The sequence below is a fragment of the Bubalus kerabau genome, unplaced genomic scaffold (genome assembly GCF_029407905.1).
Source record: "Bubalus kerabau isolate K-KA32 ecotype Philippines breed swamp buffalo unplaced genomic scaffold, PCC_UOA_SB_1v2 scaffold_25, whole genome shotgun sequence".
Classification (NCBI taxonomy): domain Eukaryota; kingdom Metazoa; phylum Chordata; class Mammalia; order Artiodactyla; family Bovidae; genus Bubalus; species Bubalus kerabau.
This window is the reverse complement of record NW_026577879.1, coordinates 3174825-3246913: the sequence shown is the minus strand read 5'-3', so window position 1 is coordinate 3246913 and position 72089 is coordinate 3174825.

The following is a 72089-nucleotide window of genomic DNA, read 5'->3' as shown; positions in this document are numbered from 1 at the left end:
AGGCAATGATCACGCGGCTGAGTAAATGATCATCACGTGGCTGATTAGGTGCTGATCAAGAGGCTGACACGCGTTTATCAAGCTGCTGACAGGTGCTGATCAAGTGGCTGACAGGTACTTGTCAAGCGGCTGACAAGCACTGTTCGGGCGACTGTGTAGGCACTGACTGCGGGGCTCAGTACGCACAGATCAACTGGCTGAAAGATGCTATTCGCGCGGCTGAGACGGTGCATTTCAAACGGCTGAGTGGAAAGTGGTCATGCGCTGATCAAGCTGCTGACAGGTGCTTAACAAGCGGCTGACAATTGATGATCAACTGGCTGACAGGGGCTAATCAAGCCACTGAGAGGCGCTGATCAAGCGGCTCACAGGTGCTAGTCAACTGGCTGTCATGTGCTCCTCAACGGCTGATAGGCGCTCATCAAGCGGCTGACAGGTGCTGATCAAGCGGCTGATAGGCGCTGATCAACGAGCTGACAGGTGCTGATCAAGCGGCTGATAGGTACTATTCAAGTGGCTGATAGGCCCTGATCAAGCTTCTGACAGGTGCTTTTCAAGAGGCTGTGAGGCACTTATCGGGCCGCGTAGGCGCTTTTCAATCAACTGAGTGGGCACTGGTCAAGAGGCTGACAGGCACTGATGAAGTAGTTGACCAGGCGCTGAATGATCAGAAGAGCAGGAAATGATCAAGCGGCTGACAGGCGCTGATCAACCCACTGAGGGTCACTGATCACGAGGCTGAGTAGGAACTGATCACGCAGCAAAGTGGTAGCTGATCAAGCAGTTGACAGCTGCTGATATAGTGGCGGACAGGTACTGATCAAGCGGATGAGAAGGTGCTGATCGCACAGCTGATTAGGCGATGATAAAGCGGCTTCTAGGTGCTGATCAAGCGGCTGACCGGTGGTGATAAAGTCGTTGAGAGATGCTGATAACGGCTGATAATCGCTGATCAAACGGCTGACAGTACTTCTCAATCGGCTGTCAGGCACATATCGCACGGCTGAGTAGGCACTGATCACGGGGCTGAGTATGAACAGATCATGTGGCTGAGGCGATGATCCCATGGCTCAGTAAATACTGATAGTGAATCTAATTAGGTGTTGATCAAGTGGTTTATAGGAGCTTGTCAAGCGGCTGACAGGTGCTGATCGCGCCGCTCAATAGGCGCTGATCGAGGGGGTGATTAGGCGCTGATCAAGCGGCTGACCGTCTCTGATCAGGCGGCCAACAGAGTATGATCACGCGGCTGTGTAGGGGCTGATTCGCCGCTGAGTAGGTATTGATCGCGCAGCTGAGAAGGCACTGATCAAGTGGCTGGCAGGCGCTGTTTAAGTGGCTTACAGGTGCTGATCAAGCAGCTGACAGGTGCTGATCAACTGGCTGACAGTTGCTAATGAAGCGGCTGACAGGTGTTGATTAACATGCTGACAGGTGTTAATCAAGCAGCTGATAGGTGCTGATCAAGCCGCTGCCAGGTGCTGATCAAGCTGCTGACAGGAGCTGATTAAGCGGCTGACAGGTGCTAATCAACTGGCTGAAAGGTGCTAATCAATCGGCTGATACGCGCTGATCAAGCAGCTAACAGGTGCTGATCAACTGGCTGAGAAGTGTTAATTAAGCAGCTGATAGGCGCTGATCAAGCTGCTGAAAGGTGCGGATCAAGCCGCTGACAAGTGCTGATTCAGTGGCTTACAGGTGATGATTAACTGGCTGATAGGTGCTGATCAAGCGGCTAACAGGAGCTGATCAACTGGCTGAGAAGTGTTAATTAAGCAGCTGATAGGCGCTAATCAAGCTTCTGATAGGTGCTGATCAAGCGGCTGAAAGGTGCTGATCCAGTGGCTTACAGGTGGTGATCAACTGGCTGAGAGGTGCTGATCAACTGGCTGACAGGTACTTCTCAAGCGGCTGACAGGCACTTATTGGGCGGCTGAGTAGGCGCTGATTGCGGTGCTCAGTAGGCGCAGATCAACTGGCTGAGAGATGCAATTCGCGCTGCTGAGTAGGCACTCTTCAACCTGCTGACAGGTGCCGATCAACTGGCTGACATATTCTGATCAAGCGGCTGAGTAGGCGCTGATCGTGCAGCTGATAAGGCGATGATCAAGTGGCTAACAGACGCTGATCCAGTGGCTTACAGGTGCTGATCAACTAGCTGACAGGTGCTAATCAAGCAGCTGATTGGCGCTGATCAAGCTGCTGATAGGTGCTGATCAACTGGATGACTGGTACTGATCAAGTGGCTGAGTAGGCGCTGATCAGGCAGCTGATTAGGCGATGAGAAAGCGGCTAACAGGTGCTGACCAAGTGGCTGACAGGTGATGATAAAGTGTTTGAAAGGTGCTGATCAAGCGGCTGATAGTCGTTGATCAAGTGGCTGTCAGGCACAGATCACATGGCTGAGTAGGCGCTGGTCGTGGGGCTGAGTAGGCACAGATCAAGAGGCTGAGGCAATGATCACGCGGCTGAGTAAATGATCATCACGTGGCTGATTAGGTGCTGATCAAGAGGCTGACACGCGTTTATCAAGCTGCTGACAGGTGCTGATCAAGTGGCTGACAGGTACTTGTCAAGCGGCTGACAAGCACTGTTCGGGCGACTGTGTAGGCACTGACTGCGGGGCTCAGTACGCACAGATCAACTGGCTGAAAGATGCTATTCGCGCGGCTGAGACGGTGCATTTCAAACGGCTGAGTGGAAAGTGGTCATGCGCTGATCAAGCTGCTGACAGGTGCTTAACAAGCGGCTGACAATTGATGATCAACTGGCTGACAGGGGCTAATCAAGCCACTGAGAGGCGCTGATCAAGCGGCTCACAGGTGCTAGTCAACTGGCTGTCATGTGCTCCTCAACGGCTGATAGGCACTCATCAAGCGGCTGACAGGTGCTGATCAAGCGGCTGATAGGCGCTGATCAACGAGCTGACAGGTGCTGATCAACTGGCTGATAGGTACTATTCAAGTGGCTGATAGGCCCTGATCAAGCTTCTGACAGGTGCTTTTCAAGCGGCTGTGAGGCACTTATCGGGCCGCGTAGGCGCTTTTCAATCAACTGAGTGGGCACTGGTCAAGAGGCTGACAGGCACTGATGAAGTGGTTGACCAGGCGCTGAATGATCAGAAGAGCAGGAAATGATCAAGCGGCTGACAGGCGCTGATCAACCCGCTGAGGGTCACTGATCACGAGGCTGAGTAGGAACTGATCACGCAGCAAAGTGGTAGCTGATCAAGCAGTTGACAGCTGCTGATATAGTGGCGGACAGGTACTGATCAAGCGGATGAGAAGGTGCTGATCGCACAGCTGATTAGGCGATGATAAAGCGGCTGATATGCGCTGATCAAGCGGCTGACAGGTGCTGATAAAGTCGTTGACAGATGTTTATCTAGCGGCTGATAATCTCTGATTAAGCGGCTGACAGGAGCTGATCAAGCGGCTGAAAGGTGCTGATAAAGTCTTTGACAGATGCTGATCTGGCGGCTGATAATCGCTGATCAAGCGGCTGACAGTACTTCTCAATCGGCTGTCAGGCACATATTGCACGGCTGACTAGGCACTGATCACGGGGTTGAATAGGAACAGATCAGCGGCTGAGGCGATGATCGCATCGCTCAGTAAATACTGATAGCGAAGCTAATTAGGTGTTGATCAAGTGGATTATAGGATCTTGTAAAGCGGCTGACAGGTGCTGATCGCGCCACTCAATAGGCGCTGATCGAGGGGGTGTTTAGGCGCTGGTCAAGCGTCTGACACTCTCTGATCAAGCAGCCGACAGACTATGATCACGCGGCTATGTAGGGGCTGTTTCGCGGCTGAGTAGGCATTGATCGCGCAGCTGAGAAGGCACTGATCAGGCGGCTGGAAGGCGCTGTTTAAGCGGCTTACAGGTGCTGATCAAGCAGCTGACAGGTGCTGATCAACTGGCTGACAGTTGCTAATGAAGCGGCTGACAGGTGTTAATCAACATGCTGACAGGTGCTAATCAAGCAGCTGATAGGTGCTGATAAAGATGCTGACAGGTGCTGATCAAGCTGCTGACAGGTGCTGATTAGCGGCTGACAGGTGCTCATCAACTGGCTGACAGGTGCTAATCAAGCGGCTGATATGCCCTGATCAAGAGGCTAACAGGTGCTGAACAACTGGCTGAGAAGTGTTAATTAAGCAGCTGATAGGAGCTGATCAAGCTGCTGAAAGGTGCTGATCAAGCCGCTGACAGGTGCTGATTCATTGGCTTAGAGGTGATGATCAACTGGCTGATAGGTGCTGATCAAGCGGCTAACAGGTGCTGATCAACTGGCTCAGAAGTGTTAATTAAGCAGCTGATAGGTGCTGATCAAGCTGCTGAAAGGTGCTGATCAAGTGGCTGATAGGTGCTGATCGGACGGCTGAGTAGGCGCTGATTGCGGGGCTCAGTATGTGCAGATCTACTGGCTGAGAGATGCAATTCGCGCGGCTGAGTAGGCACTCTTCAACCTGCTGACAGGTGCTGATCAAGCGGATGACCGACTGTGATAAAGAGGATGAAAGACTATGATCACGCGGCTGTGTAGGGGCTGATTCGTTGCTGACTAAGCGCTGATCGTGCAGCTGAGAAGGCAATGGTCAAGCAGCTGACAGGCACTGATGAAGCAGTTGGCAGGCGCTGTTTAAGTGGCTTACAGGTGCTGATCAAGCAGCTGAGAGGTGCTGATCAACTCGCTGACAGGTGCTAATCAAGCGGCTATCAGTTGCTGATCAACTGGCTGACAGGGGCTAATCAAGCACTGCTAGGCGCTGATCAATCGGCTGACAGGTACTGGTCAACTGGCTGACAGGTGCTGATCAAGCAGCTGATAGGCGCTGATCAAGCGGCTGACAGGTGATGTTCTAGCGGCTGATAGGTGCTGATCAAGGGTCTGAAAGGCGCTGATCAACTGGCTGATAGGTACTATTCAAGTGGCTGATAGGCTCTGATCAAGCTTCTGACAGGTGCTTGTCAAGCGGCTGAGAGGAACTTATCGCGCGGCTGCGTAGGCGCTTTTCAATCACCTGAGTGGGCACTGGTCAAGTGGCTGACAGGCACTGATGAAGTGGTTGACCAGGTGCTGAATGACCAGCAGAGAAGGAAATGATCAAGCGGCTGACAGGCGCTGATCAACCGGATGAGAGTCACTGAACACGTGGCTGAGTAGGCTCTGATTACGCAGCTAAGCGGGCACTGACCAAGCTGTTGAGAGTTGCTGATACATTGGCTGACAGGTGCTGATAAAGTGGCTGACAGGTACTGATGAAGCTGCTGACACGCGTTTATCAAGCGGCTGACAGGTGCTGATCAAGTGGATGACAGGTACTTCTCAAGAGACTGACAGGCACTGATCGGGCAGCTGAGTAGGCGCTGATCGTGGGTCTCAGTAGGAGCAGATCAACTGGCTGAGAGATGCTATTTGCGCGGCTGAATAGGCACTGTTCAACCGGCTGACAGGTGCTGATCAAGCAGCTGACAGACACTGATCTCGTGGCTGATTAAGCACTGATAGCGCAGCTCAGTAAGTGTTGATCAAGCGATTTACAGGTGCTTGTAAAGCGGCTGACAGGCGCTTATCGCTCGGCTGCATAGGCGCTTTTCAATCTGCTGAGTGGGCAGTGGTAAAGCGGCTGACTGACACAGATCAAGTGGTTGACCAGGCGATGAATGAGCAGAGAGCAGGAAATGATCAAGCGCCTGATAGGAGAAGATCAACCGGCTGAGCGTCACTCACCACGTGGCTGAGTAGGCTCTGATCATGCAGCAAAATGGGCGCTGATCAAGCGGATGACAGGTGCTGATCAACTGGCTGACAGGTGCTAATCAAGTAGCTGATAGGCCCTGATCAATCTGCTGACAGGTGCTGATCAACTGGCTGACAGCCAGTTGATCAGCACCTGTCAGCCACTTAATCAGCACCTGTAGGCAGCTTGATCATCATCTGTCAGCACCTTTATCAGCACCTATCACCTGCTTGATTAGCACCTGTCAGCCAGTTGATCAGCACCTGTCCGCTGCTTGATCAGCGCCTATCAGCTGCTTGAATAGCACCTGTCAGCCAGTTTATCAGCACCTCTCAGCCAATTGATCAGCACCTGTAAGCACTGGGTCAGCGCCTGTTAGACGCTTGATCATCGCCTTATCAGCTGCATGATCAGCTCCTACTCAGCCGCTTAATCACAACCTGACAGTCAGTTGATCAGCACCTGTCAGACCACTGATCAGCACCTGTCAGGAGCTTTATCAGCACCTATCAGCTGCTTGATTAGCACCTGTCAGCATGTTGATCAACACCTGTCAGCCACTTCATTAGCAATTGTCAGCCAGATGATCAGCGGCTGTCAGCCGCTTCATTAGCAACTGTCAGCCAGTTGATCAGCACCTCTCAGCCAGTTGATCACCACTTGTAAATCACTGGATCAGTACCTGTCAGCCGCTTGATCAGCACCTTTCAGACGCTTGATCAGCGCCTATCAGCCGCTTGATCAGCACCTGTGAGCCGCTTGATGAGCGCCTATCAGCAGCTTGATTAGCACCTGTCAGCAGTTGACCAGCACCTGTCAGCCGCTTGATCAGCGCCTGTCAGCTGCTTGATCAGTGATTATCAGCCGCTAGATCAACATCTGTCAGCGACTATCAGCACCTGTCAGCCGCTTGATCAGCGCCTGTCAGCCGCTTGATCAGTGATTATCATCCGCTAGATGAACATCTGTAAACGACTCTCAGCACCTGTCAGCAGCTTGATCAGCGCCTGTCAGCCACTTTATCATCCCCTAATCAGCTATGCGATCAGCGCCTTCTCAACCGCTTGATCAGTAACTGTCAGCCACTTTATCAGCACCTGTCAACTACTTCATCAGCGACCACTTTGCTGCGTGATCAGATCCTACTCAGCCACGTGATCAGTGACCCTCAGCCGGTTGATCAGCGCCTGTCAGCCGCTTGAGAAGTACCTGTCAGCCAGTTGATCAGCACCTCTAAGCCAGTTGATCAGCACCTGTAAGCCACTGGATCTGCACCTGTCAGCCGCTTGATCAGCAACTTTCAGCAGCTTGATCAGAACCTATCAGCTGCTTAATTAACACTTCTCAGCCAGTTGATCAGCACCTGTTAGCCGCCTGATCAGTGCTTGTCAGCCGCTTGACAAGTACCTATCAGCCTCTTGATCAGCACCTAATCAGCCATGCGATGATCATTTACTCAGCCGCGTGATCATCGCCTCAGCCTCTTGATCTGTGCCTACTCAGCCATGCGATCTGCTCCAGACAGCCACTTGATCAATGACTATCAGCTGCTTGATCAGCTCCTGTCAACCACTTTATCAGCACCTATCAGCTGCTTGATTAGCACCTGTCAGAATGTTGATCAACACCTGTCAGCCGCTTCATTAGCAACTGTCAGCCAGTTGATCAGCAACTGTCAGCCGCTTGATTAGCACCTGTCAGCCAGTTGATCAGCACCTGTCAGCCGCTTGATCAGCACCTGTAAGCCGATTAAACAGCACCTGCCAGCCGCTTCATCAGTGCCTGTCAGCTGCTGGATCATTGCTTTCTCAGCTGCGCGATCAGCGCCTACTCAGCCGCGAATCAGCCCCTCCACAGCCACGTGATCATAGTCTGTCAGCCTCTTTATCAGAGTCAGTCATCCGCTTGATCAGCAACTGTCTGCAGGTTGAAGAGTGCCTACTCAGCCGCGCAAATTGCATCTCTCACCCAGTTGATCTGCGCCTACTGAGCCCCACTGTCAGTGCCTACACAGCAGCCCGATCAGTGCTTGTCAGCCACTTGACAAGTACCTGTCAGCCACTTGATCAGCACCTGTCAGCAGCTTGATGTGCGCCTATCAGCCGCTTGATTAGCACCTGTCAGCATGTTGATCAACACCTGTCAGCCGCTTCATTAGCACCTTTCAGCCAGTTGATCAGCACCTGTCAGCTGCTTGATCAGCACCTGTAAGCCGCTTAAACAGCGCCTGCCAGCCGCTTGATCAGTGCTTTCTCAGCTGCGCGATCAATGCCTACTCAGCGGCAAATCAGCCCCTAGACAGTCGCGTGATCATAGTCTGTCAGCCGCTTGATCAGAGACTGTCAGACGCTTGATCATCGCCTAATCACCCCTCGATCAGCGCCTATTGAGCTGCGCGATCAGCACCTGTCAGCCGCTTGACAACCACATATAAACCACTTGATCAACACCTAATTAGCTTCGCTATCAATATTTACTGAGCCATGCGATCATCACCTCAGCCGCATGATCTGTGCCTACTCAGCCCCGCAATCAGTGCCTACTCAGCCGTGCGATATGTGCCTGACAGCCGATTGCGAAGTACTGTCAGCCGCTTGATCAGCGATTATCAGCCGCTAGATCAGAATCTGTCAACGACTTTATCAGCACCTTTCAGCCTCTTGATCAGCGATTATCAGCCGCTAGATCAACATCTGTCAACGAATTTATCAGCACCTATCATCTGCTTGATCATCGCCTAATCAGCTGCGCGATCAGCTCCTACTCAACCTCTTGATCAGTACCTGTCAGCCACTTTATCAGCACCTGTCAGCCACTATATCAGCACCTGTCAACTGCTTGATCATCGACCACTTTGCTGCGTGATCAGATCCTACTCAGCCACGTGATCAGTGACCCTCAACCGGTTGATCAGCGCCTGTCAGCCGCTTGATCATTTCCTGCTCTGCTGGTTATTCAGCGCCTGGTCAACCACTTCATCAGTGCCTGTCAGCCACTTGATCAGTGCCCACTCAGCTGATTGAAAAGCGCCTACGCAGCCGTGCGATAAGTGCCTCTCAGCCGCTTGACAAGCACCTGTCAGAAGCTTGATCAGGGCCAATCTGCCACTTGTATAGTACCTGTCATCAAGTTGATTGACACCTGTCAGCCGCTTGACCAGGACCTTTCAGCAGCTTTATCAGCACCTATCAGCTGCTTAATTAGCACCTGTCAGCATGTTGATCAACACCTGTCAGCCGCTTCATTAGCAACTGTCAGCCAGTTGATCAGCAACTGTCAGCCGCTTGATTACCACCTGTCATCTAGTTGATCAGTATCTGTCAGCTGCTTGATCAGCACCTGTAAGCCGCTTAAACAGTGCCTGCCAGTCACTTCATCAGTGCCTGTCAGCAATTGATCATTGCCTTCTCAGCTGCACGATCAGCGCGTACTCAGCCGCGAATCAGCCCCCACACAGCCGCGTGATCATAGTCTGTTAGCCTCTTTATCAGAGTCGGTCATCCGCTTGATCAGCACCTGTCAGCAGGTTGAAGAGTGCCTACTCAGCCGCGCGAATTGCATAACTCAGCCAGTTGATCTGCGCCTACTGAGCCCGGCAATCAGCACCTACTTAGCCGCCCGATCAGTGCCTGTCAGCCGCTTGAGAAGTACCTGTCAGCCAGTTGATCAGCACCTCTCAGCCAGTTGATCACCACCTGTAAGCCAATGGATCAGCACCTGTTAGCTGCTTGATCATCACGTTTCAGCCGCTTGATCAGCGCCTATCAGCCGCTTGATCAGCACCTGTCAGCCGCTTACTGAGCGCCTATCATCCGCTTGATTAGCACCTGTCACCAGTTGACCAGCACCTGTCAGCCGCTTGATCAGCCCCTCTCAGACTCTTGATCAGTGATTATCAGCTGCTAGATCAACATCTGTCAACGACTATCAGCACCTGTCAGCTGCTTGATCAGCGCCTGTCAGCCACTTTTTCAGCAACTGTCAGCCTCTATATCAGCACCTGTCAACTGCTTGATCAGCGACCACTTTTCTGCGTGATCAGATGCTACTCAGCCATGTGATCAGTGACCCTCAGCCGGTTGATCAGCGCCTGTCAGCCGCTTGATCATTTCCTGCTCTGGTGGTCATTCAGCGCCTGATCAACCACTTCAGCAGTGCCTGTCAGCCACTTGACCAGTGCCCACTCAGCTGATTGAAAAGGGCCTACGCAGCCGTGCGATAAGGGCCTCTCAGCCGCTTGTTATGCACCTGTCAGCAGCTTGATCAGCGCTTGACCACTGCCCACTCAGCCGACTGAAAAGCGCCAATGCAGCCGCGCGATAAGCACCAGTAAGCCGCCTGAAAATCACCTGTCAGCAGCTGGATCAGGGCCTATTAGCCACTTGATCAGCACCTTTCAGCTAGTTGATCAGCACCTGTCAGCCAATTGATCAGCACCTGTCAGCCAGTTGAACAGCACCTGTTAGCACCTTGATCATCGCCTATCAGCTGTGTGATTAGCACCTGTCAGCCTCTTGATCAGAACCTGTCAGCACCTTGATCATCGCCTATCAGCCGCTTGATTAGCACCTGTCAGCCAGATGATCAGCACCTGTCAGCAGCTTGAGCAGCGAGTATCAGCTGCTTGATCAGCACCTGTCAGCAGATTGATCAGGGTGTATCAGCCACTTGATTAGCACCTGTCAGCCAGTTGATCAGCACCTGAGAGTCGCTTCATTAGCACCTGTCAGCCAGTTGATCAGCACCTGTCATCCGGTTGATCAGCACCTGTAAGCCACTGGATCAGCGCCTGTTAGCCGCTTGATCATCGCCTTATCAGGTGCACGATCAGCGCCTACTCAGCTACTTGATCAGAACCTGTCAGCCAGTTGATCGGCACCTGTCAGCCGCTTCATCAGCACCTGTCAGTAGCTTTATCAGCACTTATCAGCTGCTTGATTAGCACCTGTCAGCATGTTGATCAACACCTGTCAGCCGCTTCATTAGCAACTGTCAGCCAGTTGATCAGCACCTGTCAGCTGCTTGATCAGCACCTGTAAGCCTCTTAAACAACGCCTGCCAGTCGCTTCATCAATGCCTGTCAGCGCTTGATCAGTGCCTTCTCAGCTGCATGATTAATGCCTACTGAGCCTTGAATGAGCCCCTACACAGCCGCGTGATCAGAGACTGTCAGACGCTTGATCAGCGCATAATCACCTCCTCGATCAACGCCTATTGAGCGGCCCAATCAGCACCTGTCAGCTGCTTGACAAGCACCTATAAACCACTTGATCAACGCCTAATTAGATTCACTATCAGTATTTACTGAGCCATGTGATCATCGCCTCAGCCGCATGATCTGTGCCTACTGAGCCCCGCGATCAGGGCCTAATCAGCCGTGCAATATGTGCCTGACAGCCGAATGCGAAGTACTGTCAGCCGCTTGATCAGCGATCATCAGCCGCTAGATCAGCATCTGCCAACGGCTTTATCAGCACCTTTCAGCCGCTTGACCAGCGAGTATCAGCCGCTAGATCAACATCTGTCAACGACTTTATCAGCACCTGTCAGTTGCTTGATCAGCGCCTGTCAGCCGCTTTATCATCACCTAATCAGCTGCGCGATCAGCGCCTACTCAACCGCTTCATCACTACCTGGGAGCCACTTTATCAGCACCTGTCAGCCACTATATCAGCACCTGTCAACTGCTTGATCAGCGACCAATTTTCTGCGTGATCAGATCCTACTCAGCCACGTGATCAGATCCTACTCAGCCACGTGATCAGTGACTCTCAGCCGGTTGATCTTCTCCTGTCAGGCGCTTGATCATTTCCTGCTCTGCTGGTCATTCAGCGCCTGGTCAACCACTTCATCAGTGCCTGTCAGCCACTTGACCAGTGCCCACTCAGCTGATTGAAAAGCGCCTACGCAGCCGCGCGATAAGTGCCTCTCAGCCGCTTGACAAGAACCTGTCAGAAGCTTGATCAGGGCCTATCAGCCACTTGTATAGTACCTATCAGCCAGTTGATCAGCACCTGTCAGCCGCTTGATCAGCGCCTATCAGTGGCTTGATTAGCCCCTGTCAGCCAGTTGATCAGCAATTGTCCGCCGCTTGTTAAGCACCTGTCAGCAGCTTGATCAGCGCTTGACCACTTTCCACTCAGCCGATTGAAAAGCACGGACTGAGCCACGTCGCTTAAACAGCGCCTGCCAGCCGCTTCATCCGTGCCTGTCAGCTGCTTGATCATTGCCTTCTCAGCTGCGCGATCAGCGCCTACTCAGCCGCGAATCAGCCCCTACACAGCCGCGTGACCATAGTCTGTCAGCCTCTTTATCAGAGTCGGTCATCCGCTTGATCAGCACCTGTCAGCAAGTTGAAGAGTGCCTACTCAGCCGCGCAAATTGCATCTCTCAGCCAGTTGATCTGCACCTACTGAGCCCAGCAATCAACGCCTACTCAGCCGCCCGATCCGTGCCTGTCAGCCGCTTGAGAAGTACCTGTCATTCAGTTGATCAGCACCTCTCAGCCAGTTGATCACCACCTGTAAGCCACTGGATCAGGACCTGTCAGCCGCTTGATCAGCGCGTATCAGCTACTTAATTAACACTTCTCAGCCAGTTGATCGGCACCTGTTAGCCGTTTGATCAGCACCTGTCAGCCAGTTGATCAGCACCTGTAAGCCACTGGATCAGCACCTGTCAGCCGCTTCATCAGCACCGTTCAGCATCTTGATCAGCACCTATCAGCTGCTTAATTAACACTTCTCATCCAGTTGATCAGCACCTGTGAGCCGCTTGATCAGCGCCTATCAGCCACTTATTTAGCACCTGTCTAGCCAGTTGATTAGCACCTGTCAGCCGCTTAATCAGCACCTGTCAACAGCTTGATCAGCACCTGTCAGCAGCTTGATCAGCACATATCAGCTGCTTGATTTGCACCTGTCACCATGTTGATCAACACCTGTTAGCCGCTTCATTAGCAACTGTCAGCCAGTTGATCAGCACCTGTCAGCTACTTGATCAGCACCTGTAAGCCACTTAAACAGCGCCTGCCAGCCGTTTGATCAGTGCCTTCTCAGCCCCGGAATCAGTGCCTACCCAGCCGTGCGATATGTGCCTGACAGCCGATTGCGAAGTACTGTCAGCCGAATGATCAGCGATTATCAGCCGGTAGATCAGCATCTGTCAACGACTTTATCAGCACATTTCAGCCGCTTGATCAGCGCCTGTCAGCCGCATGATCAGCAATTATCAGCAGCTAGATCAACATCTGTCAACGACTTTATCAGCACCTGTCAGCCACTTGATCAGCGCCTGTCAGCCACTTGATCATTTCCTGCTCTCCTGGTCATTCAGCCCCTGGTCAACCACTTCATCAGTGCCTGTCAGCCACTTGACCAGTGGCCACTCAGCTGATTGAAAAGCGCCTACACAGCTGCGCGTTAAGTGTCTCTCAGCCGCTTGACAAGCACCTGTCAGAAGCTTGATCAGGGCCTATCAGCCACTTGAATACTACCTATCAGCCAGTTGATCAGCACCTGTCAGCGCCTTGATCAGCGCCTATCAGCCGCTTGATTAGCATCTGTCAGCTGCTTGATGAGCGCCTATCAGCCGCTTGATTAGCACCTGTCAGCAACTTGACCAGCACCTGTCAGCCGCTTGATCAGCGATTATCAGCCGCTAGATCAGCACCTGTCAACCACTTTATCATCACCTGTCAGCCGCTTGATCAGCGCCTGTTAGCCGCTTTATCATCGCCTAAACAGCAGCCTGATCAGCACCTACTCAGCCGCTTGATCAGTACCAGTCAGCCAGTTGATCAACACCTGTCAGCAGCTTGATCAGCGCCTATCAACTGCTTGATTAGCACCTGTCAGCCAGTTGATCAGCACCTCTCAGCCAGTTGATCAGCACCTGTAAGCCACTGGATCAGCGCCTGTTAGCCGCTTGATCATCGCCTTATCAGGTGCACGATCAGCGCCTACTCAGCTGCTTGATCAGAACCTGTCAGCCAGTTGATCGGCACCTGTCAGCCGCTTGATCAGCACCTGTCAGTAGCTTTATCAGCACTTATCAGCTGCTTGATTAGCACCTGTCAGCATGTTGATCAACACCTGTCAGCCGCTTCATTAGCCACTGTCAGCCAGTTGATCAGCACCTGTCAGCTGCTTGATCAGCACCTGTAAGCCGCTTAAACAGTGCCTGCCAGCCGCTTCATCAGTGCCTGTCACGTGCTTGATCATTGCCTTCTCAGCTGCGCGATCAGCGCCTACTCAGCCACGAATCAGCCCCTCCACAACCGCGTGATCATAGTCTGTCTGCCTCTTTATCAGAGTCGGTGATCCGCTTGATCAGCACCTGTCAGCAAGTTGAAGAGTGCCTACTCAGCCGCGCGAATTGCATCTCTCAGCCAGTTGATGTGCACCTACTGAGCCCAGCAATCAGCGCCTACTCAGCCACCCGATCAGTGCCTGTCAGCCGCTTGAGAAGTACCTGTCAGCCGCTTGATCAGCACCTATCAGCAGCTTGATCAGCGCCTATCAGCTACTTAATTAACACTTCTCAGCCAGTTGATCAGCACCTGTTAGCCGCTTGATCAGCACCTATCAGCCAGTTGGTCAGCACCTGTCAGCTGCTTGATCAGCACCTGTAAGCCGGTTAAACAGCGCCTGCCAGCCGCTTCATCAGTGCCTGTCAGCTGTTTGATCAGCGACCACTTTGCTGCATGATCAGATCCTACACAGCCACGTGGTCAGTGACCCTCAGCCTGTTGATCAGCGCCTGTCAGCCGCTTGATCATTTCCTGCTCTGCTGGTCATTCAGCGCCTGGTCAACCACTTCATCAGTGCCTGTCAGCCACTTGACCATTGCCCACTCAGCTGATTGAAAAGCACCTATGCAGCCGCGTGATAAGTGCCTCTCAGCCGCTAGACAAGCACCTGTCAGAAGCTTGATCGGGGCCTGTCAGCCACTTGAATAGTACCTATCAGCCAGTTGATCAGCACCTGTCATCCGCTTGATCAGCACCTGTCAGCAGATTTATCAGCACCTACCAGCTGCTTGATTAGCACCTGTCAGCATGTTGATCAACACCTGTCAGCCGCTTCATTAGAAACTCTCAGCCAGTTGATCAGCAACTGTCAGCCAATTGATCAGCACCTGTCAGCTGCTTGATCAGCACCTGTAAGCCTCTTAAACAACGCCTGCCAGTCGCTTCATCAATGCCTGTCAGCGCTTGATCAGTGCCTTCTCAGCTGCACGATCAATGCCTACTGAGCCTTGAATGAGCCCCTACACAGCCGCGTGATCAGAGACTGTCAGACGCTTGATCAGCGCATAATCACCTCCTCGATCAACGCCTACTGAGCGGCCCAATCAGCACCTGTCAGCTGCTTGACAAGCACCTATAAACCACTTGATCAACGCCTAATTAGATTCACTATCAGTATTTACTGAGCCATGTGATCATCGCCTCAGCCGCATGATCTGTGCCTACTGAGCCCCGCGATCAGGGCCTAATCAGCCGTGCAATATGTGCCTGACAGCCGAATGCGAAGTACTGTCAGCCGCTTGATCAGCGATCATCAGCCGCTAGATCAGCATCTGCCAACGGCTTTATCAGCACCTTTCAGCCGCTTGACCAGCGAGTATCAGCCGCTAGATCAACATCTGTCAACGACTTTATCAGCACCTGTCAGTTGCTTGATCAGCGCCTGTCAGCCGCTTTATCATCACCTAATCAGCTGCGCGATCAGCGTCTACTCAACCGCTTCATCACTACCTGGGAGCCACTTTATCAGCACCTGTCAGCCACTATATCAGCACCTGTCAACTGCTTGATCAGCGACCAATTTTCTGCGTGATCAGATCCTACTCAGCCACGTGATCAGATCCTACTCAGCCACGTGATCAGTGACCCTCAGCCGGTTGATCATTTCCTGCTCTGCTGGTCATTCAGCGCCTGGTCAACCACTTCATCAGTGCCTGTCAGCCACTTGACCAGTGCCCACTCAGCTGATTGAAAAGCACCTACGCAGCCGCGCGATAAGTGCCTCTCAGCCGCTTGACAAGAACCTGTCAGAAGCTTGATCAGGGCCTATCAGCCACTTGTATAGTACCTATCAGCCAGTTGATCAGCACCTGTCAGCCGCTTGATCAGCGCCTATCAGTGGCTTGATTAGCCCCTGTCAGCCAGTTGATCAGCAATTGTCCGCCGCTTGTTAAGCACCTGTCAGCAGCTTGATCAGCGCTTGACCACTTTCCACTCAGCCGATTGAAAAGCACGGACTGAGCCACATCGCTTAAACAGCGCCTGCCAGCCGCTTCATCCGTGCCTGTCAGCTGCTTGATCATTGCCTTCTCAGCTGCGCGATCAGCGCCTACTCAGCCGCGAATCAGCCCCTACACAGCCACGTGACCATAGTCTGTCAGCCTCTTTATCAGAGTCGGTCATCCGCTTGATCAGCACCTGTCAGCAAGTTGAAGAGTGCCTACTCAGCCGCGCAAATTGCATCTCTCAGCCAGTTGATCTGCACCTACTGAGCCCAGCAATCAACGCCTACTCAGCCGCCCGATCCGTGCCTGTCAGCCGCTTGAGAAGTACCTGTCATTCAGTTGATCAGCACCTCTCAGCCAGTTGATCACCACCTGTAAGCCACTGGATCAGGACCTGTCAGCCGCTTGATCAGCGCGTATCAGCTACTTAATTAACACTTCTCAGCCAGTTGATCGGCACCTGTTAGCCGTTTGATCAGCACCTGTCAGCCAGTTGATCAGCACCTGTAAGCCACTGGATCAGCACCTGTCAGCCGCTTCATCAGCACCGTTCAGCATCTTGATCAGCACCTATCAGCTGCTTAATTAACACTTCTCATCCAGTTGATCAGCACCTGTGAGCCGCTTGATCTGCGCCTATCAGCCGCTTAATCAGCACCTGTCAACAGCTTGATCAGCACCTGTCAGCAGCTTGATCAGCACATATCAGCTGCTTGATTTGCACCTGTCACCATGTTGATCAACACCTGTTAGCCGCTTCATTAGCAACTGTCAGCCAGTTGATCAGCACCTGTCAGCTACTTGATCAGCACCTGTAAGCCACTTAAACAGCGCCTGCCAGCCGTTTGATCAGTGCCTTCTCAGCCCCGGAATCAGTGCCTACCCAGCCGTGCGATATGTGCCTGACAGCCGATTGCGAAGTACTGTCAGCCGAATGATCAGCGATTATCAGCCGGTAGATCAGCATCTGTCAACGACTTTATCAGCACATTTCAGCCGCTTGATCAGCGCCTGTCAGCCGCATGATCAGCAATTATCAGCAGCTAGATCAACATCTGTCAACGACTTTATCAGCACCTGTCAGCCACTTGATCAGCGCCTGTCAGCCACTTGATCATTTCCTGCTCTCCTGGTCATTCAGCCCCTGGTCAACCACTTCATCAGTGCCTGTCAGCCACTTGACCAGTGGCCACTCAGCTGATTGAAAAGCGCCTACACAGCTGCGCGTTAAGTGTCTCTCAGCCGCTTGACAAGCACCTGTCAGAAGCTTGATCAGGGCCTATCAGCCACTTGAATACTACCTATCAGCCAGTTGATCAGCACCTGTCAGCGCCTTGATCAGCGCCTATCAGCCGCTTGATTAGCATCTGTCAGCTGCTTGATGAGCGCCTATCAGCCGCTTGATTAGCACCTGTCAGCAACTTGACCAGCACCTGTCAGCCGCTTGATCAGCGATTATCAGCCGCTAGATCAGCACCTGTCAACCACTTTATCATCACCTGTCAGCCGCTTGATCAGCGCCTGTTAGCCGCTTTATCATCGCCTAAACAGCAGCCTGATCAGCACCTACTCAGCCGCTTGATCAGTACCAGTCAGCCAGTTGATCAACACCTGTCAGCAGCTTGATCAGCGCCTATCAACTGCTTGATTAGCACCTGTCAGCCAGTTGATCAGCACCTCTCAGCCAGTTGATCAGCACCTGTAAGCCACTGGATCAGCGCCTGTTAGCCGCTTGATCATCGCCTTATCAGGTGCACGATCAGCGCCTACTCAGCTGCTTGATCAGAACCTGTCAGCCAGTTGATCGGCACCTGTCAGCCGCTTGATCAGCACCTGTCAGTAGCTTTATCAGCACTTATCAGCTGCTTGATTAGCACCTGTCAGCATGTTGATCAACACCTGTCAGCCGCTTCATTAGCCACTGTCAGCCAGTTGATCAGCACCTGTCAGCTGCTTGATCAGCACCTGTAAGCCGCTTAAACAGTGCCTGCCAGCCGCTTCATCAGTGCCTGTCACGTGCTTGATCATTGCCTTCTCAGCTGCGCGATCAGCGCCTACTCAGCCGCGAATCAGCCCCTCCACAACCGCGTGATCATAGTCTGTCTGCCTCTTTATCAGAGTCGGTGATCCGCTTGATCAGCACTTGTCAGCAAGTTGAAGAGTGCCTACTCAGCCGCGCGAATTGCATCTCTCAGCCAGTTGATGTGCACGTACTGAGCCCAGCAATCAGCGCCTACTCAGCCGCCAGTCCGTGCCTGTCAGCCGCTTGAGAAGTACCTGTCAGCCGCTTGATCAGCACCTATCAGCAGCTTGATCAGCGCCTATCAGCTGCTTAATTAACACTTCTCAGCCAGTTGATCAGCACCTGTGAGCCGCTTGATCAGCACCTGTTAGCCGCTTGATCAGCACCTATCAGCCAGTTGGTCAGCACCTGTCAGCTGCTTGATCAGCACCTGTAAGCCGGTTAAACAGCGCCTGCCAGCCGCTTCATCAGTGCCTGTCAGCTGCTTGATCAGCGACCACTTTGCTGCATGATCAGATCCTACACAGCCACGTGGTCAGTGACCCTCAGCCTGTTGATCAGCGCCTGTCAGCCGCTTGATCATTTCCTGCTCTGCTGGTCATTCAGCGCCTGGTCAACCACTTCATCAATGCCTGTCAGCCACTTGACCACTGCCCACAGAGCTGATTGTATAGCGCCTCCGCAGCCGCGGGATAAGTGCCTCTCAGCCGCTTGACAAGCACCTGTCAGAAGCTTGATCAGGGCCTATCAGCCACTTGAATAGTACCTATCACCCAGTTGATCAGCACCTGTCAGCTCCTTGATCAGCGCCTATCAGCCACTTGACCAGCACCTGTCAGCCGCTTGATCAGCGCCTATCAGTGGCTTGATTAGCCCCTGTCAGCCAGTTGATCAGCAATTGTCAGCCGCTTGTTAAGCACCTGTCAGCAGCTTGATCAGCGCTTGACCACTTTCCACTCAGCCAATTGAAAAGCACCGACTCAGCCGCGCGAATAGCATCTTTCAGCCAGTTGATCTGTGCCTACTGAGCCCCGCAGTCAGTGCCTACACAGCCGCCCGATCAGTGCTTGTCAGCCGCTTGACAAGTACCTGTCAGCCACTTGATCAGCACCTGTCAGCAGCTTGATAAACGCGTGTCAGCCTCTTGATCAGCACCTAATCAGCCACGCGATGGTCATTTACTCAGCCGCGTGATCATTGCCTCAGCCTCTTGATCTGTGCCTACTCAGCCCCACGACCAGCGCCTACTCAGCCATGTGATCTGTGCCTGACAGCCACTTGATCAACGACTCTCAACCGCTTGATCAGCACCTTTCAAACACTTTATCATCACCTGTCAGCCACTTGATCAGCACCTGTTAGCCGCTTTCTCATCGCCTAATCAGCTGCCTGATCAGCGCCTACTCAGCCACTTGATCAGTACCAGTCATCCAGTTGATCAGCACCTATCAGCAGCTTGATCAGCGCCAATCAGCTGCTTGATTAGCACCTGTCAGCTAGTTGATCAGCAACTCTCAGCCAGATGATCAGCACCTGTAATCCAGTGGATCAGCGCCTGTTAGCTGTTTGATGATCACATTATCAGCTGCACGATGAGCGCCTACTCAGCTGCTTGATCAGAAGCTGTCAGCCAGTTGATCAGCACCTGTCAGCAGCTTTATCAGCACCTATCAGCTGCTTGATTAGCACCTGTCAGCATGTTGATCAACACCTGTCAGCCGCTTCATTAGCTCCTGTCAGCCAGTTGATCAGCACCTGTCAGCTGCTTGATCAGCACCTATAAGCAGCTTCATCAGTGCCCGTCAGCTGATTGATCATTGCCTTCTCAGCTGGGCTATCAGCGCCTACTCAGCCGCGAATCAGCCCCTACACAGCCGCGTGATCATAGTCTGTCAGCCGCTTGATCAGAGACTGTCAGGTGCTTGATCAGCGCCTAATCACCCCCTGCATCACCGCCTATTGAGCGGGGTGATCAGCACCTGTCAGCCACTTGACAAGAACTTATACACCACTTGATCAACACCTAATTAGCTTCACTCTCAGTATTTCCTGAGCCATGCGATCATCGCCTCAGCTGCATGATCTGTGCCTACTCAGCCGTGCCATATGTGCCTGACATCCGATTGAGAAGTACTGTCACTCGCTTGATCAGCGATAATCAGCCGCTAGATCAGCGATCATCAACCGCTAGATCAGCATCTGTCAACGACTTTATCAGCACCTTTCAGACGCTTGATCAGCGCCTATCAGCTGCTTAATTAACACTTCTCAGCCAGTTGATCAGCACCTGTTAGCCGCTTGATCAGCGCCTATCAGCCGCTTGATTAGCACCTGTGAGCCATTTGATTAGCACCTGTCAGCCGCTTAATCAGCACCTTTCAGCAGCTTGATCAGCACCTGTCAGCAGCTTGATCAGCACCAATCAGCCGCTTGATTAGCACCTGTCATCATGTTGATCAACACCTGTCAGCCGCTTCATTAGCAACTGTCAGCCAGTTGATCAGCAGCTGTCAGTCGCTTCATTAGCAACTGTCAGCCAGTTGATCAGCACCTCTCAGCCAGTTGACCAGCACCTGTAATCCACTGGGTCAGCGCCTGTTAGCCGCTTGATCATCGCCTTATCACCTGCACGATCAGCGCCTACTCAGACTCTTGATCAGAACCTGTCAGCCACTTGATCGGCACCTGTCAGCCGCTTGATCAGCACCTGTCAGCAGCTTTATCAGAACCTATCAGCTGCTTCATTAGCACCTGTCAGCCTGTTAATCAACAACTGTCAGCTGCTGGATTAGCACCTGTCAGCCAGTTGATCAGCATCTGTCAGCTGCTTGATCAGCACCTGTAAGCCGCTTAAACAGCGCCTGCCAGCCGCTTCATCAGTGCCTGTCAGCTGTTGATCATTGCCTTCTCAGCTCCGCAATCAGCGCCTACTTAGCCGCGAATCAGCCCCTCCACAGCCGCGTGATCATAATGTGTCAGCCTCTTTATCAGAGTCGGTCATCCGCTTGATCAGCACCTGTCAGCGGGTTGAAGAGTGCCTACTCAGCCGCGCGAATTGCATCACTCAGCCAGTTGATCTGCGCCTACTGAGCACCGCAATCAGCGCCTACTCAGCCGCGCGATCAGTTCATGTCAGCCGCTTGAGAAGTACCTGTCAGCCAGTTGATCAGGATCTCTCAGCCAGTTTATCACCACCTGTAAGCCACTGATTCAGCACCTGTCAGCCGCTTGATCATCACGTTTCAGGCGCTTGATCAGCGCCTATCAGCCGCTTGATCAGCACCTGTCAGCCGTGTGATGTGCGCCTATCAGCCGATTGATTAGCACCTGTCAGCATGTTGATCAACACCTGTCAGCCGCTTCATTAGCAACTGTCAGCCAGTTGATCAGCACCTGTCAGCTGCTTGATCAGCACCTGTAAGCCGCTTAAACAGTGCTGCCAGCCGCTTGATCAGTGCCTTCTCAGCTGCGCCATCAATGCCTACTTAGCTGAGAAACAGCCCCTACACTGCCGGGTGATCATAGTCTGTCGGCCGCTTGATCAGAGACTGTCAGACGCTTGATCAGCGCCTAATCTCCCCCTCGATCAGCGCCTATTCAGCAGCGTGATCAGCACCTGTCAGCCGCTTGACAAGCTCCTATATACCACTTGATCAACACCTAATTAGCTTCGCTATCAGTATTTACTGAGCCATGCGATGCTCGCCTCAGCCGCATGATCTGTGCGTACTCAACCCCGCGATCACTGCCTACTCAGCCGTGTGATATGTGCCTGACAGCCGATTGAGAATTACTGTCAGCCGCTTGATCAGCGATTATCAGCCGCCAGATCAGCATCTGTCAAAGATTTAACAGCACCTGTCAGCCCCTTGATCAGCGATTATTAGCCGCTAGATCAACATCTGTCAACGACTTTATCAGCACCTGTCAGCCACTTCATCAGCGCCTGTCAGCCGCTTTATCATCGCCTAATCAGCTGCGCGATCAGCGCCTACTCAACGGCTTGATCAGTACCTGTCAGCCACTTTATCAGCACCTGTCAGCCACTCTATCAGCACCTGTCAACTGCTTGATCAGCGACCACTTTGCTGCGTGATCAGTTCCTACTCAGCCACGTGATCCGTGACCCTCAGCCGGTTGATCAGCGCCTGTCAGCCGCTTGATCATTTCCTGCTCTGCTGGTCATTCAGCGCCTGGTCAACCACTTCATCAGTGCCTGTCAGCCACTTGACCAGTGCCCAATCAGCTGATTGAAAAGCGCCTACACAGCCGTGCGATAAGTGCCTCTCAGCCGCTTGACCAGCACCTGTCAGAAGTTTGATCAGGGCCTATCAGCCACTTGATCAGCACCTGCCAGCTGCTTGATGAGTGCCTATCAGCCGCTTGATTAGCACCTGTCAGCCAGTTGATCAGCACCTGTCAGCCCCTTGATCAGCGCCTATCAGCCGCTTGATCAGCACCTGTCAGCCGCTTGATGAGTGCCTATCAGCCGCTTGATTAGCACCTGTCAGCCAGTTGACCAGCACCTGTCAGCCGCTTGATAAGTGCCTGTCAGTGGCTTGATTAGCCCCTGTCAGCCAGTTGATCAGCAATTGTTAGATGCTTGTTAAACACCTGTCAGCAGCTTGATCAGCACCTGTCAGCAGCTTAATCAGCACCTGTAAGCCGCTTAATCAGCACCTGTCAGCATGTTGATCAAAACCTTTCAGCCGCTTCATTAGCAACTGTCAGCCAGTTGATCAGCGGCTGTCAGCCACTTCATTAGCAACTGTCAGCCAGTTGATCAGCACCTGTCAGCTGCTTGATCAGCACCTGAAAGCCGCTTAAACTGCACCTGACAGCCTCTTGATCATTGCCTTCTCAGCTACGGGATCAATGCCTACTCATCTGCGAATCAGCCCCTAAACAGCCGCGTGATCATAGTCTGTAAGCCGCTTGATCAGAGACTGTCAGACATTTGATCAGCGCCTATTCACCCCCTCGATCAGCGCATATTCAGCGGCGTCATCACCACCTGTCAGCCGCTTGACAAGCTCCTATACACCACTTGATCAACACCTAATTAGCTTCACTATCAGTATTTACTGAGCCATGCGATCATCGCCTCAGCCGCATGATCTGTGCCTACTCAGCCCCGCGATCAATGTCTACTCAGCCATGCGATATGTGCCTGAAAGCCGATTGAGAAGTACTGTCAGTCGCTTGATCAGCGATTATCAGCCGCTAGATCAGCATCTATTAACGACTTTATCAGCACCTTTCAGCCGCTTGATCAGCGCCTGTCAGCTGCTTGATCAGCGATTATCAGCCGCTAGATCAAGATCTGTCAACGACTTGATCAGCACCTGTCAGCCACTTGATCAGCGCCTGTCAGCCACTTTATCATTGCTTAATCAGCTGCGCGATCAGCGCCTACTCAGCCGCTTGATCAGAATCTGTCAGCCAGTTGATCAGCACCTGTCAGCCGCTTGATCAGCACCTGTCAGCAGCTTTATCAGCACCTATCAGCTGTTTGATTAGCACCTGTCAGCATGTTGATCAACACCTGTCAGCCGCTTCATTAGCACCTCTCAGCCAGTTGATCAGCACCTGTCAGCTGCTTGATCAGCACATATAACCGGCTTCATCAGTGCCCGTCAGCTGCTTGATCATTGCCTTCTCAGCTGGGCTATCAGCGCCTACTCAGCCGCGAATCAGCCCCTACACAGACGCGTGATCATAGTCTGCCAGCCGCTTGAGCAGAGACTCTCAGGCGCTTGATCAGTGCCTAATCACCCCCTCCATCAGCGCCTATTGAGCAGGGCGATCAGCACCTGTCAGGCGCTTGACAAGAACTTATACACCACTTGATCAACACCTTATTAGCTTCACTCTCAGTATTTCCTGAGCCATGCGATCATGGCCTCAGCTGCATGATCTGTGCCTACTCAGCCCCGCGATCAGTGCCTACTCAGCCGTGCGATATGTGCCTGACATCCGATTGAGAAGTACTGTCACTCGCTTGATCAGTGATAATCAGCCGCTAGATCAGCGATCATCAACCGCTAGATCAGCATCTGTCAACTACTTTATCAGCACCTTTCAGACGCTTGATCAGCGCCTATCAGCTGCTTAATTAACACTTCTCAGCCAGTTGATCAGCACCTGAGAGCCGCTTGATCAGCGCCTATCAGCTGCTTGATTAGCACCTGTCAGCCAGTTGATTAGCACCTGTCAGCCGCTTAATCAGCACCTGTCAGCAGCTTGATCAGCACCTATCAGCTGCTTGATTAGCACCTGTCTGCATGTTGATCAACACCTGTCAGCCGCTTCATTAGCAACTGTCAGCCAGTTGATCAGCACCTGTCAGCTGCTTGATCAGCACCTGTAAGCCGCTTAAACAGTGCTGCCAGCCGCTTGATCAGTGCCTTCTCAGCTGCGCCATCAATGCCTACTTAGCCGAGAAACAGCCCCTACACTGCCGGGTGATCATAGTCTGTCCGCCGCTTGATCAGAGACTGTCAGACGCTTGATCAGCGCCTAATCACCCCCTCGATCAGCGCCTATTCAGCAGCGTGATCAGCACCTGTCAGCCGCTTGACAAGCTCCTATACACCACTTGATCAACACCTAATTAGCTTCGCTATCAGTATTTACTGAGCCATGCGATGCTCGCCTCAGCCGCATGATCTGTGCCTACTCAACCCCGCGATCACTGCCTACTCAGCCGTGCGATATGTGCCTGACAGCCGATTGAGAATTACTGTCAGCCGCTTGATCAGCGATTATCAGCCGCCAGATCAGCATCTGTCAAAGATTTAACAGCACCTGTCAGCCCCTTGATCAGCGATTATTAGCCGCTAGATCAACATCTGTCAACGACTTTATCAGCACCTGTCAGCCACTTCATCAGCGCCTGTCAGCCGCTTTATCATCGCCTAATCAGCTGCGCGATCAGCGCCTACTCAACGGCTTGATCAGTACCTGTCAGCCACTTTATCAGCACCTGTCAGCCACTCTATCAGCACCTGTCAACTGCTTGATCAGCGACCACTTTGCTGCGTGATCAGTTCCTACTCAGCCACGTGATCCGTGACCCTCAGCCGGTTGATCAGCGCCTGTCAGCCGCTTGATCATTTCCTGCTCTGCTGGTCATTCAGCGCCTGGTCAACCACTTCATCAGTGCCTGTCAGCCACTTGACCAGTGCCCAATCAGCTGATTGAAAAGCGCCTACACAGCCGCGCGATAAGTGCCTCTCAGCCGCTTGACAAGCACCTGTCAGAAGTTTGATCAGGGCCTATCAGCCACTTGATCAGCACCTGCCAGCTGCTTGATGAGTGCCTATCAGCCGCTTGATTAGCACCTGTCAGCCAGTTGATCAGCACCTGTCAGCCCCTTGATCAGCGCCTATCAGCCGCTTGATCAGCACCTGTCAGCCGCTTGATGAGTGCCTATCAGCCGCTTGATTAGCACCTGTCAGCCAGTTGACCAGCACCTGTCAGCCGCTTGATAAGCGCCTATCAGTGGCTTGATTAGCCCCTGTCAGCCAGTTGATCAGCAATTGTTAGATGCTTGTTAAACACCTGTCAGCAGCTTGATCAGCACCTGTCAGCAGCTTTATCAGCACCTGTCAGCCGCTTAATCAGCACCTGTCAGCATGTTGATCAAAACCTTTCAGCCGCTTCATTAGCACCTCTCAGCCAGTTGATCAGCACCTGTCAGCCACTTGATCAGCACCTGTCAGCAGCTTTATCAGCACCTATCAGCTGCTTGATTAGCACCTGTCAGCATGTTGATCAACACCTGTCAGCCGCTTCATTAGCACCTCTCAGCCAGTTGATCAGCACCTGTCAGCCACTTGATCAGCACCTGTCAGCAGCTTTATCAGCACCTATCAGCTGCTTGATTAGCACCTGTCAGCATGTTGATCAACACCTGTCAGCCGCTTCATTAGCAACTCTCAGCCAGTTGATCAGCCAGTGTCAGCCCCTGGATTAGCACCTGTCAGCCACTTGATCAGCACCTGTCAGCCGCTTGATAAACGCGTGTTAGCCTCTAGAGAAGTACCTGTCAGCCACTTGATCAGCACCTGTCAGCCAATATATCAGCCACTCTCAACACCTTGATCAGTGCCCGCTTAGCTGCGTAATCAGAGCCTACTCCGCCACAGGATCAGTGACCCTGAGGCGGCTGATCAGCACCTGTCAGCGGCTTTATCATTTCCTGCTCTGATGGTCATTCAGCGACTGGACTACCACTAGATCAGTGCCTGTCAGCCCCTTGACCAGTGCCCACTCAGCTGATTAATAAACGCATACACATCCACACAATAAGCGCCTATCAGCCACTTGAGAAGCATCTGTCAGCAACTTGATCAGGGCCTATCAGCCACTTGATCAGTACCTGTCAGCCAGTTGATCAGCACCTGTCAGCCACTTCATTTGCACCTGTCAGCCACTTTATCAGCAACTGTCAGGCGCTAGGGCAGCACCCATAAGCAGCTTGATCATTAACTGTCAGCCACATTATCAGCACCTGTTAGCCGCTGTATCAGAACCTGTCAACCGCTTGATCAGCACCTGTCAGCAGCTTTATCAGCACCTATGAGCTGCTTGATTAGCCCCTGTCAGCCACTGGATCAGCGATTGTCAGCCGCTTGTTATGCACCTGTCAGCAGCTTGATCAGCGCTTGACCACTTTCCACTCAGCCGATTGAAAAGCAAAGACTCAACCGCGTGAATATCATCTTTCAGCCAGTTGATCTGTGCCTACTGAGCCCCGCAGTCAGTGCCTACACAGCCGCCTGATCAGTGCTTGTCAGCCGCTTGACAAGTACCTGTCAGCCACTTGATCAGCACCTGTCAGCAGCTTGATGTGCGCCTATCAGCAGCTTGATTAGCACCTGTCAGCCAGTTGACCAGCACCTGTGCGCCGCTTGACCAACGCATATCAGTGGCTTGATTAGCCCCTGTCAGCCAGTTGATCAGCAATTGTCAGCCGCTTGTTAAGCACCTGTCAGCAGCTTGATCAGCGCTTGACCACTTTCCACTCAGCCGATTGAAAAGCACCGAATCAGCCGCACGAATAGCATCTTTTGGCCAGTTGATCTCTGCCTACTTAGCCCTGCAATCAGCGCCTACTCAGCTGCTCGATCAGTGTCTGTCAGCCGCTTGAGAAGTACTGTCAGCCAGTTGATCAGCACCTGTCAGCCCCTTAATCAGCGCCTATCAGCCGCTTGATCAGCACCTGTCAGCAGCTTGATAAACGCGTGTCATCCTCTTGATCAGCACCTAATCTGCCAAGCGATGATCATTTACTCAGCCCCGCATTCATCGCCTCAGCCTCTTGATCTGTGCCTACTTAGCCCCACGACCAGCGCCTACTAAGCCACGCGATCTACGACTGACAGCTACTTAATCAACGACTATCAGTCGCTTGATCAGCACCTGTTAACCACTTTATCATCACCTGTCAGCCGCTTGATCAGCGCCTGTTAACCGCTTTATCATCACATAATCAGCTGCATGATCAGCGCCTACTCAGCTGCTTGATCAGTTCCAGTCAGCCAGTTGATCAGCACCTGTCAGCACCTTGATCAGCGCCTATAAGCTGCTTGATTAGCACCTGTCAGCCAGTTGATCAGCAACTCTCAACAAGTTGATCAGAACTTGTAAGCCACTGGATCAGCGCAAGTTAGACGCTTGATCATCGCCTTATCAGCTGCACAATCAGCGCCTACTCAGCCTCTTGATCAGAACCTGTCAGCCAGTTGATCAGCACCTGTCAGCCGCTTGATCAGGACCTTTCAGCAGCTTTATCAGCACCTATCAGGTGCTTGATTAGCACCTGTCAGCATGTTGATCAACACCTGTCAGCCGCTTCATTAGCAACTCTCAGCCAGTTGATCAGCCACTGTCAGCCGCTGGATTAGCACCTGTCAGCCAGTTGATCAACACCTGTCAGCTGCTTGATCAGCACCTGTAAGCCGCTTAAACAGCGCCTGCCAGCTGCTTAATCAATGCCTGTCAGCGCTTGATCAGTGCCTTCTCAGCTGCGGGATCAATGCCTACTGAGCCTCGAATCAGCACCTACACAGCCGCGTGATCATAGTCTGTCTGCCGCCTGATCAGAGACTGTCAGACGCTTGTTCAGCGCATAATCACCCCCTCGATCAGCGCCTATTGTGCGGCGCAATCAGCACCTGTCAGTTGCTTGACAAGCACCTATAAACCACTTGATCAACACCTAATTAGCTTCACTATCAGTATTTACTGAGCCATGCGATCATCTCCTCAGCCGCATGATCTGTGCCTACTCAGACCCGCGATCAATGTCTACTCAGCCATGCGATATGTGCCTGAAAGCCGATTGAGAAGTACTGTCAGTCGCTAGATCAGCGATTATCAGCCGCTAGATCAGCATCTATCAACGACTTTATCAGCACCTTTCAGCCGCTTGATCAGCACCTGTCAGCCGCTTGATCAGCGATTATCAACCGCTAGATAAACATCTGTCAAAGACTTTATCAGCACCTGTCAGCCGATTGATCAGCGCCTGTCAGCCGCTTTATCATCACCTAATCAGCTGCGCGAACAGCGCCTACTCAACCGCTTGATCAGTACCTGTCAGCCACTTTATCAGCACCTGTCAGCCACTATATGAGCAAATGTCAACTGCTTAATCAGCGACCACTTTGCTGCGTGATCAGATCCTACTCAGCCACGTGTTCTGTGACCCTCAGCCGGTTGATCCGCGCCTGTCTGCCGCTTGATCATTTCCTGCTCTGCTGTTCATTCAGCGCCTGGTCAACCAGTTCTTCAGTGTCTGTCAGCCACTTGACCAGTGCCCACTCAGCTGATTGAAAAGCGCCTACGCAGCCACGCGATAAGTGCCTCTCAACCGCATGACAAGCACCTGTCAGAAGCTTGATCAGGGCCTATCAGCCACTTGAATAGTACATATCAGCCACTTGATCAGCACCTGTCAGCTCCTTGATCAGCGCCTATCAGCCGCTTGATCAGCACCTGTCAGCCGCTTGATGAGCGCCTATCAGCCGCTTGATTAGCACCTTTCAGCCAGTTGACCAGCACCTGTCAGCCGCTTGAGCAGCGCCTAATCAGCTGCATGATCAGTGCTTACTCAGCTGCTTGATCAGTACCAGTTAGCCAGTTGATCAGCACCTGTCAGCAGCTTGATCAGCGCCTATCAGCTGCTTGATTAGTACCTGTCAGCCAGTTGATCAGCAATTGTCATCCACTTGTTAACACCTGTCAGCAGCTTTATCAGTGCTTGACCACTTTCCGCTCAGCCGATTGAAAAGCACTGACTCAGCCGCGCGAATAGCATCTTTCGTCCAGTTGATCTGTGCCTACTGAGCCCCGCAATCAGTGCCTACTCAGACGCCCGATCAGTGTCTGGCAGCCGCTTGAGAAGTACCTGTCAGCCAGTTGATCAGCACCTGTCAGCCCCTTAATCAGCGCTATCAGCCGCTTGATCAGCACCTGACAGCCCCTTGATCATCACCTGTCAGCCGCTTGATCAGCGACTGTTACCCACTTTCTCATCGCATAATCAGCTGCATGATCAGCGCCTACTCAGCCGCTTGATCAGTACCAGTCAGCCAGTTGATCAGCACTTGTCAGCAGCTTGATCAGCGCCTATCAGCTGCTTGATTAGCACCTGTCAGCCAGTTGATCTGCGCGTGTAAGCCACTGGATCAGCGCTTGTTAGCCGCTTGATCATCGCATTATCAGCTGCAGGATGAGCACCTACTCAGCCGTTTGATCAGAACCTGTCAGCCAGTTGATCAGCACCTGTCATCCGCTTGATCAGCACCTGTCAGCAGCTTGATCAGCACCTATCAGCTGCTTGATTAGCACCTGTCAGCATGTTGATCAACACCTGTCAGCCGCTTCATTAGCACCTGTCAGCCAATTGATCAGCAGCTGTCAGCCGCTGGATTAGCACCTGTCAGCCAGTTGATCAGCACCTGAGAGTCGCTTCATTAGCACCTGTCAGCCAGTTGATCAACACCTGTCATCCGGTTGATCAGCATCTGTCAGCAGGTTGATCAGTGGGTATCAGCTGCTTGATTAACACCTGTCAGTCTATTGATCATCACCTGTCAACCGCTAGATCAGCACCCACTTTGCTGCATGAACAGAGCCTACTCAGCCATGCGGTCAGTGACGCTCAGCCGGTTGATCTTCTCCTGTCAGGCGCTTGATCATTTCCTGCTCTGCTGGTCATTCAGCGCCTGGTCAACCACTGGATCAGTGTCAGTCAGCCACTTGAGCACTGCCCTCTCAGCAGATTGAAAAGCGCCTACGCAGCCGAGCGATAAGCGCCTGTCAGCCGCTTTACAAGCACCTGTAAACCGCTTGATCAACACTTACTGAGCTGCGCTATCAGTGCTTAATCAGCCGCGAGATCAGTGTCTGTCAGCTGCTTGATCAGCACCTGTCAGCCGGTTGAACAGTGCCTATTCAGCCGCGCAAATAGCATCTCTCAGCCAGTTGATCTGCTCCTACTGAGCCCCATGATCAGCGCCTACTCAGCCGCCCGATCAGTGACTGTCAGCCTCTTGAGAAGTACCTGTCAGCCACTTGATCAGCACCTGTCAGCCAATATATCAGCAACTCTCAACAGCTTGATCAGTGCCCGCTTAGCTGAGTAATCAGAGCCTACTCCGCCACAGGGTCAGTGACCCTCAGCGGGCTGATCAGCGCCTGTCAGCGGCTTGATCATTTCCTGCTCTGATGGTCATTCAGCGCCTGGTCCACCACTAGATCAGGGCCTGTCAGCCCCTTGACCAGTGCCCACTCAGCTGATTGATAAACGCATATGCATCCACGCGATAAGCACCTGTCAGCCACTTGAGAAGCATCTGTCAGCAACTTGATCAGTACCTGTCAGCCAGTTGATCAGCACCTGTCAGCCACTTCAGTTGCACCTCTCAGCCACTTTATCAGCAACTGTCAGGCGCTAGGGCAGCCCCTATAAGCAGTTTGATCATTAACTGTCAGCCACATTATCAGCACCTGTTAGCGGCTGTATCAGAACCTGCCAACCGCTTGATCAGCACCTGTCAGCAGCTTTATCAGCACCTATCAGCTGCTTGATTAGCCCCTGTCAGCCAGTTGATCAGCAATTGTCAGCCGCTTGTTAAGCACCTGTCAGCAGCTTGATCAGCGCCTATCAGTGCTTGATTAGCACCTGTCAGCCAGTTGATCAGCACCTCTCAGACAGTTGATAACCACCTGTAAGCTACTGGATCAGCACCTGTCAGCCGCTTGATCAGCACCTTTCAGCAGCTTGATCAGCGATTATCAGCTGCCTAATTAACTCTTCTGAGCCACTTGATCAGCACCTGTTAGCCACATGAATAGCGCCTATCAGCCGCTTGATTAGCACCTGTCAGCCAGTTGATTAGCACCTGTCAGCCGCTTAATTAGCACCTGTAAGCAGCTTGATCAGCACCTTTTAGCAGCTTTATCAGCACCTATCAGCTGCTTGATAAGCACCTCTCAGCCAGTTGATCAGCACCTGTCAGCTGCTTGATCAGCACATATAACCGGCTTCATCAGTGCCCGTCAGCTGCTTGATCATTGCCTTCTCAGCTGGGCTATCAGCGCCTACTCAGCCGCGAATCAGCCCCTACACAGACGCGTGATCATAGTCTGCCAGCCGCTTGAGCAGAGACTGTCAGGCGCTTGATCAGCGCCTAATCACCCCCTCCATCAGCGCCTACTGAGCAGGGCGATCAGCACCTGTCAGGCGCTTGACAAGAACTTATACACCACTTGATCAACACCTTATTAGCTTCACTCTCAGTATTTCCTGAGCCATGCGATCATGGCCTCAGCTGCATGATCTGTGCCTACTCAGCCCCGCGATCAGTGCCTACTCAGCCGTGCGATATGTGCCTGACATCCGATTGAGAAGTACTGTCACTCGCTTGATCAGTGATAATCAGCCGCTAGATCAGCGATCATCAACCGCTAGATCAGCATCTGTCAACTACTTTATCAGCACCTTTCAGACGCTTGATCAGCGCCTATCAGCTGCTTAATTAACACTTCTCAGCCAGTTGATCAGCACCTGAGAGCCGCTTGATCAGCGCCTATCAGCTGCTTGATTAGCACCTGTCAGCCAGTTGATTAGCACCTGTCAGCCGCTTAATCAGCACCTGTCAGCAGCTTGATCAGCATCTGTCAGCAGCTTTATCAGCATCTATCAGCTGCTTGATTAGTACCTGTCAGCATGTTGATCAACACCTGTCAGCCGCTTCATCAGCAACTGTCAGCCAGTTGATCAGCACCTGTCAGCTGCTTGATCAGCACCTGTAAGCCGCCTAAACAGTGCTGCCAGCCGCTTGATCAGTGCCTTCTCAGCTGCGCCATCAATGCCTACTTAGCCGAGAAACAGCCCCTACACTGCCGGGTGATCATAGTCTGTCGGCCGCTTGATCAGAGACTGTCAGACGCTTGATCAGCGCCTCATCACCCCCTCGATCAGCGCCTATTCAGCAGCGTGATCAGCACCTGTCAGCCGCTTGACAAGCTCCTATACACCACTTGATCAACACCTAATTAGCTTCGCTATCAGTATTTACTGAGCCATGCGATGCTCGCCTCAGCCGCATGATCTGTGCCTACTCAACCCTGCGATCACTGCCTACTCAGCCGTGCGATATGTGCCTGACAAACGATTGAGAATTACTGTCAGCCGCTTGATCAGCGATTATCAGCCACCAGATCAGCATCTGTCAAAGATTTAACAGCACCTGTCAGCCCCTTGATCAGCGATTATTAGCCGCTAGATCAACATCTGTCAACGACTTTATCAGCACCTGTCAGCCACTTCATCAGCGCCTGTCAGCCGCTTTATCATCGCCTAATCAGCTGCGCGATCAGCGCCTACTCAACGGCTTGATCAGTACCTGTCAGCCACTTTATCAGCACCTGTCAGCCACTCTATCAGCACCTGTCAACTGCTTGATCAGCGACCACTTTGCTGCGTGATCAGTTCCTACTCAGCCACGTGATCCGTGACCCTCAGCCGGTTGATCAGCGCCTGTCAGCCGCTTGATCATTTCCTGCTCTGCTGGTCATTCAGCGCCTGGTCAACCACTTCATCAGTGCCTGTCAGCCACTTGACCAGTGCCCAATCAGCTGATTGAAAAGCGCCTACACAGCCGCGCGATAAGTGCCTCTAGGCCGCTTGACTAGCACCTGTCAGAAGTTTGATCAGGGCCTATCAGCCACTTGATCAGCACCTGCCAGCTGCTTGATGAGTGCCTATCAGCCGCTTGATTAGCACCTGTCAGCCAGTTGATCAGCACCTGTCAGCCCTTTGATCAGCGCCTATCAGCCGCTTGATCAGCACCTATCAGCCGCTTGATGAGTGCCTATCAGCCGCTTGATTAGCACCTGTCAGCCAGTTGACCAGCACCTGTCAGCCGCTTGATAAGCGCCTATCAGTGGCTTGATTAGCCCCTGTCAGCCAGTTGATCAGCAATTGTTAGATGCTTGTTAAACACCTGTCAGCAGCTTGATCAGCACCTGTCAGCAGCTTTATCAGCACCTGTCAGCCGCTTAATCAGCACCTGTCAGCATGTTGATCAAAACCTTTCAGCCGCTTCATTAGCAACTGTCAGCCAGTTGATCAGCACCTGTCAGCTGCTTGATCAGCACCTGAAAGCCGCTTAAACAGCACCTGACAGCCTCTTGATCATTGCCTTCTCAGCTGCCGGATCAATGCCTACTCATCTGCGAATCAGCCCCTAAACATCCCCGTGATCATAGTCTGTAAGCCGCTTGATCAGAGACTGTCAGACACTTGATCAGCGCCTAATCACCCCCTCGATCAGCGCATATTCAGCGGCGCGATCAGCACCTGTCAGCCGCTTGACCAGCGCCTGTCAGCTGCTTGATCAGCGATTATCAGCCGCTAGATCAAGATCTGTCAACGACTTTATCAGCACCTGTCAGCCACTTGATCAGCCCCTGTCAGCCACTTTATCATTGCCTAATCAGCTGCGCGATCAGCGCCTACTCAGCCGCTTGATCAGAATCTGTCAGCCAGTTGATCAGCACCTGTCAGCCGCTTGATCAGCACCTGTCAGCAGCTTTATCAGCACCTATCAGCTGCTTGATTAGCACCTGTCAGCATGTTGATCAACACCTGTCAGCCACTTCATTGGCACCTCTCAGCCAGTTTATCAGCACCTGTCAGCTGCTTGATCAGCACATATAACCGGCTTCATCAGTGCCCGTCACCTGCTTGATCATTGCCTTCTCAGCTGGGCTCTCAGCGCCTACTCAGCCGCAAATCAGCCCCTACACAGACGCGTGATCATAGTCTGCCAGCCGCTTGAGCAGAGACTGTCAGGCGCTTGATCAGCGCCTAATCACCCCCTCCATCAGCGCCTATTGAGCAGGGCGATCAGCACCTGTCAGGCGCTTGACAAGAACTTATACACCACTTGATCAACACCTTATTAGCTTCACTCTCAGTATTTCCTGAGCCATGCGATCATGGCCTCAGCTGCATGATCTGTGCCTACTCAGCCCCGCGATCAGTGCCTACTCAGCCGTGCGATATGTGCCTGACATCCGATTGAGAAGTACTGTCACTCGCTTGATCAGTGATAATCAGCCGCTAGATCAGCGATCATCAACCGCTAGATCAGCATCTGTCAACTACTTTATCAGCACCTTTCAGACGCTTGATCAGCGCCTATCAGCTGCTTAATTAACACTTCTCAGCCAGTTGATCAGCACCTGAGAGCCGCTTGATCAGCGCCTATCAGCTGCTTGATTAGCACCTGTCAGCCAGTTGATTAGCACCTGTCAGCCGCTTAATCAGCACCTGTCAGCAGCTTGATCAGCATCTGTCAGCAGCTTGATCAGCACCTATCAGCTGCTTGATTAGCACCTGTCAGCATGTTGATCAACACCTGTCAGCCGCTTCATTAGCAACTGTCAGCCAGTTGATCAGCACCTGTCAGCTGCTTGATCAGCACCTGTAAGCCGCTTAAACAGTGCTGCCAGCCGCTTGATCAGTGCCTTCTCAGCTGCGCCATCAATGCCTACTTAGCCGAGAAACAGCCCCTACACTGCCGGGTGATCATAGTCTGTCGGCCGCTTGATCAGAGACTGTCAGACGCTTGATCAGCGCCTAATCACCCCCTCGATCAGCGCCTATTCAGCAGCGTGATCAGCACCTGTCAGCCGCTTGACAAGCTCCTATACACCACTTGATCAACACCTAATTAGCTTCGCTATCAGAATTTACTGAGCCATGCGATGCTCGCCTCAGCCGCATGATCTGTGCCTACTCAACCCCGCGATCACTGCCTACTCAGCCGTGCGATATGTGCCTGACAGCCGATTGAGAATTACTGTCAGCCGCTTGATCAGCGATTATCAGCCGCCAGATCAGCATCTGTCAAAGATTTAACAGCACCTGTCAGCCCCTTGATCAGCGATTATTAGCCGCTAGATCAACATCTGTCAACGACTTTATCAGCACCTGTCAGCCACTTCATCAGCGCCTGTCAGCCGCTTTATCATCGCCTAATCAGCTGCGCGATCAGCGCCTACTCAACGGCTTGATCAGTACCTGTCAGCCACTCTATCAGCACCTGTCAACTGCTTGATCAGCGACCACTTTGCTGCATGATCAGTTCCTACTCAGCCACGTGATCCGTGACCCTCAGCCGGTTGATCAGCGCCTGTCAGCCGCTTGATCATATCCTGCTCTGCTGGTCATTCAGCGCCTGGTCAACCACTTCATCAGTGCCTGTCAGCCACTTGACCAGTGCCCAATCAGCTGATTGAAATGCGCCTACACAGCCGCGCGATAAGTGCCTCTCAGCCGCTTGACAAGCACCTGTCAGAAGTTTGATCAGGGCCTATCAGCCACTTGATCAGCACCTGCCAGCTGCTTGATGAGTGCCTATCAGCCGCTTGATTAGCACCTGTCAGCCAGTTGATCAGCACCTGTCAACCGCTTGATGAGTGCCTATCAGCCGCTTGATTAGCACCTGTCAGCCAGTTGACCAGCACCTGTCAGCCGCTTGATAAGCGCCTATCAGTGGCTTGATTAGCCCCTGTCAGCCAGTTGATCAGCAATTGTTAGATGCTTGTTAAACACCTGTCAGCAGCTTGATCAGCACCTGTCAGCAGCTTTATCAGCACCTGTCAGCCGCTTAATCAGCACCTGTCAGCATGTTGATCAAAACCTTTCAGCCGCTTCATTAGCAACTGTCAGCCAGTTGATCAGCGGCTGTCAGCCGCTTCATTAGCCACTGTCAGCCAGTTGATCAGCACCTGTCAGCTGCTTGATCAGCACCTGAAAGCCGCTTAAACAGCACCTGACAGCCTCTTGATCATTGCCTTCTAAGCTGCGGGATCAATGCCTACTCATCTGCGAATCAGCCCCTAAACAGCCGCGTGATCATAGTCTGTAAGCCGCTTGATCAGAGACTGTCAGACACTTGATCAGCGCCTAATCACCCCCTCGATCAGCGCATATTCAGCGGCGTGATCAGCACCTGTCAGCCGCTTGACAAGCTCCTATACACCACTTGATCAACACCTAATTAGCTTCGCTATCAGTATTTACTGAGCCATGCGATCATCGCCTCAGCCGCATGATCTGTGCCTACTCAGCCCCGCGATCAATGTCTACTCAGCCATGCGATATGTGCCTGAAAGCCGATTGAGAAGTACTGTCAGTCGCTTGATCAGCGATTATCAGCCGCTAGATCAGCATCTATTAACGACTTTATCAGCACCTTTCAGATGCTTGATCAGCGCCTGTCAGCTGCTTGATCAGCGATTATCAGCCGCTAGATCAAGATCTGTAAACGACTTGATCAGCACCTGTCAGCCCCTTGATCAGCGCCTGTCAGCCACTTTATCATTGCCTAATCAGCTGCGCGATCAGCGCCTACTCAGCCGCTTGATCAGAATCTGTCAGCCAGTTGATCAGCACCTGTCAGCCGCTTGATCAGCACCTGTCAGCAGCTTTATCAGCACCTATCAGCTGCTTGATTAGCACCTGTCAGCATGTTGATCAACACCTGTCAGCCGCTTCATTAGCACCTCTCAGCCAGTTGATCAGCACCTGTCAGCTGCTTGATCAGCACATATAACCGGCTTCATCAGTGCCCGTCAGATGCTTGATCATTGCCTTCTCAGCTGGGCTATCAGCGCCTACTCAGCCGCGAGTCAGCCCCTACACAGACGCGTGATCATAGTCTGCCAGCCGCTTGAGCAGAGACTGTCAGGCGCTTGATCAGCGCCTAATCACCCCCTCCATCAGCGCCTATTGAGCAGGGCGATCAGCACCTGTCAGGCGCTTGACAAGAACTTATACACCACTTGATCAACACCTTATTAGCTTCACTCTCAGTATTTCCTGAGCCATGCGATCATGGCCTCAGCTGCATGATCTGTGCCTACTCAGCCCCGCGATCAGTGCCTACTCAGCCGTGCGATATGTGCCTGACATCCGATTGAGAAGTACTGTCACTCGCTTGATCAGTGATAATCAGCCGCTAGATCAGCGATCATCAACCGCTAGATCAGCATCTGTCAACTACTTTATCAGCACCTTTCAGACGCTTGATCAGCGCCTATCAGCTGCTTAATTAACACTTCTCAGCCAGTTGATCAGCACCTGAGAGCCGCTTGATCAGCGCCTATCAGATGCTTGATTAGCACCTGTCAGCCAGTTGATTAGCACCTGTCAGCCGCTTAATCAGCACCTGTCAGCAGCTTGATCAGCATCTGTCAGCAGCTTTATCAGCACCTATCAGCTGCTTGATTAGCACCTGTCAGCATGTTGATCAACACCTGTCAGCCGCTTCATTAGCAACTGTCAGCCAGTTGATCAGCACCTGTCAGCTGCTTGATCAGCACCTGTAAGCCGCTTAAACAGTGCTGCCAGCCGCTTGATCAGTGCCTTCTCAGCTGCGCCATCAATGCCTACTTAGCCGAGAAACAGCCCCTACACTGCCGGGTGATCATAGTCTGTCGGCCGCTTGATCAGAGACTGTCAGACGCTTGATCAGCGCCTAATCACCCCCTCGATCAGCGCCTATTCAGCAGCGTGATCAGCACCTGTCAGCCGCTTGACAAGCTCCTATACACCACTTGATCAACACCTAATTAGCTTCGCTATCAGTATTTACTGAGCCATGCGATGCTCGCCTCAGCCGCATGATCTGTGCCTACTCAACCCCGCGATCACTGCCTACTCAGCCGTGCGATATGTGCCTGACAGCCGATTGAGAATTACTGTCAGCCGCTTGATCAGCGATTATCAGCCGCCAGATCAGCATCTGTCAAAGATTTAACAGCACCTGTCAGCCCCTTGATCAGCGATTATTAGCCGCTAGATCAACATCTGTCAACGACTTTATCAGCACCTGTCAGCCACTTCATCAGCGCCTGTCAGCCGCTTTATCATCGCCTAATCAGCTGCGCGATCAGCGCCTACTCAACGGCTTGATCAGTACCTGTCAGCCACTTTATCAGCACCTGTCAGCCACTCTATCAGCACCTGTCAACTGCTTGATCAGCGACCACTTTGCTGCGTGATCAGTTCCTACTCAGCCACGTGATCCGTGACCCTCAGCCCGGTTGATCAGCGCCTGTCAGCCGCTTGATCATTTCCTGCTCTGCTGGTCATTCAGCGCCTGGTCAACCACTTCATCAGTGCCTGTCAGCCACTTGACCAGTGCCCAATCAGCTGATTGAAAAGCGCCTACACAGCCGCGCGATAAGTGCCTCTCAGCCGCTTGACAAGCACCTGTCAGAAGTTTGATCAGGGCCTATCAGCCACTTGATCAGCACCTGCCAGCTGCTTGATGAGTGCCTATCAGCCGCTTGATTAGCACCTGTCAGCCAGTTGATCAGCACCTGTCAGCCCCTTGATCAGCGCCTATCAGCCGCTTGATTAGCCCCTGTCAGCCAGTTGATCAGCAATTGTTAGATGCTTTTTAAACACCTGTCAGCAGCTTGATCAGCACCTGTCAGCAGCTTTATCAGCACCTGTCAGCCGCTTAATCAGCACCTGTCAGCATGTTGATCAAAACCTTTCAGCCGCTTCATTAGCAACTGACAGCCAGTTGATCAGTGGCTGTCAGCCGCTTCATTAGCCACTGTCAGCCAGTTGATCAGCACCTGTCAGCTGCTTGATCAGCACCTGAAAGCCGCTTAAACAGCACCTGACAGCCTCTTGATCATTGCCTTCTCAGCTGCGGGATCAATGCCTACTCATCTGCGAATCAGCCCCTAAACAGCCGCGTGATCATAGTCTGTAAGCCGCTTGATCAGAGACTGTCAGACACTTGATCAGCGCCTAATCACCCCCTCGATCAGCGCATATTCAGCGGCGTGATCAGCACCTGTCAGCCGCTTGACAAGCTCCTATACACCACTTGATCAACACCTAATTAGCTTCGCTATCAGTATTTACTGAGCCATGCGATCATCGCCTCAGCCGCATGATCTGTGCCTACTCAGCCCCGCGATCAATGTCTACTCAGCCATGCGATATGTGCCTGAAAGCCGATTGAGAAGTACTGTCAGTCGCTTGATGAGCGATTATCAGCCGCTAGATCAGCATCTATTAACGACTTTATCAGCACCTTTCAGCCGCTTGATCAGCGCCTGTCAGCTGCTTGATCAGCGATTATCAGCCGCTAGATCAAGATCTGTCAACGACTTGATCAGCACCTGTCAGCCACTTGATCAGCGCCTGTCAGCCACTTTATCATTGCCTAATCAGCTGCGCGATCAGCGCCTACTCAGCCGCTTGATCAGAATCTGTCAGCCAGTTGATCAGCACCTGTCAGCCGCTTGATCAGCACCTGTCAGCAGCTTTATCAGCACCTATCAGCTGCTTGATTAGCACCTGTCAGCATGTTGATCAACACCTGTCAGCCGCTTCATTAGCACCTCTCAGCCAGTTGATCAGCACCTGTCAGCTGCTTGATCAGCACATATAACCGGCTTCATCAGTGCCCGTCAGCTGCTTGATCATTGCCTTCTCAGCTGGGCTATCAGCGCCTACTCAGCCGCGAATCAGCCCCTACACAGACGCGTGATCATAGTCTGCCAGCCGCTTGAGCAGAGACTGTCAGGCGCTTGATCAGCGCCTAATCACCCCCTCCATCAGCGCCTACTGAGCAGGGCGATCAGCACCTGTCAGGCGCTTGACAAGAACTTATACACCACTTGATCAACACCTTATTAGCTTCACTCTCAGTATTTCCTGAGCCATGCGATCATGGCCTCAGCTGCATGATCTGTGCCTACTCAGCCCCGCGATCAGTGCCTACTCAGCCGTGCGATATGTGCCTGACATCCGATTGAGAAGTACTGTCACTCGCTTGATCAGTGATAATCAGCCGCTAGATCAGCGATCATCAACCGCTAGATCAGCATCTGTCAACTACTTTATCAGCACCTTTCAGACGCTTGATCAGCGCCTATCAGCTGCTTAATTAACACTTCTCAGCCAGTTGATCAGCACCTGAGAGCCGCTTGATCAGCGCCTATCAGCTGCTTGATTAGCACCTGTCAGCCAGTTGATTAGCACCTGTCAGCCGCTTAATCAGCACCTGTCAGCAGCTTGATCAGCATCTGTCAGCAGCTTTATCAGCACCTATCAGCTGCTTGATTAGCACCTGTCAGCATGTTGATCAACACCTGTCAGCCGCTTCATTAGCAACTGTCAGCCAGTTGATCAGCACCTGTCAGCTGCTTGATCAGCACCTGTAAGCCGCTTAAACAGTGCTGCCAGCTGCTTGATCAGTGCCTTCTCAGCTGCGCCATCAATGCCTACTTAGCCGAGAAACAGCCCCTACACTGCCGGGTGATCATAGTCTGTCGGCCGCTTGATCAGAGACTGTCAGACGCTTGATCAGCGCCTAATCACCCCCTCGATCAGCGCCTATTCAGCAGCGTGATCAGCACCTGTCAGCCGCTTGACAAGCTCCTATACACCACTTGATCAACACCTAATTAGCTTCGCTATCAGTATTTACTGAGCCATGCGATGCTCGCCTCAGCCGCATGATCTGTGCCTACTCAACCCCGCGATCACTGCCTACTCAGCCGTGCGATATGTGCCTGACAGCCGATTGAGAATTACTGTCAGCCGCTTGATCAGCGATTATCAGCCGCCAGATCAGCATCTGTCAAAGATTTAACAGCACCTGTCAGCCCCTTGATCAGCGATTATTAGCCGCTAGATCAACATCTGTCAACGACTTTATCAGCACCTGTCAGCCACTTCATCAGCGCCTGTCAGCCGCTTTATCATCGCCTAATCAGCTGCGCGATCCGCGCCTACTCAACCGCTTGATCAGTACCTGTCAGCCACTTTATCAGCACCTGTCAGCCACTATAACAGCACCTGTCAACTGCTTGATCAGCGACCAATTTGCTGCGTGATCAGATCCTTCTCAGCCACGTGATCAGTGACCTTCAGCCAGTTGATCAGCACCTGTAAGCCACTGGATCATCGCTTGTTAGTCGCTTGATCATCGCTTTGTCAGCTCCATGATCAGCGCATACTCAGCTGCTTGATCAGAACCTGTCAGCCAGTTGACTAGCACCTGTCAGCTGCTTGATCATCACCTGTCAGCAGTTTTATCAGCACATGTCAGTTGCTTGATCAGCGCCTGTCAGCCGCTTTATCATCACCTAATCAGCTGCGCATTCAGCGCCTACTCAACCGCTTCATCACTACCTGGGAGCCACTTTATCAGCACCTGTCAGCCACTCTATCAGCACCTGTCAACTGCTTGAGCAGCGACCAATTTTCTGCGTGATCAGATCCTACTCAGCCACGTGATCAGTGACCCTCAGCCGGTTGATCAGCGCCTGTCAGCCGCTTGATCATTTCCTGCACTGCTGGTCATTCAGCGCCTGGTCAACCACTTCATCAGTGCCTGTCAGCCACTTGACCAGTGCCCACTCAGCTGATTGAAAAGTGCCTATGCAACCGCGCGATAAGTGCCTCTCAGCCGCTTGACAAGAACCTGTCAGAAGCTTGATCAGGGCCTATCAGCCACTTGAATAGTACCTATCAGCCAGTTGATCAGCACCTGTCAGCCGCTTGATCAGCGCCTATCAGTGGCTTGATTAGCCCCTGTCAGCCAGTTGATCAGCAATTGTCAGCCGCTTGTTAAGCACCTGTCAGCAGCTTGATCAGCGCTTGACCACTTTCCACTCAGCCGATTGAAAAGCACGGACTGAGCCACGTGAAGAGCATCTTTCGTCCATTTGGTCTGTGCCTAATGAGCCCCGCAATCAGCGCCTATTCAGCCGCCCGATCAGTGTCTGTCAGCCGCTTGAGAAGTACCTGTCAGCCAGTTGATCAGCACCTGTCAGCCCCTTGATCAGCGCCTATCAGCCTCTTGATCAGCACCTGCCAGCCACTTGATCAGCACCTGTCAGCAGCTTGATAAACGCGTGTCAGCCTCTTGATCAGCACCTAATCAGCCAAGCGATGATCATTTACTCAGCCCCGCGACCATTGCCTCAGCCTCTTGATCTGTGCCTACTCAGCCCCTCGAGCAGCGCCTACTCAGCCATGCGATTTGTGCCTGAGAGACACTTGATCAATGACTATCAGCCGCTTGATCAGCACCTGTCAAGCACTTTATCATAAACTGTCAGCCGCTTGATCAGCGCCTGTCAGCAGCTTTATCAGCACCTATCAGCTGCTTGATTAGCCCCTGTCAGCCAGTTGATCAGCAATTGTTAGCCGCTTGTTAAGCACCTGTCAGCAGCTTGATCAGCGCTTGACCACTTTCCACTCAGCCGATTGAAAAGCACTGACTCAGCCGCGCGAATAGCATCTTTCAGCCAGTTGATCTGTGCCTACTGAGCCCCGCAGTCAGTGCCTACACAGCCGCCTGATCAGTGCTTGTCAGCCGCTTGACAAGTACCTGTCAGCCTCTTGATCAGCACCTAATCAGCCACACGATGATCATTTACTCAGCCGCGCGATCATCGCCTCAGCCTCTTGATCTGTGCCTACTCAGCCCCATGACCAGCGCCTACTCAGCCATGCGATCTGTGCCTGAGAGCCACTTGATCAACGACTATCAGCCGCTTGATCAGCACCTGTCAACCACTTTATCATCACCTGTCAGCCGCTTGATCAGCGCCTGTTAGCCGCTTTATCATCACATAATCAGCTGCATGATCAGCGCCTACTCAGCCGCTTGATCAGTACCAGTCAGCCAGTTGATCAGCACCTGTCAGCACCTTGATCAGCGCCTATAAGCTGCTTGATTAGCACCTGTCAGCCAGTTGTTCAGCAGCTGTCAGCCAGTTGATCAGATCCTGTAAGCCACGGGATAAGCGCCTGTTAGCCGCTTGATCATCGCCTTACCAGCTGCACGATCAGCGCCTACTCAGCCGCTTGACCAGGACTTGTCAGCCTGTTGATCAGCGCCTATCAGCCGCTTGATTAGCACCTGTCTAGCCAGTTGATTAGCACCTGTCAGCAGCTTAATCAGCACCTATCAGCTGCTTGATTATAACCTGTCAGCATGTTGATCAACACCTTTCAGCCGCTGGATTAGCACCTGTCAGCCAGTTGATAAGCACCTGTCAGCTACTTGATCAGCACCTGTAAGCCGCTTAAACAGCACCTGCCAGCCGCTTCATCAGTGCCTGTCAGGTGCTTGATCATTGCCTTCTCAGCTGCGCGATCAGAACCTACTCAGCCGCGAATCAGCCCCTACACAGCCGCGTGAACATAGTCTGTCAGCCTCTTTATCAGAGTCGGTCATCCGCTTGATCAGCACCTGTCAGCAAGTTGAAGAGTGCCTACTCAGCCGCGCAAATTGCATCTCTCAGCCGGTTCATCTGCACCTACTGAGCCCAGCAATCAACGCCTACTCAGCCCCCCGATCCGTGCCTGTCAGCCGCTTGAGAAGTACCTGTCATTCAGTTGATCAGCACCTCTCAGCCAGTTGATCACCACCTGTAAGCCACTGGATCAGGACCTGTCAGCCGCTTGATCAGCGCGTATCAGCTACTTAATTAACACTTCTCAGCCAGTTGATCAGCACCTGTTAGCCGCTTGATCATCACCTATCAGCCAGTTGATCATCACTTGTAAACCACTGAATCAGCACCTGTCAGCGTCTTGATCTACACCTTTCAGCAGCTTGATCAGCGCCTATCAGCTGCTTAATTAACACTTCTCAGCCAGTTGTTCAGCACCTGTTAGCCTCTTGATCAGGGCCAATCCGCCGCTTGATTAGCACCTCTCAGCCAGTTGATCGGCACCTGTCAGCATCTTTATCAGCACCTATCAGCTGCTTGATTAGCGCCTGTCAGCCAGTTGACCAGCACCTGTCAGCAGCTTGATCAGCACCTGTCAGCATGTTGAATAACACCTGTCAGCCGCTTCATTAGCAACTGTCAGCCAGTTGATCAGCACCTGTCAGCACCTTGAACATCGCCTATCAGCCGCTTGATTAGCGCCTGTCAGCCAGTTGACCAGCACCTGTCAGCAGCTTGATCAGCACCTGTCAGCATGTTGAATAACACCTGTCAGCCGCTTCATTAGCAACTGTCAGCCAGTTGATCAGCACCTGTCAGCTGCTCGATCAGCACCTGTAAGCCGCTTAAACAGCGCCTTCCAGCCGTTTGATCAGTGCCTTCTCAGCTGCGCGATCAATGCCTACTCAGCCGCGAAACAGCCCCTACACAGCCGCGTGATCATAGTCTGTCGGTCGCTTGATCAGAGAGTGTCAGACGCTTGACCAGCGCCTAAACACCCCCTCGATCAGCGCCTATTGAGCGGTGCGATCAGCACCTGTCAGCCGCTTGACAAGCTCCTATACACCACTTGATCAACACCTAATTAGCTTCGCTATCAGTATTTACTGAGCCATGCGATCATCGCCTCAGCCGGTGATCTGTTCCTATTCAACCCCGCGATCAGTGCCTACTCAGCCATGCAATATGTGCCTGACAGCCGATTGAGAATTACTGTCAGCCGCTTGATCAGCGATTATCAGCCGCTAGATAAACATCTGTCAACGAATTTATCAGCACCTGTCAGCCGCTTGATCAGCGCATATCAGCTGCTTTATCATCGCCTAATCAGCAACGCGATCAGCGCCTATTCAACGGCTTGATCAGTACCTGTCAGCCACTCTATCAGCACCTGTCAGCCACTCTATCAGCAACTGTCAACTGCTTGATCAGCGACCACTTTGCTACGTGATCAGATCCTACTCGGCCACGTGATACGTGACCCTCAGCCGGTTGATCAGCGCCTGTCAGCCGCTTGATCATTTCCTGCTCTGCTGGTCATTCAGCGCCTGGTCAACCACTTCATCAGTGCCTGTCAGCCACTTGACCAGTGCCCAATCAGCTGATTGAAAAGCGCCTACACAGCCGCGCGATAAGTGCCTCTCAGCCGCTTGACAAGCACCTGTCAGAAGTTTGATCAGGGCCTATCAGCCACTTGATCAGCACCTGCCAGCTGCTTGATGAGTGCCTATCAGCCGCTTGATTAGCACCTGTCAGCCAGTTGATCAGCACCTGTCAGCCCCTTGATCAGCGCCTATCAGCCGCTTGATCAGTGCCTTCTCAGCTGTGCGATCAATGCCTACTCAGCCACGAATCAGCCCCTACACAACCGCGTGATCATAGTCTGTCAGCCGCTTGATCAGAGACTGTCAGACGCTTGATCAGCGCCTAATCACCCCCTCGATCAGCGCCTATTGAGCGGCGCGATCAGCACCTGTCAGCGGCTTGATTAGCACCTGTCATCATTTTGATCAACACCTGTCAGATGCTTCATTAGCAACTGTCAGCCAGTTGATCAGCACATGTCAGCTGCTTGATCAGCACCTGTAAGCCGCTTAAAAAGCACCTGCCGGCCGCTTCATCAGTGCCTGTCAGCTGCTTGATCAGCGACCACTTTGCTGCATGATCAGATCTAACAGACACGTGATCAGATCCTATTCAGCCACGTGATTAGTGACCCTCAGCCTGTTGATCCTCGCCTGTCAGCCGCTTGATCAGCACCTGTCAGCAGCTTTATCAGCACTTATCAGCTGCTTGATTAGCACCTGTCAGCCAGTTGATCAGCACCTCTCAACAGTTGAACAGCGCCTGTAAGCCACTGGATCAGCGCCTGTTAGCCACTTGATCATCGCATTATCACCTGCATGATCAGCACCTACTTAGCCGCTTAATCAGAACCTCTCAGCCAGTTGATCGGCACCTGTCAGCATCTTTATCAGCACCTATCAGCTGCTTGATTAGCGCCTGTCAGCCAGTTTACCAGCACCTGTCAGCCGCTTGATCAGGACCTTTCAGCAGCTTTATGAGCACCTATCAGCTGCTTGTTTCGCACCTGTCAGCATGTTGATCAACACCTGACAGCCCCTTCATTAGCAACTGTCAGCCAGTTGATCAGCAACTGTCAGCCGCTTGATGACCATCTGTCAGCTAGTTGATCAGCACTTGTCAGCTGCTTGATCAGCACCTGTAAGCCGCTTAAACAGCGCCTGCCAGCCGTTTCATCAGTGCCTGTTAGCTGCTGGATCATTGCCTTCTCAGCTGCGGGATCAGCGCCTACTCAGCCGCGAATCAGCCCCTACACAGCCGCGTGATTTTAGACTGTCAGCCTCTTTATCAGAGTCGGTCATCCGCTTGATCAGCACCTGTCAGCAGGTTGAAGAGTGCCTACTCAGCCGTGCGAATTGCATCTCTCAGCCAGTTGATCTGCACCTACTGAGACGTGCAATCAACGCCTACTCAGCCGCCCGATCAGTGCCTGTCAGCTGCTTGAGAAGTACCTGGCAGCCACTTGACCATCACCTAATCAGCCACGCGATCATCATTTACTCAGCCGCACGATCATCGCCTCAGCCGCTTGATCTGTGTCTACTCAGCCCCGCGATCAGCGCCTACTCAGCCGTGTGATGTGCGCCTGACAGACACTTGAGAAGTACTGTCAGCCACTTTATCAGCGACTCTCAGTCGCTTGATCAGCACCTGTCAACGACTTTATCAGCACCTGTCAGCCGCTTGATTAGTGCCTGTCAGCTGCTTGACCACTGCCCACTCAGCCGATTGAAAAGCGCCAATGCAGCCGCGCGATAAGCACCAGTCAGCCGCCTGCAAATCACCTGTCAGCAGCTTGATCAGGGCCTATTAGCCACTTGATTAGCACCTGTCAGCCAGTTGAACAGCACCTGTCAGCACCTTGATCATCGCCTATCAGCCGTGTGATTAGCACCTGTCAGCCTCTTGATCAGAACCTGTCAGCAGCTTGATCATCGCCTATCAGCTACTTGATTAGCACTTGTCCGCCAGTTGATCAGCACCTGCCTACCGATTGATCAGTGCCTGTCAGCTGCTTGATCATTGCATTCTCAGCTGCGCAATCAGCACCTATCAGCTGCTTGTTTAGCACCTGTCAGCCAGTTGATCAGCACCTGTCAGCACCTTGATCATCGCCAATCAGCCGCTTGATTAGCACCTGTCAGCCAGATGATCAGCACCTGTCAGCAGCTTGAGCAGCGAGTATCAGCTGCTTGATCAGCACCTGTCAGCCAGTTGATCAGCACCTGTCAGCAGATTGATCAGGGCCTATCAGCCACTTGATTAGCACCTGTCAGCCAGTTGATCAGCACCTGAGAGTCGCTTCATTAGCACCTGTCAGCCAGTTGATCAGCACCTGTCATCCGGTTGATCAGCACCTGTCAGCAGGTTGATCAGTACGTATCAGCTGCTTGATTTACACCTGTCAGTCTATTGATCATCACCTGTGAACCGCTAGATCAGCACCCACTTTGCTGCATGAACAGAGCCTACTCAGCCACGCGGTCAGTGACGCTCAGCCGGTTGATCTTCTCCTGTCAGGCGCTTGATCATTTCCTGCTCTGCTGGTCATTCAGCGCCCGGTCAACCACTGGATCAGTGTCAGTCAGCCGCTTGACCACTGCCCACTCAGCAGATTGAGAAGCGCCTACGCAGCCGAGCGATAAGCGCCTGTCAGCCGCCTGAAAATCACCTGTCAGCAGCTTGATCAGGGCCTATTAGCCACTTGATTCGCACCTGTCAGCTAGTTGATCAGCACCTGTCAGCCAATTGATCAGCACCTCTCAGCCGCTTCATTAGCACCTGTCAGCCAGTTGAACAGCACCTGTCAGCCCCTTGATCATCGCCTATCAGCCGTGTGATTAGCACCTGTCAGCCAGGTGATCAGCACCTGTCAGCCTCTTGATCAGAACCTGTTAGCAGCTTGATCATCGCCTATCAGCTACTTGATTAGCACTTGTCAGCCAGTTGATCAGCACCTGCCTACCGATTGATCAGTGCCTGTCAGCTGCTTGATCATTGCATTCTCAGCTGCGCAATCAGCACCTATCAGCTGCTTGTTTAGCACCTGTCAGCCAGTTGATCAGCACCTGTCAGCACCTTGATCATCGCCTATCAGCCGCTTGATTAGCACCTGTCAGCCAGATGATCAGCACCTGTCAGCAGCTTGAGCAGCGAGTATCAGCTGCTTGATCAGCACCTGTCAGCCAGTTGATCAGCACCTGTCAGCAGATTGATCAGGGCCTATCAGCCACTTGATTAGCACCTGTCAGCCAGTTGATCAGCACCTGAGAGTCGCTTCATTAGCACCTGTCAGCCAGTTGATCAGCACCTGTCATCCGGTTGATCAGCACATGTCAGCAGGTTGATCAGTGCGTATCAGCTGCTTGATTAACACCTGTCAGTCTATTGATCATCACCTGCCAACCGCTAGATCAGCGCCCACTTTGCTGCATGAACAGAGCCTACTCAGCCACGCGGTCAGTGACGCTCAGCCGGTTGATCTTCTCCTGTCAGGCGCTTGATCATTTCCTGCTCTGCTGGTCATTCAGGGCCCGGTCAACCACTGGATCAGTGTCAGTCAGCCGCTTGACCACTGCCCACTCAGCAGATTGAGAAGCGCCTACGCAGCCGAGCGATAAGCGCCTGTCAGCCACTTTACAAGCACCTGTAAACCGCTTGATCAACACTTACTGAGCTGCGCTATCAGTGCTTAATCAGCAGCGAGATCAGTGTCTGTCAGCTGCTTGATCAGCACCTGTCAGCCGGTTGAACAGTGCCTATTCAGCCGCGCAAATAGCATCTCTCAGCCAGTTAGTCTGCTCCTACTGAGCCCCACGATCAGCGCCTACTCAGCCGCCCGATCAGTGACTGTCAGCCTCTTGAGAAGTACCTGTCAGCCACTTGATCAACACCTGTCAGCCGCTTGATAAATGCGTGTCAGCAGCTTGTTCAGTACCTGTCAGCCACTTTATCAGCACCTGTCAGCCAATATATCAGCAACTCTCAACAGCTTGATCAGTGCCCGCTTAGCTGCGTAATCAGAGCCTACTCCGCCACAGGATCAGTGACCCTCAGCGGGCTGATCAGCGCCTGTCAGCGGCTTGATCATTTCCTGCTCTGATGGTCATTCAGCGCCTGGTCCACCACTAGATCAGTGCCTGTCAGCCCCTTGACCAGTGCCCACTCAGCTGATTGATAAATGCATACGCATCCACGCGATAAGCGCCTGTCAGCAACTTGATCAGTACCTGTCAGCCAGTTGATCAGCACCTGTCAGCCACTTCATTTGCACCTGTCAGCCACTTTATCAGCAACTGTCAGGCGCTAGGGCAGCCCCTATAAGCAGCTTGATCATTAACTGTCAGCCACATTATCAGCACGTGTTAGCCGCTGTATCAGAACCTGTCAACCGCTTGATCAGCACCTGTCAGCAGCTTTATCAGCACCTATCAGCTGCTTGATTAGCCCCTGTCAGCCACTTGATCAGCAATTGTCAGCCGCTTGTTATGCACCTGTCAGCAGCTTGATCAGCGCTTGACCACTTTCCACTCAGCCGATTGAAAAGCAAAGACTCAACCGCGTGAATATCATCTTTCAGCCAGTTGATCTGTGCCTACTGAGCCCCGCAGTCAGTGCCTACACAGCTGCCCGATCAGTGCTTGTCAGCCGCTTCACAAGTACCTGTCAGACACTTGATCAGCACCTGTCAGCAGCTTGATGTGCGCCTATCAGCCGCTTGATTAGCACCTGTCAGCCATTTGACCAGCACCTGTCAGCCGCTTGGTCAGCGCCTATCAGTGGCTTGATTAGCCCCTGTCAGCCAGTTGATCAGCAATTGTCAGCCGCTTGTTAAGCACCTGTCAGCAGCGTGATCAGCGCTTGACCACTTTCCACTCAGCCGATTGAAAAGCACTGACTCAGCCGCGCGAATAGCATCTTTCAGCCAGTTGATCTGTGCCCACTGAGCCCCGCAGTCAGTGCCTACACAGCCGCCTGATCAGTGCTTGTCAGCCGCTTGACAAGTACCTGTCAGCCTCTTGATCAGCACCTAATCGGCCACACGATGATCATTTACTCAGCAGCGCGATCATCGCCTCAGCCTCTTGATCTGTGCCTACTCAGCCCCATGACCAGCGCCTCCGCAGCCATGCGATCTGTGCCTGACAGCCACTTGATCAACGACTATCAGCCGCTTGATCATCGCCTTATCAGCTTCACGATCAGCACCTACTCAGCCGCTTGATCAGAACCTGTCAGGCAGTTGATCAGCACCAGTCAGCCACTTGATCATTTCCTGCTCTGCTGGTCATTCAGCTCCTGGTCATCCACTTGATCAGTGCCTGTCAGCCGCTTGAGAAGTACCTGGAAGCCACTTGACCAGCACCTAATCAGCCACGCGATCATCATTTACTCAGCCGCACGATCATCCCCTCAGCCGCTTGATCTGTGTCTACTCAGCCCCGCGATCAGCGCCTACTCAGCCGTGCGAGGTGCGCCTGACAGACACTTGAGAAGTACTGTCAGCCACTTTATCAGCGACTCTCAGTCGCTTGATCAGCACCTGTCAACGACTTTATCAGAACCTGTCAACCGCTTGATCAACACCTGTCAGCCGCTTCATTAGCAACTGTCAGCCAGTTGATCAGCACCTGTCAGCTGCTTGATCAGCACCTGTAAGCCGCTTAAACAGTGCCTGCCAGCCGCTTCATCAGTGCCTGTCACGTGCTTGATCATTGCCTTCTCAGCTGCGCGATTAGCGCCTACTCAGCCGCGAATCAGCCCCTCCACAGCCGCGTGATCATAGTCTGTCAGTCTCTTTATCAGAGTCGGTGATCTGCTTGATCAGCACCTGTCAGCAAGTTGAAGAGTGCCTACTCAGCCACGCGAATTGCATCTCTCAGCCAGTTGATGTGCACGTACTGAGCCCAGGAATCAGCGCCTACTCAGCCGCCCGGTCCGTGCCTGTCAGCCGCTTGAGAAGTACCTGTCAGCCGCTTGATCAGCACCTATCAGCAGCTTGATCAGCGCCTATCAGCTGCTTAATTAACACTTCTCAGCCAGTTGATCAGCACCTGTGAGCCGCTTGATCAGCGCCTATCAGCCGCTTGATTAGCACCTGTCAGCCAGTTGATGAGCACCTGTCAGCCGCTTAATCAGCACCTGTCAGCAGCTTGATCCGCACCTGTCAGCATCTTTATCAGCACCTATCAGCTGCTTGATTAGCACCTGTCAGCAAGTTGATCAACACCTGTCAGCCGCTTCATTAGAAACTCTCAGCCAGTTGATCAGCCACTGTCAGCCGCTGGATTAGCAACTGTCAGCCACTTGATCAGCACCTGTCAGCCGCTTCATAAACGCGTGTCAGCCTCTAGAGAAGTACCTGTCAGCCACTTGATCAGCACCTGTCAGCCAATATATCAGCAACTCTCAACATCTTGATCAGTGCCCACTTAGCTGCGTAATCAGAGCCTACTCAGCCACAGGATCACTGACCCTCAGGCGGCTGATCAGCGCCTGTCAGCCGCTTGATCATTTCCTGCTCTGATGGTCATTCAGCGCCTGGACAACCACTAGATCAGTGCCTGTCAGCCCCTTGACCAGTGCCCACTCAGCTGATTGATAAACGCATACGCATCCACACGATAAGCGCCTGTCAGCCACTTGAGAAGCATCTGTCAGCAACTTGATCAGGGCCTATCAGCCACTTGATCAGTACCTGTCAGCCAGTTGATCAGCACCTGTCAGCCACTTCATTTGCACCTGTCAGCCACTTTATCAGCAACTGTCAGGCGCTAGGGCAGCCCCTATAAGCAGCTTGATCATTAACTGTCAGCCACATTATCAGCACGTGTTAGCCGCTGTATCAGAACCTGTCAACCGCTTGATCAGCACCTGTCAGCAGCTTTATCAGCACCTATCAGCTGCTTGATTAGCACCTGTCAGCATTTTGATCAACACCTGGCAGCCGCTTCATTAGCACCTGTCAGCCAGTTGATGAGCACCTGTCAGCTGCTTGATCAGCACCTGTAAGCCGATTAAACAGCACCTGCCAGCCGCTTCATCAGTGCCTGTCAGCTGTTGGATCATTGCCTTTTCAGCTGCGCGATCAGCGCCTACTCAGCCGCGAATCAGCCCCTCCACAGCCACGTGTTCATAGTCTGTCAGCCTCTTTATCAGAGTCAGTCATCCGTTTGATCAGCAACTGTCTGTAGGTTGAAGAGTGCCTACTCAGCCGCGCGAATTGCATCTCTCACCCAGTTGATCTGCGCCTACTGAGCCCCGCAATGAACGCCTACTCAGCCGCCTGGTCCGTGCTGTCAGCCGCTTGAGAAGTACCTGTCAGCCAGTTGATCAGCACCTCTAAGCCAGTTGATCAGCACCTGTCAGCCAGTTGAACAGCACCTGTCAGCACCTTGATCATCGCCTATCAGCCGTGTGATTAGCACCTGTCAGCCTCTTGATCAGAACCTGTCAGCAGATTGATCATCGCCTTATCAGCTTCAAGATCAGCACCTACTCAGCCGCTTGGTCAGAACCTGTCAGGCAGTTGATCAGCACCAGTCAGCTGCTTGATCATTTCCTGCTCTGCTGGTCATTCAGCTCCTGATCATCCACTTGATCAGTGCCTGTCAGCCGCTTGAGAAGTACCTGGCAGCCACTGGACCAGCACCTAATCAGCCACGCGATCATCATTTACTCAGCCGCACGATCATCGCCTCAGCCGCTTGATCTGTGTCTACTCAGCCCCGCGATCAGCGCCTACTCAGCCGTGCGAGGTGCGCCTGACAGACACTTGAGAAGTACTGTCAGCCACTTGATCAGCGACTATCAGTCGCTTGATCAGCACCTGTCAACGACTTTATCAGCACCTGTCAGCCGCTTGATTAGTGCCTGTCAGCTGCTTGACCACTGCCCACTCAGACGATTGAAAAGCGCCAATGCAGCCGCGCGATAAGCACCAGTCAGCCGCCTGAAAATCACCTGTCAGCAGCTTGATCAGGGCCTATTAGCCACTTGATTAGCACCTGTCAGCTAGTTGATCAGCACCTGTCAGCCAATTGATCAGCACCTGTCAGCCGCTTCATTAGCACCTGTCAGCCAGATGAACAGCACCTGTCAGCCTCTTGATAAGAACCTGTGAGCAGCTTGATCATCGCCTATCAGCTACTTGATTAGCACTTGTCAGCCAGTTTATCAGCACCTGCCTACCGATTGATAAGTGCCTGTCAGCTGCTTGATCATTGCATTCTCAGCTGCGCAATCAGCACCTATCAGCTGCTTGTTTAGCACCTGTCAGCATGTTGATCAACACCTGTCAGCCGCTTCATTAGCAACTGTCAGCCAGTTGATCAGCCAATGTCAGCCGCTGGATAAGCACCTGTCAGCCAGTTGATCAGCACCTGTCAGCTGCTTGATCAGCACCTGTAAGCCGCTTAAACTCCGCCAGCCAGCCGCTTCATCAGTGCCCGTCAGCTGCTTGATCATTGCCTTCTCAGCTGCACGATCAGCGCCTACTCAGCCGCTCGATCAGTGCCTGTCAGCCGCTTGAGAAGTACCTGTCAGCCAGTTGATCAGCACCTCTCAGCTTTTTGATCACCACCTGTAAGCCACTGGATCACCACCTGTCAGCCGTTTGATCAGCATCTTTCAGCAGCTTGATCAGCGCCTATCAGCTGCTTAATTAACACTTCTCAGCAAGTTGATCAGCAGTTGTTAGCCGCTTAATCAGCGCCTATCAGCAGCTTGAGTAGCACCTGTCAGCCAGTTGATTAGCACCTGTCAGCCGCTTAATCAGCACTTGTCAGCAGCTTGATCAGCACCTGTCAGCAGCTTTATCACTACCTATCAGCTGCTTGATTAGCGACTGGAAACATGTTGATCAACACCTGTCAGCCGCTTCATTAGCAACTGTCAGCCAGTTGATCAGCACCTGTCAGCTTCTTGAACAGCACCTGTAAGCCCCTTAAACAGCGCCTGCCATCCGCTTGATCAGTGCCTTCTCAGCTGCGCGATCAATGCCTACTCAGCCGCGTGATCATAGTCTGTCAGCCGCTTGATCAGAGACTGTCAGACCCTTGATCAGCACCTAATCACCCCCTCCATCAGCGCCTATTGAGCGACGTGATCAGCACCTGTCAGCCGCTTGACAAGCACCTATAAACCACTTGATCAACACCTAATTAGATTCACTATCAGTATTTACTGAGCCATGCGATCAACGCCTCAGCCGCATGAACTGTGCCTACTCAGCCCTGCGATCAGTGCCTACTCAGCCGTGCGATATGTGCCTGACAGCCAATTGAGAAGTACTGTCAGCCGCTTGATCAGCGATTATCAGCCGCTAGATCAGCATCTGTCAACGACTTTATCAGCACCTTTCAGCCGCTAGATCAGCGCCTATCAGCCGCTTGATCAGCGATTATCAGCCGCTAGATCACCATCTGTCAACGACTTTATCAGCACCTGTCAGCCGCTTGATCAGCGCCTGTCAGCCGCTTTATCATCGCCTAATCAGCTGCGTGATCAGCGCCTTCTAAACCGCTTGACCAGTACCTGTCAGCCCCTTTATCAGCACCTGTCAGCCACTCTATCAGCACCTGTCAACTGCTTGATCAGCGACCACATTGCTGCCTGATCAGATCCTACTCAGCCATGTGATCCGTGACCCTCAGCCTGTTGATCAGCACCTGTCAGCCGCTTGATCATTTCCTGCTCTGCTGGTCATTCAGCGCCTGGTAAACCACTTCATCAGTGCCAGTCAGCCACTTGACCAGTGCCCACTCAGCTGATTGAAAAGCACCTACGCGGCACGATAGGTGCCTCTCAGCCGCTTGACAAGCACCTGTCAGAAGTTTGATCAGGGCCTATCAGCCACTTGAATAGTACCTATCAGCCAGTTGATCAGCATCTGTCAGCCCCTTAATCAGCGCCTATCAGCCGCTTGATCAGCACCTGTCAGCCGCTTGATGAGCGCCTATCAGCCACTTGATTAGCACCTGTCAGCCAGTTGACCAGCACCTGTCAGCCGCTTGATCAGCTCCTATCAGTGGCTTAATTAGCCTCTGTCAGCCAGTTGATCAGCAATTGTCAGCCGCTTGTTAAACGCCTGTCAGCAGCTTCATCAGCGCTTGACCACTTTCCTCTCAGCCGATTGAAAATCACCGACTCAGCCACGCGAATAGCATCTTTCAGCCAGTTGATCTGTGCCTTCTGAGCCCTGCAGTCAGTGCCTACACAGCCTCCCGATCAGTGCTTGTCAGCCGCTTGACAAATACCTGTCAGCCTCTTGATCAGCACCTGTCAGCAGCTTGATAAACGCGTGTCAGCCTCTTGATCAGCACATAATCAGCCACGAGATGATCATTTACTCAACTGCGCAATCATCACCTCAGCCTCTTGATCTGTGCCTACTGAGCCCCACGAGCAGCGCCTACTCCGCCATGCGATCTGCGCCTTACAGCCATTTGATCAACGACTATCAGCCTCTTGATCAGCACCTGTCAAACACTTTATCATCACCTGTCAGCCGCTTGATCAGTACCAGTCAGCCAGTTGATCAGCACCTGTCATCAGCTTGATCAGCGCCTATAAGCTGCTTGATTAGCTCCTGACAGCCAGTTGAACAGCACCTCTCAGCCAGTTGATCAGCACCTGTAAGCCACTGGATCATCGCCTGTTAGCTGTTTGATCATCGACTTATCAGCTGCACAATCAGCGCCTACTCAACCACTTGATCATAACCTGTCAGCCAGTTGATCAGCACCTGCCAGCCGCTTGATCAGCACCTGTCAGCAGCTTTATCAGCACCTAACAGCTGCTTGATTAGCACCTGTCACCATGTTGATCAACACCTGTCAGCCGGTTCATTAGCAACTGTCAGCCAGTTGATCAGCGGCTGTCAGCCACTTTATCATCGCCTAATCAGCTGCGCGATCAGCGCCTACTCAACGGCTTGATCAGTACCTGTCAGCCACTTTATCAGCACCTGTCAGCCACTCTATCAGCACCTGTCAACTGCTTGATCAGCGACCACTTTGCTGCGTGATCAGTTCCTACTCAGCCACGTGATCCGTGACCCTCAGCCGGTTGATCAGCGCCTGTCAGCCGCTTGATCATTTCCTGCTCTGCTGGTCATTCAGCGCCTGGTCAACCACTTCATCAGTGCCTGTCAGCCACTTGACCAGTGCCCAATCAGCTGATTGAAAAGCGCCTACACAGCCGCGCGATAAGTGCCTCTCAGCCGCTTGACCAGCACCTGTCAGAAGTTTGATCAGGGCCTATCAGCCACTTGATCAGCACCAGCCAGCTGCTTGATGAGTGCCTATCAGCCGCTTGATTAGCACCTGTCAGCCAGTTGATCAGCACCTGTCAGCCCCTTGATCAGCGCCTATCAGCCGCTTGATTAGCCCCTGTCAGCCAGTTGATCAGCAATTGTTAGATGCTTGTTAAACACCTGTCAGCAGCTTGATCAGCACCTGTCAGCAGCTTGATCAGCACCTGTCAGCCGATTAATCAGCACCTGTCAGCATGTTGATCAAAACCTTTCAGCCGCTTCATTAGCAACTGTCAGCCAGTTGATCAGCGGCTGTCAGCCGCTTCATTAGCCACTGTCAGCCAGTTGATCAGCACCTGTCAGCTGCTTGATCAGCACCTGTAAGCCGCTTAAACAGCACCTGACAGCCTCTTGATCATTGCCTTCTCAGCTGCGGGATCAATGCCTACTCATCTGCGAATCAGCCCCTAAACAGCCGCGTGATCATAGTCTGTAAGCCGCTTGATCAGAGACTGTCAGACACTTGATCAGCGCCTAATCACCCCCTAGATCAGCGCATATTCAGCGGCGTGATCAGCACCTGTCAGCCGCTTGACAAGCTCCTATACACCACTTGATCAACACCTAATTAGCTTCGCTATCAGTATTTACTGAGCCATGCGATCATCGCCTCAGCCGCATGATCTGTGCCTACTCAGCCCCGCGATCAATGTCTACTCAGCCATGCGATATGTGCCTGAAAGCCGATTGAGAAGTACTGTCAGTCGCTTGATCAGCGATTATCAGCCGCTAGATCAGCATCTATTAACGACTTTATCAGCACCTTTCAGCCGCTTGATCAGCGCCTGTCAGCTGCTTGATCAGCGATTATCAGCCGCTAGATCAAGATCTGTCAACGACTTGATCAGCACCTGTCAGCCACTTGATCAGCGCCTGTCAGCCACTTTATCATTGCCTAATCAGCTGCGCGATCAGCGCCTACTCAGCCGCTTGATCAGAATCTGTCAGCCAGTTGATCAGCACCTGTCAGCCGCTTGATCAGCACCTGTCAGCAGCTTTATCAGCACCTATCAGCTGCTTGATTAGCACCTGTCAGCATGTTGATCAACACCTGTCAGCCGCTTCATTAGCACCTCTCAGCCAGTTGATCAGCACCTGTCAGCTGCTTGATCAGCACATGTAACCGGCTTCATCAGTGCCCGTCAGCTGCTTGATCATTGCCTTCTCAGCTGGGCTATCAGCGCCTACTCAGCCGCGAATCAGCCCCTACACAGACGCGTGATCATAGTCTGCCAGCCGCTTGAGCAGAGACTGTCAGGCGCTTGATCAGCACCTAATCACCCCCTCCATCAGCGCCTATTGAGCAGGGCGATCAGCACCTGTCAGGCGCTTGACAAGAACTTATACACCACTTGATCAACACCTTATTAGCTTCACTCTCAGTATTTCCTGAGGCATGCGATCATGGCCTCAGCTGCATGATCTGGGCCTACTCAGCCCCGAGATCAGTGCCTACTCAGCCGTGCGATATATGCCTGACATCCGATTGAGAAGTACTGTCACTCGCTTGATCAGTGATAATCAGCCGCTAGATCAGCGATCATCAACCGCTAGATCAGCATCTGTCAACTACTTTATCAGCACCTTTCAGACGCTTGATCAGCGCCTATCAGCTGCTTGATTAGCACCTGTCAGCCAGTTGATTAGCACCTGTCAGCCGCTTAATCAGCACCTGTCAGCAGCTTGATCAGCATCTGTCAGCAGCTTTATCAGCACCTATCAGCTGCTTGATTAGCACCTGTCAGCATGTTGATCAACACCTGTCAGCCGCTTCATTAGCATCTGTCAGCCAGTTGATCAGCACCTGTCAGCTGCTTGATCAGCACCTGTAAGCCGCTTAAACAGTGCTGCCAGCCGCTTGATCAGTGCCTTCTCAGCTGCGCCATCAATGCCTACTTAGCCGAGAAACAGCCCCTACACTGCCGGGTGATCATAGTCTGTCGGCCGCTTGATCAGAGACTGTCAGACGCTTGATCAGCGCCTAATCACCCCCTCGATCAGCGCCTATTCAGCAGCGTGATCAGCACCTGTCAGCCGCTTGACAAGCTCCTATACACCACTTGATCAACACCTAATTAGCTTCGCTATCAGTATTTACTGAGCCATGCGATGCTCACCTCAGCCGCATGATCTGTGCCTACTCAACCCCGCGATCACTGCCTACTCAGCCGTGCGATATGTGCCTGACAGCCGATTGAGAATTACTGTCAGCCGCTTGATCAGCGATTATCAGCCGCCAGATCAGCATCTGTCAAAGATTTAACAGCACCTGTCAGCCCCTTGATCAGCGATTATTAGCCACTAGATCAACATCTGTCAACGACTTTATCAGCACCTGTCAGCCACTTCATCAGCGCCTGTCAGCTGCTTTATCATCGCCTAATCAGCTGCGCGATCAGCGCCTACTCAACGGCTTGATCAGTACCTGTCAGCCACTTTATCAGCACCTGTCAGCCACTCTATCAGCACCTGTCAACTGCTTGATCAGCGACCACTTTGCTGCGTGATCAGTTCCTACTCAGCCACGTGATCCGTGACCCTCAGCCGGTTGATCAGCGCCTGTCAGCCGCTTGATCATTTCCTGCTCTGCTGGTCATTCAGCGCCTGGTCAACCACTTCATCAGTGCCTGTCAGCCACTTGGCCAGTGCCCAATCAGCTGATTGAAAAGCGCCTACACAGCCGCGCGATAAGTGCCTCTCAGCCGCCTGACTAGCACCTGTCAGAACTTTGATCAGGGCCTATCAGCCACTTGATCAGCACCTGCCAGCTGCTTGATGAGTGCCTATCAGCCGCTTGATTAGCACCTGTCAGCCAGTTGATCAGCACCTGTCAGCCCCTTGATCAGCGCCTATCAGCCGCTTGATGAGTGCCTATCAGCCGCTTGATTAGCACCTGTCAGCCAGTTGACCAGCACCTGGCAGCTGCTTGATAAGCACCTATCAGTGGCTTGATTAGCCCCTGTCAGCCAGTTGATCAGCAATTGTTAGATGCTTGTTAAACACCTGTCAGCAGCTTGATCAGCACCTGTCAGCAGCTTGATCAGCACCTGTCAGCTGCTTGATCAGCACCTGAAAGCCGCTTAAACAGCACCTGACAGCCTCTTGATCATTGCCTTCTCAGCTGCGGGATCAATGCCTACTCATCTGCGAATCAGCCCCTAAACAGCCGCGTGATCATAGTCTGTAAGCCGCTTGATCAGAGACTGTCAGACACTTGATCAGCGCCTAATCACCCCCTCGATCAGCGCATATTCAGCGGCGTGATCAGCACCTGTCAGCCGCTTGACAAGCTCCTATACACCACTTGATCAACACCTAATTAGCTTCGCTATCAGTATTTACTGAACCATGCAATCATCGCCTCAGCCGCATGATCTGTGCCTACTCAGCCCCGCGATCAATGTCTACTCAGCCGTGCGATATGTGCCTGACATCCGATTGAGAAGTACTGTCACTCGCTTGATCAGTGATAATCAGCCGCTAGATCAGTGATCATCAACCGCTAGATCAGCATCTGTCAACTACTTTATCAGCAACTTTCAGCCGCTTGACCAGCGCCTGTCAGCTGCTTGATCAGCGATTATCAGCCGCTAGATCAAGATCTGTCAACGACTTGATCAGCACCTGTCAGCCACTTGATCAGCGCCTGTCAGCCACTTTATCATTGCCTAATCAGCTGCGCGATCAGCGCCTACTCAGCCACTTGATCAGAATCTGTCAGCCAGTTGATCAGCACCTGTCAGCCGCTTGATCAGCACCTGTCAGCAGCTTTATCAGCACCTATCAGCTGCTTGATTAGCACCTGTCAGCCAGTTGATCAGCACCTGTCAGCCCCTTGATCAGCGCCTATCAGCCGCTTGATCAGCACCTGTCAGCCGCTTGATGAGTGCCTATCAGCCGCTTGATTAGCACCTGTCAGCCAGTTGACCAGACCCTGTCAGCCGCTTGATAAGCGCCTATCAGTGGCTTGATTAGCCCCTGTCAGCCAGTTGATCAGCAATTGTTAGATGCTTGTTAAACACCTGTCAGCAGCTTGATCAGCACCTGTCAGCAGCTTTATCAGCACCTGTCAGCCGCTTAATCAGCACCTGTCAGCATGTTGATCAAAACCTTTCAGCCGCTTCATTAGCAACTGTCAGCCAGTTGATCAGCGGCTGTCAGCCGCTTCATTAGCAACTGTCAGCCAGTTGATCAGCACCTGAAAGCCGCTTAAACTGCACCTGACTGCCTCTTGATCATTGCCTTCTCAGCTGCTGGATCAATGCCTACTCATCTGCGAATCAGCCCCTAAACAGCCGCGTGATCATAGTCTGTAAGCCGCTTGATCAGAGACTGTCAGACACTTGATCAGCGCCTAATCACCCCCTCGATCAGCGCATATTCAGCGGCGTGATCAGCACCAGTCAGCCGCTTGACAAGCTCCTATACACCACTTGATCAACACCTAATTAGCTTCGATATCAGTATTTACTGAGCCATGCGATCATCGCCTCAGCCGCATGATCTGTGCCCACTCAGCCCCGCGATCAATGTCTACTCAGCCATGCGATATGTGCCTGAAAGCCGATTGAGAAGTACTGTCAGTCGCTTGATCAGCGATTATCAGCCGCTAGATCAGCATCTATTAACGACTTTATCAGCACCTTTCAGCCGCTTGATCAGCGCCTGTCAGCTGCTTGATCAGCGATTATCAGCCGCTAGATCAAGATCTGTCAACGACTTGATCAGCACCTGTCAGCCACTTGATCAGCGCCTGTCAGCCACTTTATCATTGCCTAATCAGCAGCGCGATCAGCGCCTACTCAGCCGCTTGATCAGAATCTGTCAGCCAGTTGATTAGCACCTGTCAGCATGTTGATCAACACCTGTCAGCCGCTTCATTAGCACCTCTCAGCCAGTTGATCAGGACCTGTCAGCTGCTTGATCAGCACATAACCGGCTTCATCAGTGCCCGTCAGCTGCTTGATCATTGCCTTCTCAGCTGGGCTATCAGCGCCTACTCAGCCGCGAATCAGCCCCTAAACAGACGCGTGATCATAGTCTGCCAGCCGCTTGAGCAGAGACTGTCAGGCGCTTGATCAGCGCCTAATCACCCCCTCCATCAGCGCCTATTGAGCAGGGCGATCAGCACCTGTCAGGCGCTTGACAAGAACTTATACACCACTTGATCAACACCTTATTAGCTTCACTCTCAGTATTTCCTGAGCCATGCGATCATGGCCTCAGCTGCATGATCTGTGCCTACTCAGCCCCGCGATCAGTGCCTACTCAGCCGTGCGATATGTGCCTGACATCCGATTGAGAAGTACTGTCACTCGCTTGATCAGTGATAATCAGCCGCTAGATCAGCGATCATCAACCGCTAGATCAGCATCTGTCAACTACTTTATCAGCACCTTTCAGACGCTTGATCAGCGCCTATCAGCTGCTTAATTAACACTTCTCAGCCAGTTGATCAGCACCTGAGAGCCGCTTGATCAGCGCCTATCAGCTGCTTGATTAGCACCTGTCAGCCAGTTGATTAGCACCTGTCAGCCGCTTAATCAGCACCTGTCAGCAGCTTGATCAGCATCTGTCAGCAGCTTTATCAGCACCTATCAGCTGCTTGATTAGCACCTGTCAGCATGTTGATCAACACCTGTCAGCCGCTTCATTAGCACCTGTCAGCCAGTTGATCAGCACCTGTCAGCTGCTTGATCAGCACCTGTAAGCCGCTTAAACAGTGCTGCCAGCCGCTTGATCAGTGCCTTCTCAGCTGCGCCATCAATGCCTACTTAGCCGAGAAACAGCCCCTACACTGCCGGGTGATCATAGTCTGTCGGCCGCTTGATCAGAGACTGTCAGACGCTTGATCAGCGCCTAATCACCCCCTCGATCAGCGCCTATTCAGCAGCGTGATCAGCACCTGTCAGCCGCTTGACAAGCTCCTATACACCACTTGATCAACACCTAATTAGCTTCGCTATCAGTATTTACTGAGCCATGCGATGCTCGCCTCAGCCACATGATCTGTGCCTACTCAACCCCGCGATCACTGCCTACTCAGCCGTGCGATATGTGCCTGACAGCCGATTGAGAATTACTGTCAGCCGCTTGATCAGCGATTATCAGCCGCCAGATCAGCATCTGTCAAAGATTTAACAGCACCTGTCAGCCCCTTGATCAGCGATTATTAGCCGCTAGATCAACATCTGTCAACGACTTTATCAGCACCTGTCAGCCACTTCATCAGCGCCTGTCAGCCGCTTTATCATCGCCTAATCAGCTGCGCGATCAGCGACTACTCAACGGCTTGATCAGTACCTGTCAGCCACTCTATCAGCACCTGTCAACTGCTTGATCAGCGACCACTTTGCTACGTGATCAATTCCTACTCAGCCACGTGATCCGTGACCCTCAGCCGGTTGATCAGCGCCTGTCAGCCGCTTGATCATTTCCTGCTCTGCTGGTCATTCAGCGCCTGGTCAACCACTTCATCAGTGCCTGTCAGCCACTTGACCAGTGCCCAATCAGCTGATTGAAAAGCGCCTACACAGCCGCGCGATAAGTGCCTCTCAGCCGCTTGATTAGCACCTGTCAGAAATTTGATCAGGGCCTATCAGCCGCTTGATCAGCACCTGTCAGCCGCTTGATGAGTGCCTATCAGCCGCTTGATTAGCACCTGTCAGCCAGTTGACCAGCACCTGTCAGCCGCTTGATAAGCGCCTATCAGTGGCTTGATGAGCCCCTGTCAGCCAGTTGATCAGCAATTGTTAGATGCTTGTTAAACACCTGTCAGCAGCTTGATCAGCACCTGTCAGCAGCTTTATCAGCACCTGTCAGCCGCTTAATCAGCACCTGTCAGCATGTTGATCAAAACCTTTCAGCCGCTTCATTAGCAACTGTCAGCCAGTTGATCAGCAGCTGTCAGCCGCTTCATTAGCCACTGTCAGCCAGTTGATCAGCACCTGTCAGCTGCTTGATCAGCACCTGAAAGCCGCTTAAACAGCACCTGACAGCCTCTTGATCATTGCCTTCTCAGCTGCGGGATCAATGCCTACTCATCTGCGAATCAGCCCCTAAACAGCCGCGTGATCATAGTCTGTAAGCCGCTTGATCAGAGACTGTCAGACACTTGATCAGCGCCTAATCACCCCCTCGATCAGCGCATATTCAGCGGCGTGATCAGCACCTGTCAGCCGCTTGACAAGCTCCTATACACCACTTGATCAACACCTAATTAGCTTCGCTATCAGTATTTACTGAGCCATGCGATCATCGCCTCAGCCGCATGATCTGTGCCTACTCAGCCCCGCGATCAATGTCTACTCAGCCATGCGATATGTGCCTGAAAGCCGATTGAGAAGTACTGTCAGTCGCTTGATCAGCGATTATCAGCCGCTAGATCAGCATCTATTAACGACTTTATCAGCACCTTTCAGCCGCTTGATCAGCGCCTGTCAGCTGCTTGATCAGCGATTATCAGCCGCTAGATCAAGATCTGTCAACGACTTGATCAGCACCTGTCAGCCACTTGATCAGCGCCTGTCAGCCACTTTATCATTGCCTAATCAGCTGCGCGATCAGCGCCTACTCAGCCGCTTGATCAGAATCTGTCAGCCAGTTGATCAGCACCTGTCAGCCGCTTGATCAGCACCTGTCAGCAGCTTTATCAGCACCTATCAGCTGCTTGATTAGCACCTGTCAGCATGTTGATCAACACCTGTCAGCCGCTTCATTAGCACCTCTCAGCCAGTTGATCAGCACCTGTCAGCTGCTTGATCAGCACATGTAACCGGCTTCATCAGTGCCCGTCAGCTGCTTGATCATTGCCTTCTCAGCTGGGCTATCAGCGCCTACTCAGCCGCGAATCAGCCCCTACACAGACGCGTGATCATAGTCTGCCAGCCGCTTGAGCAGAGACTGTCAGGCGCTTGATCAGCGCCTAATCACCCCCTCCATCAGCGCCTATTGAGCAGGGCGATCAGCACCTGTCAGGCGCTTGACAAGAACTTATACACCACTTGATCAACACCTTATTAGCTTCACTCTCAGTATTTCCTGAGCCATGCGATCATGGCCTCAGCTGCATGATCTGTGCCTACTCAGCCCCGCGATCAGTGCCTACTCAGCCGTGCGATATGTGCCTGACATCCGATTGAGAAGTACTGTCACTCGCTTGATCAGTGATAATCAGCCGCTAGATCAGCGATCATCAACCGCTAGATCAGCATCTGTCAACTACTTTATCAGCATCTGTCAACTACTTTATCAGCACCTTTCAGACGCTTGATCAGCGCCTATCAGCTGCTTAATTAACACTTCTCAGCCAGTTGATCAGCACCTGAGAGCCGCTTGATCAGCGCCTATCAGCTGCTTGATTAGCACCTGTCAGCCAGTTGATTAGCACCTGTCAGCCGCTTAATCAGCACCTGTCAGCAGCTTGATCAGCATCTGTCAGCAGCTTTATCAGCACCTTTCAGCTGCTTCATTAGCACCTGTCAGCATGTTGATCAACACCTGTCAGCCGCTTCATTAGCAACTGTCAGCCAGTTGATCAGCACCTGTCAGCTGCTTGATCAGCACCTGTAAGCCGCTTAAACAGTGCTGCCAGCCGCTTGATCAGTGCCTTCTCAGCTGCGCCATCAATGCCTACTTAGCCGAGAAACAGACCCTACACTGCCAGGTGATCATAGTCTGTCGGCCGCTTGATCAGAGACTGTCAGACGCTTGATCAGCGCCTAATCACCCCCTCGATCAGCGCCTATTCAGCAGCGTGATCAGCACCTGTCAGCCGCTTGACAAGCTCCTATACACCACTTGATCAACACCTAATTAGCTTCGCTATCAGTATTTACTGAGCCATGCGATGCTCGCCTCAGCCGCATGATCTGTGCCTACTCAACCCCGCGATCACTGCCTACTCAGCCGTGCGATATGTGCCTGACAGCCGATTGAGAATTACTGTCAGTCGCTTGATCAGCGATTATCAGCCGCCAGATCAGCATCTGTCAAAGATTTAACAGCACCTGTCAGCCCCTTGATCAGCGATTATTAGCCACTAGATCAACATCTGTCAACGACTTTATCAGCACCTGTCAGCCACTTCATCAGCGCCTGTCAGCCGCTTTATCATCGCCTAATCAGCTGCGCGATCAGCGCCTACTCAACGGCTTGATCAGTACCTATCAGCCACTCTATCAGCACCTGTCAACTGCTTGATCAGCGACCACTTTGCTACGTGATCAATTCCTACTCAGCCACGTGATCCGTGACCCTCAGCCGGTTGATCAGCGCCTGTCAGCCGCTTGATCATTTCCTGCTCTGCTGGTCATTCAGCGCCTGGTCAACCACTTCATCAGTGCCTGTCAGCCACTTGACCAGTGCCCAATCAGCTGATTGAAAAGCGCCTACACAGCCGCGCGATAAGTGCCTCTCAGCCGCTTGACAAGCACCTGTCAGAAGTTTGATCAGGGCCTATCAGCCGCTTGATCAGCACCTGTCAGCCGCTTGATGAGTGCCTATCAGCCGCTTGATTAGCACCTGTCAGCCAGTTGACCAGCACCTCTCAGCCGCTTGATAAGCGCCTATCAGTGGCTTGATTAGCCCCTGTCAGCCAGTTGATCAGCAATTGTTAGATGCTTGTTAAACACCTGTCAGCAGCTTGATCAGCACCTGTCAGCAGCTTTATCAGCACCTGTCAGCCGCTTAATCAGCACCTGTCAGCATGTTGATTAAAACCTTTCAGCCGCTTCATTAGCAACTGTCAGCCAGTTGATCAGCGGCTGTCAGCCGCTTCATTAGCCACTGTCAGCCAGTTGATCAGCACCTGTCAGCTGCTTGATCAGCACCTGAAAGCCGCTTAAACAGCACCTGACAGCCTCTTGATCATTGCCTTCTCAGCTGCGGGATCAATGCCTACTCATCTGCGAATCAGCCCCTAAACAGCCGTGTGATCATAGTCTGTAAGCCGCTTGATCAGAGACTGTCAGACACTTGATCAGCGCCTAATCACCCCCTCGATCAGCGCATATTCAGCGGCGTGATCAGCACCTGTCAGCCGCTTGACAAGCTCCTATACACCACTTGATCAACACCTAATTAGCTTCGCTATCAGTATTTACTGAGCCATGCGATCATCGTCTCAGCCGCATGATCTGTGCCCACTCAGCCCCGCGATCAATGTCTACTCAGCCATGCGATATGTGCCTGAAAGCCGATTGAGAAGTACTGTCAGTCGCTTGATCAGCGATTATCAGCCGCTAGATCAGCATCTATTAACGACTTTATCAGCACCTTTCAGCCGCTTGATCAGCGCCTGTCAGCTGCTTGATCAGCGATTATCAGCCGCTAGATCAAGATCTGTCAACGACTTGATCAGCACCTGTCAGCCACTTGATCAGCGCCTGTCAGCCACTTTATCATTGCCTAATCAGCTGCGCGATCAGCGCCTACTCAGCCGCTTGATCAGAATCTGTCAGCCAGTTGATCAGCACCTGTCAGCCGCTTGATCAGCACCTGTCAGCAGCTTTATCAGCACCTATCAGCTGCTTGATTAGCACCTGTCAGCATGTTGATCAACACCTGTCAGCCGCTTCATTAGCACCTCTCAGCCAGTTGATCAGCACCTGTCAGCTGCTTGATCAGCACATATAACCGGCTTCATCAGTGCCCGTCAGCTGCTTGATCATTGCCTTCTCAGCTGGGCTATCAGCGCCTACTCAGCCGCGAATCAGCCCCTACACAGACGCGTGATCATAGTCTGCCAGCCGCTTGAGCAGAGACTGTCAGGCGCTTAATCAGCGCCTAATCACCCCCTCCATCAGCGCCTATTGAGCAGGGCGATCAGCACCTGTCAGGCGCTTGACAAGAACTTATACACCACTTGATCAACACCTTATTAGCTTCACTCTCAGTATTTCCTGAGCCATGCGATCATGGCCTCAGCTGCATGATCTGTGCCTACTCAGCCCCGCGATCAGTGCCTACTCAGCCGTGCGATATGTGCCTGACATCCGATTGAGAAGTACTGTCACTCGCTTGATCAGTGATAATCAGCCGCTAGATCAGCGATCATCAACCGCTAGATCAGCATCTGTCAACTACTTTATCAGCACCTTTCAGACGCTTGATCAGCGCCTATCAGCTGCTTAATTAACACTTCTCAGCCAGTTGATCAGCACCTGAGAGCCGCTTGATCAGCGCCTATCAGCTGCTTGATTAGCACCTGTCAGCCAGTTGATTAGCACCTGTCAGCCGCTTAATCAGCACCTGTCAGCAGCTTGATCAGCATCTGTCAGCAGCTTGATCAGCACCTATCAGCTGCTTGATTAGCACCTGTCAGCATGTTGATCAACACCTGTCAGCCGCTTCATTAGCAACTGTCAGCCAGTTGATCAGCACCTGTCAGCTGCTTGATCAGCACCTGTAAGCCGCTTAAACAGTGCTGCCAGCCGCTTGATCAGTGCCTTCTCAGCTGCGCCATCAATGCCTACTTAGCCGAGAAACAGCCCCTACACTGCCAGGTGATCATAGTCTGTCGGCCGCTTGATCAGAGACTGTCAGACGCTTGATCAGCGCCTAATCACCCCCTCGATCAGCGCCTATTCAGCAGCGTGATCAGCACCTGTCAGCCGCTTGACAAGCTCCTATACACCACTTGATCAACACCTAATTAGCTTCGCTATCAGTATTTACTGAGCCATGCGATGCTCGCCTCAGCCGCATGATCTGTGCCTACTCAACCCCGCGATCACTGCCTACTCAGCCGTGCGATATGTGCCTGACAGCCGATTGAGAATTACTGTCAGCCGCTTGATCAGCGATTATCAGCCGCCAGATCAGCATCTGTCAAAGATTTAACAGCACCTGTCAGCCCCTTGATCAGCGATTATTAGCCACTAGATCAACATCTGTCAACGACTTTATCAGCACCTGTCAGCCACTTCATCAGCGCCTGTCAGCCGCTTTATCATCGCCTAATCAGCTGCGCGATCAGCGCCTACTCAACGGCTTGATCAGTACCTGTCAGCCACTCTATCAGCACCTGTCAACTGCTTGATCAGCGACCACTTTGCTACGTGATCAATTCCTACTCAGCCACGTGATCCGTGACCCTCAGCCGGTTGATCAGCGCCTGTCAGCCGCTTGATCATTTCCTGCTCTGCTGGTCATTCAGCGCCTGGTCAACCACTTCATCAGTGCCTGTCAGCCACTTGACCAGTGCCCAATCAGCTGATTGAAATGCGCCTACACAGCCGCACGATAAGTGCCTCTCAGCCGCTTGACAAGCACCTGTCAGAAGTTTGATCAGGGCCTATCAGCCGCTTGATCAGCACCTGTCAGCCGCTTGATGAGTGCCTATCAGCCGCTTGATTAGCACCTGTCAGCCAGTTGACCAGCACCTGTCAGCCGCTTGATAAGCGCCTATCAGTGGCTTGATTAGCCCCTGTCAGCCAGTTGATCAGCAATTGTTAGATGCTTGTTAAACACCTGTCAGCAGCTTGATCAGCACCTGTCAGCAGCTTTATCAGCACCTGTCATCCGCTTAATCAGCACCTGTCAGCATGTTGATCAAAACCTTTCAGCCGCTTCATTAGCAACTGTCAGCCAGTTGATCAGCGGCTGTCAGCCGCTTCATTAGCCACTGTCAGCCAGTTGATCAGCACCTGTCAGCTGCTTGATCAGCACCTGAAAGCCGCTTAAACAGCACCTGACAGCCTCTTGATCATTGCCTTCTCAGCTGCGGGATCAATGCCTACTCATCTGCGAATCAGCCCCTAAACAGCCGCGTGATCATAGTCTGTAAGCCGCTTGATCAGAGACTGTCAGACACTTGATCAGCGCCTAATCACCCCCTCGATCAGCGCATATTCAGCGGCGTGATCAGCACCTGTCAGCCGCTTGACAAGCTCCTATACACCACTTGATCAACACCTAATTAGCTTCGCTATCAGTATTTACTGAGCCATGCGATCATCGCCTCAGCCGCATGATCTGTGCCTACTCAGCCCCGCGATCAATGTCTACTCAGCCATGCGATATGTGCCTGAAAGCCGATTGAGAAGTACTGTCAGTCGCTTGATCAGCGATTATCAGCCGCTAGATCAGCATCTATTAACGACTTTATCAGCACCTCTCAGCCGCTTGATCAGCGCCTGTCAGCTGCTTGATCAGCGATTATCAGCCGCTAGATCAAGATCTGTCAACGACTTGATCAGCACCTGTCAGCCACTTGATCAGCGCCTGTCAGCCACTTTATCAGCGCCTGTCAGCCGCTTGATCAGCGCCTGTCAGCTGCTTGATCAGCGATTATCAGCCGCTAGATCAAGATCTGTCAACGACTTGATCAGCACCTGTCAGCCGCTTGATCAGCGCCTATCAGTGGCTTGATTAGCCCCTGTCAGCCAGTTGATCAGCAATTGTCAGCCGCTTGTTAAGCACCTGTCAGCAGCTTGATCAGCGCCTATCAGTGCTTGATTAGCACCTGTCAGCCAGTTGATCAGCACCTCTCAGACAGTTGATAACCACCTGTAAGCCACTGGATCAGCACATGTCAGCCGCTTGATCAGCACCTTTCAGCAGCTTGATCAGCAATTATCAGCTGCCTAATTAACTCTTCTGAGCCACTTGATCAGCACCTGTTAGCCACATGAATAGCGCCTATCAGCCGCTTGATTAGCACCTGTCAGCCAGTTGATTAGCACCTGTCAGCCGCTTAATTAGCACCTGGAAGCAGCTTGATCAGCACCTTTTAGCAGCTTTATCAGCACCTATCAGCTGCTTGATTAGCACCTCTCAGCCAGTTGATCAGCACCTGTCAGCTGCTTGATCAGCACATATAACCGGCTTCATCAGTGCCCGTCAGCTGCTTGATCATTGCCTTCTCAGCTGGGCTATCAGCGCCTACTCAGCCGCGAATCAGCCCCTACACAGACGCGTGATCATAGTCTGCCAGCCGCTTGAGCAGAGACTGTCAGGCGCTTGATCAGCGCCTAATCACCCCCTCCATCAGCGCCTATTGAGCAGGGCGATCAGCACCTGTCAGGCGCTTGACAAGAACTTATACACCACTTGATCAACACCTTATTAGCTTCACTCTCAGTATTTCCTGAGCCATGCGATCATGGCCTCAGCTGCATGATCTGTGCCTACTCAGCCCCGCGATCAGTGCCTACTCAGCCGTGCGATATGTGCCTGACATCCGATTGAGAAGTACTGTCACTCGCTTGATCAGTGATAATCAGCCGCTAGATCAGCGATCATCAACCGCTAGATCAGCATCTGTCAACTACTTTATCAGCACCTTTCAGACGCTTGATCAGCGCCTATCAGCTGCTTAATTAACACTTCTCAGCCAGTTGATCAGCACCTGAGAGCCGCTTGATCAGCGCCTATCAGCTGCTTGATTAGCACCTGTCAGCCAGTTGATTAGCACCTGTCAGCCGCTTAATCAGCACCTGTCAGCAGCTTGATCAGCATCTGTCAGCAGCTTTATCAGCACCTATCAGCTGCTTGATTAGCACCTGTCAGCATGTTGATCAACACCTGTCAGCCGCTTCATTAGCAACTGTCAGCCAGTTGATCAGCACCTGTAAGCCGCTTAAACAGTGCTGCCAGCCGCTTGATCAGTGCCTTCTCAGCTGCGCCATCAATGCCTACTTAGCCGAGAAACAGCCCCTACACTGCCGGGTGATCATAGTCTGTCGGCCGCTTGATCAGAGACTGTCAGACGCTTGATCAGTGCCTAATCACCCCCTCGATCAGCGCCTATTCAGCAGCGTGATCAGCACCTGTCAGCCGCTTGACAAGCTCCTATACACCACTTGATCAACACCTAATTAGCTTCGCTATCAGTATTTACTGAGCCATGCGATGCTCGCCTCAGCCGCATGATCTGTGCCTACTCAACCCCGCAATCACTGCCTACTCAGCCGTGCGATATGTGCCTGACAGCCGATTGAGAATTACTGTCAGCCGCTTGATCAGCGATTATCAGCCGCCAGATCAGCATCTGTCAAAGATTTAACAGCACCTGTCAGCCCCTTGATCAGCGATTATTAGCCGCTAGATCAACATCTGTCAACGACTTTATCAGCACCTGTCAGCCACTTCATCAGCGCCTGTCAGCCGCTTTATCATCACCTAATCAGCTGCGCGATCAGCGCCTACTCAACGGCTTGATCAGTACCTATCAGCCACTCTATCAGCACCTGTCAACTGCTTGATCAGCGACCACTTTGCTACGTGATCAATTCCTACTCAGCCACGTGATCCGTGACCCTCAGCCGGTTGATCAGCGCCTGTCAGCCGCTTGATCATTTCCTGCTCTGCTGGTCATTCAGCGCCTGGTCAACCACTTCATCAGTGCCTGTCAGCCACT